Source organism: Humulus lupulus, chromosome X (assembly GCF_963169125.1).
Source record: "Humulus lupulus chromosome X, drHumLupu1.1, whole genome shotgun sequence".
Lineage (NCBI taxonomy): Eukaryota > Viridiplantae > Streptophyta > Magnoliopsida > Rosales > Cannabaceae > Humulus > Humulus lupulus.
Window position 1 is genome coordinate 194,916,332 of NC_084802.1, and position 72,089 is coordinate 194,988,420.

The 72,089-nt window shown below is 38.0% G+C and overlaps 4 protein-coding genes and 1 pseudogene across 11 annotated transcripts; 3 read left to right on the forward strand and 2 right to left on the reverse strand.

Moving 5' to 3' along the window:
• Positions 1-14,396: 14,396 nt before the first annotated feature.
• On the forward strand, positions 14,397-19,762 carry LOC133807415 (U-box domain-containing protein 5-like). Of its 6 annotated transcripts, none has more exons than XM_062245734.1 (7): positions 14,397-14,702; positions 14,793-14,863; positions 15,450-15,528; positions 16,625-16,810; positions 16,901-17,008; positions 17,173-18,269; positions 18,583-19,762. In XM_062245734.1, exons 1-7 carry the CDS (start codon positions 14,676-14,678, stop codon positions 19,331-19,333), a joined length of 2,319 nt encoding a protein of 772 aa, XP_062101718.1. In that variant the 5' UTR covers positions 14,397-14,675; the 3' UTR covers positions 19,334-19,762. The 6 variants fall into 6 exon arrangements, with proteins under 6 accessions (XP_062101718.1, XP_062101720.1, XP_062101722.1 ...); XM_062245736.1 differs by having other exon boundaries at positions 14,397-14,698; positions 14,793-14,865; XM_062245738.1 differs by having other exon boundaries at positions 14,397-14,680; positions 14,793-14,865; positions 15,450-15,647.
• A 15,854-nt stretch (positions 19,763-35,616) lies between these two features.
• On the reverse strand, positions 35,617-37,309 carry LOC133803450 (CBS domain-containing protein CBSX3, mitochondrial-like). Of its 2 annotated transcripts, none has more exons than XM_062241501.1 (6): positions 37,158-37,309; positions 36,700-36,972; positions 36,517-36,598; positions 36,166-36,239; positions 36,019-36,079; positions 35,617-35,918 (listed from the first exon to the last, which is right to left on the reverse strand). In XM_062241501.1, exons 2-6 carry the CDS (start codon positions 36,961-36,963, stop codon positions 35,776-35,778), a joined length of 624 nt encoding a protein of 207 aa, XP_062097485.1. In that variant the 5' UTR covers positions 36,964-36,972; positions 37,158-37,309; the 3' UTR covers positions 35,617-35,775. The 2 variants fall into 2 exon arrangements, with proteins under 2 accessions (XP_062097485.1, XP_062097486.1); XM_062241502.1 differs by having other exon boundaries at positions 36,700-37,039; positions 37,158-37,224.
• Positions 37,310-38,010: 701 nt separating this feature from the next.
• Positions 38,011-41,400, forward strand: LOC133806572 (uncharacterized). Its single transcript, XM_062244662.1, has one exon. The coding sequence runs from the start codon at positions 38,011-38,013 to the stop codon at positions 41,398-41,400; it is 3,390 nt and encodes a 1,129-aa protein (XP_062100646.1).
• Positions 41,401-42,151: 751 nt separating this feature from the next.
• Positions 42,152-43,897, reverse strand: LOC133806573 (tubby-like F-box protein 5; annotated as a pseudogene).
• A 15,230-nt stretch (positions 43,898-59,127) lies between these two features.
• On the forward strand, positions 59,128-60,336 carry LOC133804864 (uncharacterized). Of its 2 annotated transcripts, XM_062242981.1 has the most exons (5): positions 59,128-59,282; positions 59,390-59,511; positions 59,674-59,816; positions 59,940-60,048; positions 60,092-60,336. In XM_062242981.1, exons 1-4 carry the CDS (start codon positions 59,231-59,233, stop codon positions 60,046-60,048), a joined length of 426 nt encoding a protein of 141 aa, XP_062098965.1. In that variant the 5' UTR covers positions 59,128-59,230; the 3' UTR covers positions 60,092-60,336. The 2 variants fall into 2 exon arrangements, with proteins under 2 accessions (XP_062098965.1, XP_062098964.1); XM_062242980.1 differs by having other exon boundaries at positions 59,940-60,336.
• Positions 60,337-72,089: the final 11,753 nt, after the last annotated feature.

The window sequence follows — 72,089 nt, forward strand, 5'->3', positions numbered from 1 at the left end:
GAATCGGGGTAGTGGTAATCCATCGAACCCGGACCTGAGAGATTGCCTAAATGGGCACAAGGATCTCCCGCGAAGGCGCGAGCTTGGAATTGTGATCAATGATAGCCAATTTCAGGCAAGACCCCCTGCAGACCCGGTTGAAGAAAGAATTGATCAGCTGGAAAGGGCATTTAGGCTCTTGCAGAATGAGCGAGGTCGGAGTCGGGATGAGGATTCTAATGAAGAGCTCGAACCATTCGCACCCCATATTTCCAACACTTCGTTTCCTCAAGGGTTTTGGATTCCTCATGTCCTTCCTTTTGATGGGAAATCTGACCCGTACAGTCATTTGAGTACATTTAACACCATAATGAGAGCAAGTAATGTAGGTTACGAGCTCAGATGCATGTTGTTTCCAGCATTGCTTACGAGACCAGTAAAAAACTGGTTCGAAAAATATAAGAGACATTCAATCACTGACCAACATTCGGCAACAGCGGGGTGAAACATTGAAGAGCTACTTAACAAGGTTTAATCTAGAGGTCGCCCGAGCTCGGGATGTAGATGATAGCGGCCATCTAATGGTCGTCCAAGCTGGGGTAATGCCGGGAATTCCTCTTTGGGATGATATGCAGAGAAAGCCTGTGAGGTCCTTAACCAAGTTTAATAGGCGAGCTCAGAGGTTTGTCAATGTAGAAGAGGCGAGGTCAACGCTGAACATGACCTCTCAGCCCATAACTACAATGACAAATGTAAACTCTGCCTCGACCTCGGCAGACCCATCAGCCTCGAAACCCCCTACAGAAAACCCTTCCAAAAGGAAGAAGAATGAAGGAAGTAACCCTGAGGCGAAAGGGGGAAAGAAGAAGAAAGGGGAAAGGTATTTCTCTATGAACAAAGTGTACACCGAGCTCAACGAGTCTCAGGAGAATATATACATGGCTAATGAAAACCAGGTCCCTTTCCGGTGTCCAGACCCCATGAGAAATCAGAAGTCCAAGAGGGACTCCAACAAGTACTGTCAATTTCACAGAGATACTGGGCACACTACTGATGAATGTAGGTAGTTGAAGGACGAGATCGAAGGACTGATCTCGAGAGGATACTTCAGACAGTATGTCAGGAACCAGAATAATAATCAGGCTTCTACTAGCCAGAGGGCAGCTGTGCCACAGCCGGCTCAAAACAATAATTCCCGAGCTAGAGAAGATGATAAGCCCCCTCCGATTGATGGAGAAGATGTGATAACCATCTCGGGCGGGCCTCATCTCGCAGGGACAGGCAAGAATGCCCAAAAGCGATACGTGAACAAGTTAAAAACTGGGGACGGGTCCCCCTATGAACTTGAACCTAGAGCTCCGAAGTTCCAAAAGATTGAATCTCAGCCGATAACCTTTACTGAGGACGATGCGTCCCATGTACAGTTTCCCCACAATGACCCACTGGTCATCACTCTCCAGCTCGCGAATAAGAGAGTTCACCGAGTTCTCATTGATAATGGGAGCTCAGTGAACATTCTCTATAAGGCCACCTTAGAAAATATGGGACTCGCGCTTCGAGACCTAAAAGCTTGTGCAACGACATTGTACGGTTTTTCAGGAGAGGGGATTGCCTATATGGGGTCCATTGAACTCCTGTAACCTTGGGAGACTATCCAGTCTCAGCAACCAAGATGATGGAGTTTGTAGTAGTGGACCTGCCATCGGCCTACAACGTACTGCTCGGGAGACCCGCCCTAGTAGGGCTGGGGGCAGTCTCGTCTGTAAGGCATTTGGCCATTAAGTTCCTAACTTCTAGTGGCATCGGGACATTGAAGGGAGACCAGTTGGCCGGGAGGGAATGCTATAGCATTTCCATAAGAGGAAAGAAACAGGCGAGCGCACAAGCTCTCGTCGTCATTCAGAATAAAGATGGGAAAATCTTGGAGATAGATGAAGAAATCGACCCAAGAGTGGAGGAAAGAGCTGATCTCGAACCATTGGAAGAGCTTGAAGAAATCAGGCTCGAAGAATCAGACCCTCCGAAAACGGTAAAGGTCGAGAAAAACCTCCATAAAGAAACTAAATAGCAATTAATTTTCTTTTTGAAGAAAAACCAGGATGTCTTCGCGTGGTCACATTCGGACATGGTAGGAATAAGTCCAAATATAGTGAGCCATGCGCTAAATATCGATAAAAGCTTCCCGCCGAAGCAACAAAAGCGAAGACGACTGGATGACGATAGGAAAAAGGCCCTAAAAGAGGAAGTCGACAGGTTAAAAGCAAACCGATTCATTAGGGATGCTTTTTACCCTGATTGGGTAGCCAATCTGGTACTGATCCGGAAGCCTAATGGAACGTGGAGAACCTGCATTGACTACTCGGACCTCAACAAGGCTTGTCCTAAGGATTGCTTTCCTTTACCACGGATTGACCAGCTCATGGATGCCACGGCAGGGCATGGACTAATGTCATACATGGATGGCTATTCTGGATATAACCAGATTTCCATGCATGCCCCTGACCAGGAACATACGAGCTTCATAACAGATAAAGGGTTATACTGTTATAACGTTATGCCATTCGGACTCAAAAATGTTGGGGCCACTTACCAGCGGCTTGTGAACATGATGTTCTCCAAGCAAATAGGGAACAACATGGAATTTTATGTTGACGATATGTTAGTCAAATCTCAACTTAACAATAACCATGTTGATGACCTCGAAGAATGCTTTGCCGCGCTCCAGAAATATAACATGAAGCTTAACCCTCAGAAGTGCTCTTTCGGATATCTTCAGCAAAATTCCTGGGTTTCATTGTAAATGATCGAGGAATAGAGGCTAATCTAGATAAGATCTAGGCCCTGATCGATATGCCTTCACCTCGAAAACACAAAGATGTCCAGAGTTTGACAAGCAGGATGGCGGCACTAAGTAGATTTATATCAAAATCTACATACCGTTGTCTTCCGTTCTTCAACCTGTTGAGGGGAGACAAGAAATTTGAATGGACAGAGGAATGCGAGTTGACTTTTCAGGAACTCAAGAAACACCTCGCAAAACCCCCTATCTTGTCAAAACCTATTACGGGAGAAGTTCTGTACTTGTATCTTGCTACGACCAAGCACGCCATAAGTTCAGTACTCGTACGAGAGGAAGAAAAAGTGTAAAGGCCCGTGTATTATGTCAGTAAAAGGTTACTGGGGGCAGAATCAAGATATCCCTTGATGGAGAAGCTAGCTCTCAGCCTAATTCACTCATCTCGAAAACTTTGACCCTATTTTCAAGCACACTCCATCCATGCACTAACTGATCAACCACTAAGACAAGTCTTATCCAAACCAGAAGCTTCATGTCGACTTCTTAAATGGGTCGTTGAACTCGGGCAATTCGAGATCACCTATCATCCAAGGACGACTATTAGGGTGCAAGCCTTAGCAGACTTCATAGTGGAGTGTACTGGCATGACCAATGATGAAGTTATAACCCCGGCCCACGAGCTGTGGAAACTTTACGTTGATGGGTCATCTAATGAAAATGGATCGGGGGCAGGATTAATTTTGATCACTCCTGCACGAAGCAGATTCCACTTTGCCTTGAGATTTGACTTCAACGCGTCAAATAACGAGGCCGAGTACGAGGCTTTACTAGCGGGACTTTGTATAGCCAAGGAGCTCAAAGCTAAAGCAATACATTGCTACAGTGACTCCCAGCTAGTGGTTAACCAGATCTTGGGAGAGTACCGGGCTCGTGGTACGAGAATGGAAGCATACTTAGAAAAGGCAAAATCAACATTGGAACATTTCGAGTTCTATGCGATAGAACAGGTCCCACGAGAACAGAACTCGAATGCGGATGCCTTAGCCAGGCTCGCTACCTCTACCGAGAATGACGAACTGAATGTTGTACCAATTGAACATCTCTCGGCACCTAGTATTGACAAGCCAAAGCATAAGGGCGTGTGTATGATCAATTCCGAGCCTACGTGTATGATCAATTCTGAGCCTACTCGGAAGTTGATGTATCAAATCCCTCGTTATACCATTGTAGATGGAAGGCTGTATAGAAGAGGATATTCCATGCCACTACTCCGGTGTGTGACTCCACCCGAAGCTAAGAAAATCTTAGAAGAAATTCATGAAGGGTTCTGTGGAGATCATACTGGGGGGCATAGCCTGTCCAAGAAATTCATACGCCAAGGATACTTCTGGCCTACCATCAAATCGGACTCGTTCGATTGCGTAAAAAGGTGTAATAAGTGCCAACGATTCACCACAATTCCTCGAGCTCCACCATCCGAACTAACTATGATGACCTCCCACTGGCCATTTGCGGTATGGGGAATCGACCTCATAGGCTCCCTTCCGACTGGCAAGGGCGGAGTAAAGTACGTGGTAGTCGCCGTAGATTACTTCACAAAGTGGACAGAAGCTAAACCTTTGGCAACAATAACCTCCAAAAAATTTCTTGACTTTGTGGTGAAAAACATCATATGTTGATATGGGATGCCGAGGAAGATTGTGTCCGATAATGGAACCCAATTCGATAGCGATCTGTTTACCAACTTTTGCAAAAAAAAATGGGATAATAAAGAGCTTCTCGTCAGTGGCCCATCCCTAGGCGAATGGCCAGGTCGAAGCTGTAAACAATACTCTAAGAAGTTCGCTGAAGAAAAAGTTGGAAGAAGCTAAAGGAAGATGGCCCAAAGAATTACCCCAAGTCCTATGGGGATATAGAACCACGGCCCGTACATCGACAGGACATACCCCGTTCTCTCTGGCGTACGGTTGCGAGGCTATGTTGCCAATCGAGGTCGAAATTCCCATAATTCGAGCCCTCACTTATGATTAAGTCTCGAACCACTCTCAGCTCGAAGAAACTCTTGACCTGATCGAAGAAAGAAGGAACGAAGCTCAGTTAAAAAATATTGCATACCAACAGCGAGCTACCCGGTACTTCAACAAAAGAGTTCGGGATCAAAAATTCGGCATGGGAGATTTGGTGCTAAGACGTGTATTCTTGGCAACACGGGATCCAGCAACTGGCGTGCTCGGGCCAAATTGGGAAGGACCCTACCAGATAGAGTCAGTCATCCGACCCGGCGTTTACAAGTTGGCGAGATTGGATGGAAGTCTAGTACCAAGAGCATGGAATGGAAAACACCTACGACCTTACTATCAATAGTATAGGAAGGATGTTACCGATAACCATGCTTGTACTGTTTTTCTATTTTTGGATTTTTTCAAATAAAGGTTGATTTCGTTTAATATGTTGTATTTTCTGCAATCTCTCTTAATTTAATAACCTATGTTCTCACTCATAGGATATTAAGGGGGCATCAGTGGCATATAACCACCAGCTTGAAAAAATAAAACAGCATATACGAAATACATATAAGTGTTTGGACGTAACCAAATACGCGAGCTAAGGCAGTCTGGATATAACCAAACTGTCAAAAGTACACAAGTATTTGGAAAAAACCAAATGCGCGAAATAAGATAAGTTTGGATATAACCAAACTGGCAAAAAGATAAAAATGTTTGGATGTAACAAAATATGCAAACTAGATTAAAATGTAAGTGTATGGATTACAAACCTAACACGACCTTAATAGGTTTGGAACAAACCAGCTAAAACTAATCAGCAATAAGTTGGAGCATAACCCACTTCGTATAAACCGAGATCGAGGCTGGAGTATCTTGCAAAACAATAGTTTCAACCTCATAACCTCGGAGAGCTAACCGAGGACGAGAAAAAGTAACTAAAAAGTAAAATATAACTAAACCATTTGCATTACACACCACACAAGTACTTTCGGGTGCATGGTAAAAGTAATATCCGACCTTGACAAATAACGAGATCGGAAGCGGATAATTCGAGCAAACTGTGCATGAATGCATTGAACCTCGAGCTTAAATCCAAACTATGTTTGTGTGATTAAACAGGCATATATGACACTTTAATATAAAATGTGCAAAATATTTCAACCCGAAAAATGTAAAGCATATATATTAAAATGAAGTCAAAAAGAAAGAAAAATTGTATCAGCCCCATGGGCATAAATTAAAAGAAAACAATTATAAAAAATAAAGGGACGCAGCCCCAAGGTGTCATCTAAAGAGAAGGAGCAACCCCCTTGGCCTTCTCAGCATCCTCCTTGGCCTTCTCAGCATCAGCGTCCTCCCCAGCTCCTTTTGCGTCATCCCGAGCAGCCTCCTCCTCATTAAGTTGAGCATGCCATTTGGCCACGAGTTTCGCTTCAAGATGGCCTAAGAAGCTGGTATCGAGGTCGACATTGTTGGCCCAGATTTTGTACATGGCCAGGTCGACCACCCGATCCTTTTTCTCCTTAAACTCTTCGAGAAGATGAGCCTTCTCACTCTCAATGATCTCAAAAGTGACGACCTTATCTTCTTCAAGCTTGGCATTGACCTCCTTGAGCCGAGCATTCTCCTTCTCAAGCTCTGCGAGCCTGGCATTCTGCTTTTCAAGCTCGGATATCTTGACCTTAAGCTTCTCGGCTCCTGCCTCTACCTTTGCCTTTGTTGCCTTGAGCTCATCACTCAGTTTGAGCTGAAGATCCTTCACCTCCTGAGCATAGGACTTGCTCGAGTGGATCTCATTGTTCAGTTTATAGTTAAGCTGAGCAGAGACAGCCAAAGCCTGGCATACAAAGAAATCAACATTAGCATATAGATTGTCTATAAATACAGCTAGTAGCAAGAAAAGAAAAGTTACTGCGGCAGTAAGCTCAACACTCTTCTCATAAAGTGTGTTGCAATCTCGGGCGTTGTTCATAAACTGCCAATGAGGAGCGTCAAAACCGCTAAAGCTCTGACCCACTCGAGACAGAATGTCCGAGCCTAGCGTAGCCCCATGGGGTTCAGTAGCATTGTCAACTACATACTCATCAACATGAGTAGAAACTGACAACTTGCGTGTGAGGGAAGCCAAGGGTTTTTTCGGAGGTGGGCCGAGTGTTGAGTGAACCATGATGGGAGGTTGGGGCTCGACCATAGTGGATGCCCCGACCTGAGGAGTCGGCTCCATAGCCGAGCTCGTGGCAGGCGGGGCTGGTGGAGGAGGTGTCTTTTCAGTCCTCTTAAGGACCTTGGCAGGCCGGTCGGTCTTTCGCGACCCCCTGGGATGCTTACTCCTCTTGGCCTCGCCACTCTCAAGGATGTTGTCGAGATCGGAGTCCATCTCGCCTGCACAGTTACACCACAATATGAGTTATCGAAAAATAAAGTAACTCAGCATAATGCAAACATACATGGGATAAAAAGACAAGTGGAGAGAAACCTAACTAGAACTCTCCCCCGAGCTTGTGCTCAACGACCACGAAATTCCCCCATCTTCAGAAGAGGCGGGGGGAGTACCTTCCCTATAGGTAGACGTCAACCTCGAAAGGTCCCTATAGTCGTTGGTCCCATATTAGATGGCTATTTGATGGACCCAAAACGGGTATGTTTTAAATATTTATAACTCGCAAGCGCACGGATCGTATTTATAGAATAGTGTTCGTGTAAGCACGAGGTCGAACCCAAAGGAATTGTCTAAAATCGAAAAGGAAACTATTTTAAACCAAAATTAACAAATTATAACCTAGCTCCAAAGATTGAAGAGATTTTTGAATAATGAAAATACAATAAAAGACAATAATATAGAAATTAAAGACAATATATAAATATAAATTAAAAGTAAAAATCAAGATAGTAAAAGAAAGATTATTAAGGATTTGAATCCACAAAATATAAGTTCAATAATATTTATAAGTACATTGATTCCCAAGTTTTAGTGATAGTTAAAATAAATCATACTATCATTTTCCAAATAGATTTATAATTTTAAGCACAAATTACTTCTAGAAAGATAAGATTTTTCTTCACTTTTCAAAATTATAATTTCAAAGCATTTAGTGTAAATCAATATAATGAAATAACAAATAAATCAATGAACATTATTTATAAAGCAAAACATAATATTTTTTATCTAAGCATGGATGTGTACAATTTAATGACACATCTTACACAAAGAATATTATGTTTTTGCACTAATGAAGAAGAAAGTATAAATATGTGCTAACAATCCAAAATACATGATATTCAAGATGAAAGAAAATATTTGGAGAAGAAAAATCCATAAACGTTGTTGCACAAAATGGGAAATCAACATACAAAATAAACATTATCTAGTTACATATTGTTTCATCATTACCTTAATAATCTTAAAAAGATTAGAAACACATAACTAGAATAGCAAATACAAACTAAAAATTACAAACATAAATAGGAAATTTTGGAGGATGAACCCCCAAAATTTTCCTCTAAAAATACATAGAAAATAACCAAAAAGAAGAAGAAGATGAAGAGAATAGAGAGATTTTGAAATGTGTAGAATTTTTGGTATGCTCACCTCCCCAAAATATGCACCCCAAATCCCTTATTTATAGCCAAAAAGAGGTATTAAAATGATCAATTTAAATTAATTAAATTGATTAAATTAATTTAATTAATTATAATATGGAAAATAGGGGTAAATTATAGAGTGTAATAATGATGTTTAGGGGTAAAATGTGTAGAAAAGTTTGGGTAAAAATTGGTATTTTTGGCAAAGGGGACAAGGGTACAAAAGCGTATTTGTTGGGCTAAAAAATTGGTGAAATGGCAGCATTTTGGCTGCTGGTTGGCTGCTTGCTTCAGTGGGCCGAATTGGGCTTGGCTGTGATTAGGAAGGCTAGAGGCGTGGAGAGAAGCTGGCAGGTGGCGTGGCTGAATGGAAGCTGCTGATTGCTGGGAGGTTGGTGCTTTGGCTGGCACTGGGAAGGAGGCAAGGCAGGGAGCTGGGCCGACTGGGTTGGGGAGCTGCTTCAGGAGGCGGGCCTGGGGAGGTGGCTGACGGGCTGGGCCTGACGCGGGCCCAAGGGGCTGGTGGTGCTTTGGGCCTAAGAGAGAAGGAAAAAATGCCACATTTTTTCTTGTCTTGCTTTCTTGAAAATGCCATATTATCCTTCATTTTTCTTTCTTTTCAAGAGCAAAAATATCATAATTTCTCGACAAAATAAATATAAAATAAATCATAATACAATATTTTCAACTATAAAATAAATCAATTTAATTCTTTGAAAATATTAATTATAACTTAATTTATATTTTACATTTAAGTTCAATAATACAACATTTTTTTACCACTAACTTAACAATAATAATTCAAATAATTAACTACAACATTTTACAACAAAATAACTATAAAAACACACAAAAATATAGAAAATCAAAATAAACCTAATAAATTCGAAATTACTTAAAAAATTAATAAATCAATTACAAACTCAATAATTAAGCAACAATTAGCACATAAAAAGTGGTAAAATAACTCTATTTTGTAGAGTTATCACTATTCCATTCCATACCTCGTTCAAGCTATACATGGTGTCGTATTTCCCGAGCCAGCTATCAAACCTATGAACCCGTTCATCTACCCAAGACCATACATAAAAATGGTTCCTATCGTCCTCACACAATACTAACCTATCGGGTTTATGCTTTAATAGGGAGGGGGACCACATATTCGAGCTAAGGATGACTGTACCTTGCTCATCCGAGCCCGAGCTTGAGGCCTCATCAATGGCCTCGTTCCCCGATTGTGGACTCCTATGATGAACTGGAGGTGGAGGCCTCGCATCTCTCCTTGGGGGGAGGTTGCCGGCTGGCAGAGGCACGAGCTCCCACCGGTCGTATTTTTTATTGGACCAGTCTGATGTAGACTGATCCTCTCCTAAGAGCCCACAAGCCTGGAGCTTGTCTTCATGCAGGAGATAGGAAAGGGATCTCCTGCCGTAAGGAAGTTGGAGCAGAGTCTCTCTGTGCTCCCTCATCTCATTGGTAGGGGTTGGGTGATGATAATTGGCTGGAAAATCAAACGCATTTCAACTAAGTATGGGCCTAAAAACAAAGTTCGAGCACAGAAAAGAAGGAGGTTGAGATACTTACAAATCCGTCTGAACGAGTAGAATCGAGATGGGGCTAGGCCATCTGTCCAGAAGAAGGCCTTCTTGAAGTCAGGAGGATGATTGGGAAGATCCTCGAACACCTTCTTCTCCTTCTGATAGCTCGAGAGATAGTAGAAGCCGTCTCCTCCCCGAGCTCGGGAGGGATTGCTTTTCAAACAGAAGAGATATAAAATCTCTCCTGGTGAGGGTCCTGCCCACTTCAACTCATGATACAGTGACCTCAGGGCAGACAGTACCCTGTAAGAATTGATGTTGAGCTGGAAAGGGGCCAACCCAATAAAATCTGTGAAGTCCTTGAAAAAAGACTTCAAGGGTAGTACCGCCCCTGCCTTCATGTGCTCCTGGCTCCAAGTTGTGTATCTCAGCTTGCTGTCAGGATTTCCATCTCCTGGAGCGCGGAAGCTTCGCTCATGGGAGGTCGGGGCTCGACACCTTAGCAAGCCTGATAATCCTATACCGTGAAAGGCCAGGATATCAGTTATCTGGCCTAGTGATGTAACCGAGCTCCAATAATGCTCGACCTCAAAAAATTCCCTCCTCGGCTGTGAGGTAGAGGGTTCCCCCATCAGTGAAAACTGAAGATCACCTAGCTTGAAGGCAATCGTCACTTTAAGCGTAGGGTCGAGTGGAATCGATCTAGGCTCGGTATTCAGATCTGGATGAAGAGCGACCCTTAGTCTTTTCCTTTTCCCTTCTTCGACCTCATCTATCTGACGTCGGAAGTGATCTCGAGTGTCCTCTTGCTCACACCTCAGTTCGTGCTCCCGAATTAAACGTTAATTCCGGGTGAAAGGAGATTCCGGGCTCGGAGTTACTGGTGAATAGGGAATTGTGAACTTTGACCCCCACCACTTTCCTGAATTCTGCAGCATCTAACAAGAAAGTAAAAGGGTGAGGGCCAAGCGAGCAAGAAGTATAGAGATAAATAGTACCTAAGCTCGAATGATCGAGGCTACAAGGCAAGCTCGTTCTAAAGAACGAGACCAGTCCCAAAGCGTGTGTTCCACCGAAGGGAAGGAAAGTGGACATGTCATGGGAAATCCCGAAACATTAGGGAAGAAAGGTGGCAGTTATTAAAAAGGTGATATTTTTGGGAATCGTGCATTCCTTAAAGACACCCTAATTTTGTACCTGATATCTTGGTGTGCAAGACACGGTTCCTGAAATTTGAGAACCTAAAAAGGAACTATTTTTTACCCTTTTTTCGCAGAAACTGGGTTTGAACTTAATGTCCATCAATCGAAGCACCCTAATCCTAGTGCGTTAAACTAGTGAATGGATAAATGGGACGAGAGTAAATCCTAATGCCTACGGTGTAACAGAAGCATAAGCATGCATAAAAAAAAATGTGTATGTATATAACGCAAAGAAACCATAAATCAAAAACTTACACAATGTAATCGGTGGAAATAGAGAAATGGATGATTGAACAAGCAGTTGCAGGTACAGTCTCACTGAATCAAAAAGTCCAACTGTGCTTTGTCTTCTCGGCTTGGAGAACATGCAAGAACCAGGCGAAGAAGTGTATGGTTTTTTCTCTCTGAGAAGTTGAATGTGAAGAAAAAATGGAGAAGACGAAAGGGGATATATTTATAGACCCTCAGATATTGTAAAAGTTGAATTAATCTGAGCCATTGGCCAGATTCCATATCAGATCCGATGGCCAGGGACAAATGACATGATGGTACCATAAAGTTGGCACGCAAACGATCGTGGGCAGAGTCTCAAGGCACTCGAGTACCTTGAGTAAGCAACATCCAGCTGACGTGTGTCCATACTATAGTGTGCGATGGAACGGTTCCCGAAGGAAGTAGTTCAAGAGTTTCCTTCTCATAGGATTCGAACTAATACTTTTGAGGGGGCAAAATGTTACACCCAGATTTCGAGACCTGAGATTGTGACCTCGAAAGCTGGATTCGTCAGGTGTGAGCTCGCGATAGCTAAAGTGCATGTTCGAGGTCCAGATGCCAAACCCTCGAAGCAAGGCGGCAACCTCGAAGATATGTAACCTCGAAGTTCTTTCTAAGCTCGGAAGACATAGCATCGGAGTATATCCATTGTCGGGTATCTTCAAATCAAGTAGCCCGAGCTTGGCATGGGTATGAGCTCGGAATGTAACGGCTTCGGTGGTATTTACCCGCTCCGAGTTGGTCTTGGGGAAAGTTGCATAGCTCATAATTTACCTAAAGACTTGGACAGGCATGATGCTGATTGCCGGCCTCGAATGGCTTAGTGGGTCATCTGATGAGACGCAATCCATGCATTCAAAAGATATTTATTGTTGTAACTTCCCTACATTAAAGGGATATTAACTAGTCTGTTATATGCCTCCTGGTCTTCATGGGACATTTCCTTGTATGTAGGAGTTACCGAATTTAATGTCATTATTCCCATTAATGAAGAGGAGTATCTTCCCGAAATATGTGGGAACAAACTCTGAGAACCCTCTATAAATAGATAGATCATGGATACTTAGAGGGATGAATTTTTGATATCTTGAGAGAATTTCTGGAGAATTCATCCCTGAAGAATTTCCTGAAATATCCAAAGTCTTAATAAAATTGACTCGTGGACTAGGCAAAGTTAACTGCTGAACCACGTAAAATTCTTATTGTTATTCTGTATTATTTATCCGTGTCATAGTTCTTGTTATTTAATTGCTCTACGTTTTAAGTTGATGAAAAACGGTGTCAACAATTATCATTATAATAATATTTAATACAAGACTAATATTTAATACTTATGTTAATATGAATTTAAACATTATGAAATATCATTATAATAATAATATATAATACATAATCTTAATTTTTATAAAAAAAAATTATCATTTATGTTTAAAAATATTATCATATTATATATATATATATATTTAAAAAAAATCATAAGCAATGTTTTGGTTTAAAATGCACAATAAAACAAAATGAATTAATGCACAAAGTTAATATGTTTGTTATTATTTTATATATAATATTATTTATTATTTATTTAAAATTTATATAACAATGATACAAATTTAATAAAAATAATTAATAAATACTATAAATAAAACTAAGCAAACGTACGTTGTTTGTATCTAGTCTATATAAAAGTGTGTAGATAACGAAAACTCTTGGTTTTAACGGTTTCTTTTTCCGTTAACTTTAACGGAATATTCTTATATATAATATAATATTATTATATTTAACGATAGATTGTAAACATAATTTAAACTTAAATAAAATTAAATAAATAAACAAATTAAAATATGATATTTTTGAGATATTTTATAATGATAATTATTTAAAAATAATAAAACCATACGTTTTATAACTTAAATAAAATTTAATTAAAATTAAATTTAAACTTCACGTATTAAAATAATACCATATTAAACATATAATATAATATAATCTATAATCAACTAGCAACAAACTTCTTTTGAAAAAAAACTAGAAACAAACTTAAATTTAAGACCCATGTATAATATTAATATTATATTAAACATATAATATATAATCTCTTGTTATCAATGCCAATTTCAAAAAAGTAGAACAAACATAAACTTAAACAAAAATAAATAAATTAATTAAAATATGATATTTTAAGGATATTTTATGATAATTTAAATAATTAAATCTTATTTATTTAAAAATAATAAATTCATACATATTATTTTTTTTATCTTATAAATTTGTGTGATAGTTTATTTTTTATTAAGTGATTGGAACTCTTTTTTTTCATCATAAGACATTGTGATATATATTAGAAACTAAAAATAGTTTATCCATATATATTACTCTACACTATGACTTATTTTATTCTTATTTTATTCTATTATTAATTTCTTTTTAAATATTATTGTAATTTATTTTATTTATTTTTATGATATTATTTATTTATTTAAAATTTATATCATAATTAAAAAAAATACATTTTTAAATAACATATGTTTATAACAATGTGTAATGCATGTTGTTTCTATCTAGTATTTTTAAAAATGGGTATTGATTTCCTTCCATTAAAATATATATATAATATAATAAAATAAAATAAGTGATTTTTAAATTTGATAACAAATCGTAAAAGAATATAGTATATATATATATTTTAAATGTGTCGTAACGGCAGGGCGTCAATTGTGAGGTGTAAAACTACAGATTCATGCCGAAATTACGACAGTAGAAGAAGAAACTGGTCTTGGGTCACGGTCTATTCTTCGAGTCGTCGGGTTTGTCCCATTTAATAAATTTCTTTCTTATTTTCGTGGACGAGAATTTATCCTTTTTTGAAAATACATTATTATCAATATATCTGTGCTCCATGTAGGCTCCACGGTGTATGGCACGTGCTCGTAAATGTTTTGGATTTTCTTTGGTTGTAGGCCAATGCCCGCGAGTCTTTTTTGGGGAATAGTACGTAGTACTACAGTAGTAGTAGCCAGTTTTAATTATTGATAAGCTAGCTTAACTTTTGACATATTCCTTCTCTCTTTTCTTCTCCATTGGTGTAGTGACTGGTAAGAGAGTTTGAATAGATGAAGTGATTAAGAGATGAGGATTGAAGAGAGACCAATAGATTCTTTTGTGAGCTAATACTGAAAGAGTTGTGTATGGTTCTGGTATTTTTGTTTGTCTGTAGATATATTTCTTTCAGTAGTAAATTAATTCTACCAGGATGCAAGACATACACCGGGAACACAAAACCTGAAAACCATGTCTTGATAACATGCAGTTAGTGCCAATCTTCTCGTGTGTAATATATTTCACTCAATATAAACGTACTCACATATGCAATAACAGCTTAATTACCTTACAGTCTTCTTTGTTCTCTCTTTGTTGGTAGATTATATGTCGAGTTGGCACACCGGTCTTCATTAGCATACTGAGTTTTTGGGACTTTCCACTAGGAAAATTGTGTGAGTTTTTCCTTCTTTTTTTTTTTTTTTGTATGTTATCTTATTACTAATCAAGAGGGGGGGAAACAAAAATTGTGACTATAAAAGCAACTTTAGTAAAGTTTCGTTTTCCAACGCAGCTTTTTTGTTGGGTTTGCCAGTAGTAGTTGTTGGAGTTGTATTATTTGCTTCTGGGTTATTTCTATTTGGTTTTTGATATATATATGAAGATAGAGATACGTTGATCATAAGCCTCTTTTATCCTATTCTATTGGAAATTAAGTTCATCATAAGCTTGATTACTTTGATTGCCGGAGAAAATTTATCCTATTTTTTCTTCAATTACAGAGGTTTTTTTTAAAGGAAGGTTTAATTTAAGTTTTCCTTTTCAGTCAATTATATAAGATTTTTTTTTATCAAGTTGGTGTCAAAAATAAATTAACAAGAATATCGCTTTTTGTGGTCTCGAACAGAATATGGTTCGATTTAATATTTGACTGGGGGTCTTCATATGTCATAAACACAACTCGTGTCTTTGATAGTGGGTATATATATTTGTTAATATAATTAAGCTCATGAACAGTACGTGTCATTAAATTATGCAGGTTGAAGGTGCTTAAATCAACTACTAAAATGGAACGTAGTTCAGGTGTTCAGGAAATCCCATATTATTTCCAAGTTAAGGTAAATATAACAAGTGTGTTCTTCATCATTGGCTCAAGCAGAACAGTACGTACAATTGGTGTTCGTTATCTCTTTTTCTGTGGATTTCTAGACAGAATTCGAGTCCCGCAAAAAAAAAGGTATAAACATGCCTGGTGCATGTTTGGGGTAAACGTTCTTGTATTATGTTGGAATCAACTAGCTAGACCAGAGAAGAAGTAATATTGCTGCCCAAATTTCTAGGTGCAAAATGAATGGAGCAGTTTGGAAAATTCTTTTTTCGGCAGCCAATAAGTCAATGATGTAGAAGATACATATGTTGAAATATTAAATTTAAAGTTTTTATGTATTTAGTAGAGTTTCTAGAATGTTTATATATTTACTAGAGTTTATTGAGTCTTTTAACATTTTAGAAATCTCATTTCTTAGTTAGTAGATGAGAATTATCTAGAATAATCTACTAGTTAATAATTTAATTGTGTTTCTAAAAAAGTCCATAGAGTCCTATGTAGTCTCACCATTTTGTATTAAGCAAAAAAAACACAAGTCGAGTTCTATAAAAAAAGCTTCTTCTATCGTAATATTATCTCCCATATTAATAGTAATTTTCAACAAAGTCATCAAGCAACCAGAGAAGTTTATTTCTGAAATTAGGATTATGATTGGGTGTCAACAGATCTTTAGCAATATGAAATAGAATTCTTATGGAGGAATACTCCATTGTTTCCAATTGATTTTTACAATTACCCTCCTAAAAAAAGAAAAAATGGAAAACAGCGGATTTTGCGACAAAAAAATTGCGACAAAAACACCAAGTTCTCTCGCAAATTCATCAAGAGTTTATGTGCCCAAATCTTCACCATGACCATCATCAGTGGGTCTCAATTTGTTCCATGGTCTATTATTGGCTTTATTAGGCTAAAATTAGCTAGGAAGAAAATTATATTTTGATGGATAGCTAGGTTATTGATGTATGCACAGCCAAGAATCTGTGCACAAGGGTCGCTGGCTGGCATGATAGAGTGTTTTAATTTTCTAATCTATTTGTTAAATACAGATTACTGCCTATTATTCTAAATGCATGTTGTGAATCTAATATTACATTTCATTTTTGTAGGTGCATCGATTGATATGCGCAGAGCTCCTGAAATTCCTTGATAGAATATCACAGATATTTCCAGACATCGAGTCTTCTCGACCACGAGGCTCATCTGGAATACCGGCACTATGCTCATTACAAGATTCAATGGATAAAGCGAAGTCAATTATTCAGTACTGCTCTGAGTCCAGTAAACTTTATTTGGTACATATTTCTCACTGAAAATTATCATTTTGCGTTCTATTGTAGGAACTCTAGGTAGTTATGTCATTCATTGAATAAATATGTGTTCAGGCGATTACTGGAGAAACGATATTGTCAAGATGTGGAAGGATACGTCAAACCTTGGATTCTTGTCTAAGCCAAGTTCAAAATATGGTTCCATTACTGCTGGCTGCAAAGGTAGATGTTGCTTCACATAATAATCGTGTCATACAATCATTAGTGAATTGTACTCTAAAGATCACTATTATCTGATGAAGTCATTGACTACTGAAAATTGAATCTCTTTTAGAATCAAAGAATACTTTATCTTTGTACTAATTAAGAAGAATGTCATTATGCAGATATCCGGAATCATTCATGATCTCAGGAATGCAAATTTTCTATTTGATTCTGCAGACGAAGAGGCCGGGAAGGCTATACTAGCACTGTTGCAGAAGGACATAGCTGCAACAAGCAAGGCGACCGGAAAAGAACTTGAGGCTCTTAAACTTGCAGCTCTAAAGCTTAAAATTACATCCCCTTTGGCAGTCTTAATAGAGAAAAGGTCTATTAAGAGGCTGATTGATAAAACAGATAATAGTTCCACAAGGAAAAAAATATTGAAGTATCTTTTGTATCTTCTAAGGAAATATGGGAATGTGATTTTGCAATGCCAAAGCAATACCACATCTGCTGCTCAACTAGAAGAGTCACAGCTTGAGCTTGTTGATGACAGTGGCTCACCTGAACCGCCTCAAGAATTTAAATGTCCCATCTCTGGGAGGTTGATGTATGATCCTGTGATTATTGCCTCTGGGAAGACATTTGAGCGAATTTGGATAGAGAGGTGGTTCGACGAGTATAATGACACTTGCCCCATAACTAATACAAAGCTTGATCACTTGTTAGTGACTCCAAATTGTGCAATGAAGGGACTCATCACAAAATGGTGTTCCAAGTATGAAATTCTTATTCCTAATCCGTGTCTGCAACCTTTTCCTGCTTCAATTTCCATGTCAAGAATATCAGGCTCCAGTTCAATTGTCAGCTTTGGCAGTTTTATGGACAACTTGAAACTTCAAGTCAGCAATGTGTCCATTCACTCTTCTAACAATAGTTGTGGATCAGATTTATCAGACAGCACTGGCAATTGTGGTTTCAAGAATGGGTTTGTTCAGATGAATTATCAGTCTCAAAATTCTCATTCTTCTGATTATAGCCATGAAAATGTATTAGGTTTGCTCTTCAAGTTAACCGAACTTTCTTGGGAATCTCAGTGCAAGGCTGTGGAAGATGTAAAGGAGAAATTGGAAGGTAGTGACCAAGAATATCTTTGGGTGACTTCTGAAGATTACGCTAATCCATTGATCAAATTTATGAACAAAGCAAGAGAATTGTGTGATCTGAAAGCACAAAGAGAGGGAGCAAAGGTGCTTTCTGCAATTTTGACTAAGAACAGGTAATTTTCTATACCTGACGAAATTAAGGCTTTAAGTGGATTTTAGAATAACAAACTGCAATAAATCAACAAGGATTTAAAACGTATACGTGATGGTTTATCATATCAAATGCTATTCAGAAAAGTAAGATATAAACCAGAAACTGTGAAGAGTACCTACCCCTATTCTGTTCTTGCTCTTTTTATCGTTGGTGTTTTATTAATACAACAATTAATTGGCTTTTCTTTTGATAAATCAAATGCTTTGTTCTACGATAGGTGCATAAGTAATTGCTACATCTGATTCTAGTAAACTTCATGGTGTTCTTTGCAGAAATGAAATGCCACCCTTTCAAGGAGACTCCATTTATGTGTTGACATCCTACTTAGATTCAGAGATCACTGGAGAAGCCCTTGCAATCATAGAACTTTTATCTTATGAACAGAGCTATCAGTCTATGATGTTGGGTTCTGGTGTTCTTCCTTCCATCTTAAAAGTCCTTCAAACTCAGACAAGAGAATTTCACATTCTTTCTATGAAGATACTGAGTAATCTATCCACAGACAGTGACATAAGTTACCACATGGTGTATTTGGATTACATCCCAAAGCTGGTTCGATTTTTGGATGACACACTTCTTTCGGTGTATGGCATTGAAATCATAAAGAAGTTATGTAGCATTGAGGAGGCCAGGGTAGCAGTTGCTGATAACATTGAATGGGTTGCTGCCATTGGAAAACTACTAGAGCAACGTGGAGAGGAACAAGAACATGCATTGGACATTCTACAGTCGCTATGCCACGATGGACCTCAATATTGTCAACTGGTTATGAGTGAAGAAATCGTCCAATCTTTATTCCATATATCAGAAAATGGAAACGCGAAGGGGCAATCAATTGCACGAGAATTACTCAAGCATTTAGGGCATACGACATGTCATAATTCTCCAGTACTTTCAACTCCTAATGCATTTTCGGAGGTTCGTACCCCATCATCCTCATGCGACTCCAAAAAACAGAGAACATCTTCCAGAGGGTTTTGGTTGCTGGGTAGGGATATGTCAATATTCTCAAGAGGCAGATAGCTTTTCTTTTCTTGAGTGACCCTGGATTTGATGACTACACACAAGCACAAACACAACACAACACAAGGTCCCTAGTGTCTATGGACTTCTCTGTTGAAATCGCTATTCCCACTTTGCCTTATTGCAAAACCTAAGTTCAGGCAGCAGTCCATGCATAGTAAATATAGATCACCTAGTCCATTGGATTGAAAAGAATTGAGCGCAACATTGTCATAGTTAAGGCTATGGGTATGGGGTTTGAACTTTTGGTTCATCTTTTGATTAGAAATGTGGACTCGTGGTGCTTTTGTAGAAATCAGCTAGTTTATCGTTGAGAGATTAGAGGAATGGTTTTGTCCGGGAAGAAGAGAGTGTATATGATAATAAATGTAATGATAGTGTTTAACAACGTTATCAAGTCACTACAATAAAATAGGCATTTAATGGCTATATGGGGGAGACATTGGAGACATTTAATGTCTCCCCTAGGAGAGACGCTGTTGCAAGAGCCATCTAAAGTGGCCCTATGACATCTTTCAGGGGAGACGTTGGATGTCTACAAAGTCTTCCCATGGGAGACGTCATAGGTACCTACAACGTCTCCCATGGGGAGACTTAGTAGACATCCAACGTCTCCTCCTCGGAGACGTCATAGGGTGTCATAGGTACCTACAACCTATGACGTCTCTCAGGGGGAGACGTTGGATATCTACAAAGTCTCCCCATGGGAGACGTTGTAGGTACCTATGACGTCTCCCATGGGGAGACTTTGTAGACATTCAATGACTCATATAACGAGTCATCATTGGATTTTGAATTTTTTTTAAAAAATTAAATAATTATTTTCAGTATATTAATTAATAGAATTAAATATATTAATTTTTTTGAAATAGAATTAAATATATTAATTAAAAAATCTAAATTATATGCAAATTTAAATTTTGAATTTTCATTAATAAAACTGAAATGTGTATCTAATATGTTTTTGCTAGCTAAATATACAAAATTGTAATATTTGTTGCTAAACATACAAAATTAACAAATATTACAGTAGCTAGCTAGACATATAGTAAGATAGAAAAAATAAACAATAAAAACCTATTTTTCGGGACGATGACTTTGAACTATCGGCACCATATCGTTCGCCCGCTGTTGTCGCATTTCATTAATCTGTGCTAGTGTATATGGCGGAGTGTTCAGCTACAAAAAATATAAAGTACAATATATTATTTAATTATTATTATTTGATTATATCTACTTTAATAATAAATAAACCGTAAACTTTTTATAAATTATATATATATATATATATGTACACCCTAATTCTCCAAAGGGCTATTAGCGAGCTGAGGTATGGCATAATTATTTATCTGCCACGTGGATGACATGTACCCGGAGCTGCTGTGTTACTAGGTCCCACCTCTTTAGCTCGAGGTAACCAAATGCTTACTAAGGTTACTAGGGGTCAGGTCAGAAGTATGGACACCGCGGGCTAAGAAGACCTCCAGTTCGAGGTACGAGATTGAGTTGGCAGCTGTGACCCCTTATAAAGTCAACCGCGCAATATAAACGTGCATATATCAGACATCACGTGTCTGATATATCCCTGAATTCTCAGACACGCAGCATAAACGTGCATGTTCAGGCACCCATGACTGGATTGGGCCGTGCGGCCCATTATCCCCATTACCTAGTGATTAGACCACACTTCATTTGTCAGATTTTATGAATTAATCATGAATGTTACAAAAGTGACATGATGGGTAAGAAGGTCACGGGATGGCCCCCCTTGCCAACCCCCAAGTGCCCTCTCCTATAAATATGGAGACCCTGAGAGTTGCAAAGGGTTGAATTCTATTGTGTAAAGAAATACCCTGTAAAGAATACCATAAAACTAGCAATAATATTGGCTGGTGGAGTAGAAGGATTTTAACCTTTGAACCACCTAAAAAAGTATTCGTATCACCATTTTATTTCAAGATCATTCATCTATTACGGTTCATTACTTAGCATTAATCTCATTCTCTTATTCTATTAATTACCTGTTGGCGAAGAACCGCGTCAACAGTTTGGTGCTTTCATTGAGAGCTTGTTAGAGTGGTGTTATCGCAAATACCCAACCATGGTGGTAACTCGCTCAAGACATGGTAACGAGGCGGACCAACATGATGGGCAGGAGGCCCATCATGCCGCCATCTCCGATGATTAGAACCCTGAGGTTCAACAGCGGCCTGGCAAGCAGCCAATAGGCCAAGATGACACGGGAAGTTCGGCTCCCCGGCCACCTAATCCGAACCCAGATTTCTACACGGTGGTGGAGATGGAGAACGCACAGATGAGGAGTCAGCTGGCGAAAGCTAACCAGCAGATTCGAGAGATGTTGGCCCGACTACCCCCTCTTACAACCGATGCTAACGTCGAAAAGAGGCAAGGCGAGACTCATAAGTCCTGCTGGGGTAATCGATCCAGGCCTAGTCGGTCGGTCAGACCCCCAACATCAAACTCTACTCCCACATCGCACCACCGGGAGACCACTTTTGAGGAACCACCTAGGGTCGAGCAACAATATAGCCGATCGGTCCGGACCTCAACTCCCAGCTCACTTCCGCCCTCGAGTGCGCCCAGGAGGGCTCAAGGGAGCTCGCAAAGGAGATCTGGGGAGGGCTCATAGCAACAGCCCGCCCCAGTCAGCCATCCGGCGCCTCGCTCAGACCGCCGAGCACAGGACTCGGCGGAGGGTAGAGCGGAGCAGCCCCGACCTAACTTAATCCTCCCTGACAAGACCAGGATTGCATCCCTGGTCAGGCATCCTCCTTCACTGATAAGATATCCGTCTCCTCCTCGGCCAGTCCGAGATATTCCAGCCTATGGGAGTAGTAGGAGAAATCCACCTTCCGCAAGACCTTCCCATCGTAGCAGGGCGCCCAGAGAAGTCCCGAATCCTCCTCCCTAGAGGCGGGCTCCGAGCTTCTCAAATGGGAGTTATTTGACCAGAAGCCGTCGAAGTGACCTTTCTGGCGGAGACCTGCGCCAACGCTTGAGCTTGGTGCAGAGTCCTCAAGATTCCCCGAGGGACGACCTCCGAGATCGTCTAAACTCTCAAAGAGGAGACCCGGTGAGAAACGACAGTCGTGCTCGCCCAAGGGAAGACCTGTCCGAGGCACGCGACAGCGGGAATGTCCCATATAACCTATCTCAAGATAGGAGGGACAATAACCCACCAAACATGTACAATGGATCCGGAGCTGTTGAACAGCCCCGGAACAACCAAGGAAATCAGGAAAAAACCCTTGAGCGCCTGGCTCAAATGGAGGAGCTAATGAGGAAGCTCCTGTCAGAAAAAGAAAAAGATGAATATGATTCCGGGGACGAACTCGAGCTCTTCACCCCCAGCATAGCGGTGACGGCGTATCCACCTGGGTTCCGTATGCCGCAGTTGTCCAAATTCAACAGAGACGGAGATCCGTCAAATCACCTGGGTATGTTCAATACCCTGATGATGGCCCACAGCATTGGCCCCGAGCTGAGGTGTTTAATATTTCCCTCCACCTTGATTGGGCCAGCCAGACAATGGTTCAAACAGAGTAAGAAACAGTCAATCAGCTCGTGGAAAACTTTCTCTACTGACTTCAAGAGAGCATTCCAAGCTTCCCAGGCTACCCGCATCAAGGCCGACACCCTGGCAAATGTACGGCAGCAACCTAACGAGCATCTGAAGGCTTACCTGAGCAGATTTGCGAACGTCGCTGCTCGGGCCAGAGACGCAGATGACAGCTCCAAGCTCATGGCTTTGAGGACTGGAATCCTCGTCGGGGGGGGACTCTAGAATGAGATACAAAGGAAGGGAGTCAACACCGTAAATGAATTCCTAAATAGGGCCCAGGGATGGATCAACCTGGAGGAGGCGCAAGCCTCAGCTGCAGGGACCAGCCAGGTCCCTGAACAGCCCGCTGGAGCAGGAGCAGAGGTCGCGACAACGACCCAGACCGTTACGCAGAATAACCAATTTGGTGGAGGCAAGAGAAAGGGGAGCAGCGAGGGCAACCAGCACGGCCCAAAGAAGAACAAATCTGTAGAAAAATTTAAGCCGGTCTACGCGACCTATATAGAGCTCACCCACTCTAGGGAGAACATCTTCCTAGAAAATTCTGCTCGCCTCCCCTGGAAGAAGCCGGAGCCGTTAAAGCACCATAAGGGAAAGCGAGACCCTTCCAAGTTTTTCCAGTTCCACAACGACGTTGGCCACAATACCGATGACTGTAGACACCTGAAGGATGAGATCGAAACTCTCATCAGAGTCGGACCTTTGGCTCAGTATGCACGGAATAGAGTTCCCGCAGGCCATCCAGCTCCGGAAGTCCCAGTCAGTCAGCCCGGGTCTCGGGTAGATCAGGATGTCCCTCCTCCCGTGATAGGAGGAGAGATCTCCACGATCTCTGGAGGTCCTCATTTGGCTGGCACGAGCCGAGGTGCCCAAAAGAGGTATGTCAATGAACTTAAGGCTCATAATGGGGTGGATTTCGTCCCCGAGCAGCATCTACCAAAGCAGCAACGATTGGAGAGGCAACCAATCATTTTTACTGAAGAAGATGCCAGGCACGTCCAGTTCCCTCATAACGACCCTCTGGTCGTAGCAGTGCAGCTCGCTAATCGGAGGGTTAGGAGAGTGTTGGTCGATAATGGAAGCTCGGTAAACCTACTATTCCGGTCCATGCTGGAGAAGATGGGTTTATCTGTCACCGAGCTGAAAGCAACCTCCATGATGCTTTATGGATTCTCTGGAGAAGGATCGGTGGCAATAGGAATGATTGAGCTGGTGATCACCTTGGGAGAGGGACCTCGGACAGTCTCGAAACTCCTCGAGTTTGTGGTCATCGATTGCCCCGCCGCATACAATGCCATTTTGGGTCGACCTACACTTATAGCCTTTGAAGCCATTACCTCCATCCGCCACCTCGCGCTGAAATTCCCCTCTTCCACGGGGATATGCACGGTCCGTGGCGATCAACTTGCTACCAGGGAATGCTACAGCATTTCCATGAAGGGAAAATTAAAACCCGGGCAGTTAATGATGACCATCCAAGGTGGAGAAGAGGAATCTCAGGAACCTTTGCCTAATCTTGAGATTGAAAAACCTCAGAGCGTCGAAGGGGAAAATATCATCCTAAGTGAGGATATTGACCCCAGAGTAGGCGAGGATAAGTCTGAGCTCCAAGCTATCGAAGAGCTTGAGGAAGTAAATATCGATCCACAAAATCCCTCACGGATGGTTAAGCTCGGGAAAAACCTCTGTGGCAAGAGGAAGGCGGAGCTGATCAAGTTCCTGCAGGAGAACTTGGATGTGTTCGCATGGTCACATGAGGACATGGTGGGAATCAGTCCAAGCATCATCATGAACACCCTCCATTTGGATAAGAGCATGCCTGCGAAGTCCCAGAAACAGATGCGACTGGGAACAACTCGAGCTGAAGCCCTGGAAGAGGAAGTAGCCCGACTCAAAAAGTTCGGCTTTATCTGCGAAGCTAAGTTCCCAATCTGGGTCGCCAATCTTGTGTTGGTCCTGAAGCCCAACGGGAAATGGCGGACCTGCATTGCCTTCTCCGATCTGAACAAAGCTTGCCCCAAAGACTGTTTTCCCTTGCCAAGGATCGACCAATTGGTAGACGCCACGGCAGGGCACGAGCTCATGTCCTTTATGGATGTGTACTCGGACTATAATCAGATCGCCATGAATCCAGCGGACTAGGAGCACACTAGCTTCATGACCCCAACAAATGTCTATTTTTATAAGGTCATGCCGTTCGGGCTGAAGAATGCCGGTGCTACATACCAGAGATTGGTGAACAGGATCTTTGCCAACCAGATCGGGAAGAACATGGAAGTGTACGTTGATGACATGCTGGTCAAGTCGAAAACTGTCGATAGCCATGTTTCCGACCTAGAGGAATGCTTCAAGATACTAAGAGAATACGGCATGAGGCTTAACCCGCAGAAGTGCACTTTCGGGGTCGCATCTGGAAAATTCCTGGGTTTCATTGTCAACACTAAAGGAATCAAGGCGAACCCTGATAAGATCAGGTCGCTGCTCGAGCTACCCTCGCCTCAGTCGCAAAAGGACGTTCAAGGCCTGACAGGAAGGGTGGCAGCCCTTAATCGGTTTATTTCTAAATCAACCGACAAGTGCCTGCCATTCTACAACCTGCTCCGGGGGAATAAGAAGTTCGAGTGGACAGAGGAGTGTGAACGTGCCTTCCTTGACCTGAAAGCACATCTAGCCGATCCGCCCGTATTGTCCAAACCAACGGCAGGAGAGCCTCTTTTCCTTTACCTAGCTGTCACAGAAGATGCAGCTAGTGTCGTATTAGTCCGAGAAGAGGACTGGGTTCAAAAACCAGTCTATTACATTAGCAAGAGGCTTCTTGGAGCTGAGTCCCGATATTCGTTGATGGAAAAGATGGCGTTCTGTCTCATCACGGCCTCCCGAAAGCTCAGGCCGTATTTCCAATCCCACTCAATACACGTCATAACCGATCAACCTTTAAGGCAGGTTTTGCAAAAACCTGAAGCATCGGGACGTCTGTTGAAATGGACTATTGAGCTCAGCCAGTTCGAGATTTTATACACTCCACGAACTGCAATAAAAATCCAGGCCCTGGCTGATTTTGTGGCGGAATGCACAGGATTCCGAGAAGATCATGTCGAAGATTCACCCCAGGTCACCTTGGCCCAGGCGTCATGGAAGATCTTCATAGATGGTTCATCTAATGAGAACGGCTCCGGGGCTGGAATCATTTTGATATCCCCAGAAGGACATAGATTCCACTCGGTGCTGAGATTTGGATTCAAGGCTTCCAATAATGAGGCTGAATACGAAGCTTTACTAGCCAGGCTGAGGGTGGCCCGGGAGCTGAAGGCCAGCTCCGTTAAATGTTTTAGCGATTCCCAGCTCGTGGTAAACCAGGTGCTAGATGAATATCAAGCACGGGGAACCAAGATGGCTTCTTACCTGGCCAAGGTCAAAGTTGAGCTGTCCGCATTCGAACGGGGCTCAGTCGAACAGATACCTCGGGAGCAGAACGCCAACGCAGACGCCCTCGCCAAGCTCGCTACCTCCGGGGAGACGGAGGCTTTGGGGTTAGTACCGGTAGAGTTCCTAGAGAAACCAAGCATAGAAGAAGTCGGGGCGGAGGTCGAGATGATCGACGCCAGACCGACCTGGATGACCCTCATCCTCGAATATCTCACCGAAGGAAAGTTACCTGAAGAGCGTAATGACGCAAGGCGAGTACTTTACCAGGCTCCTGCGATGTGTTCTGCCAGGCAAGATAAAGACCATTTTGCAAGAGGTGCATGAGGGTTTTTGCGGAGATCACACTGGGGGGAAAAGTTTGGCCCTAAAAATCTTATGGCAAGGATATTACTGGCCCACTATATCCAAGGACTCGATCTCTTATGTCAAGAAATGTGACAAGTGCCAGTGATTCACCACAGTTGCCTGAGCTCCCCCAGTCGAGCTGAAGATGATCTCGTCCCCGTGGCCATTCGCGGTCTGGGGAATCGACTTGGTTGGCACCCTCCCTACTGGAAAGGGAGGGTTCCATTACGTGGTGGTGGCTATTGACTACTTCACCAAGTGGGCTGAGGCAGAACCCTTGGCAACAATCACTTCCAAGAGAGTCCTTGACTTTGTGGTCAAGAGCATTATCTGTCGGTTCGGGCTGCCAAAGAAAATCGTATTAGACAATGGGACGCAGTTCGACAGCGACCTCTTCACCGAATTCTGTGAAAGGTACGGCATTGTGAAAAGCTTCTCCTCCGTGGCCTACCCCCCAGGCAAATGGGCAGGTCGAGGTCGTCAATAAGACACTAAAGGCGAGCCTTAAGAAGAGACTAGATGAAGCCAAGGGAGTCTGGCCATAACAGCTCCCCCAGGTACTGTGGGCGTACCAGACCTCACATCGAACTCCTACGGGTCACAGTCCTTTCTCCCTAGCTTTTGGGAGTGAGGCAGTCCTTCCTGTCGAGATAAAGGTATCTTCGCATAGAGTCCAGGTGTATGACTAGAACCGCAATCACGAACTTCTTTGCGCGTCCCTCAACCTGATTGATGAAAGACGAGAAGATTTGCAGCTCCAACTCGCGCATTACTAGCAAAAAATCACTCGTTATTTCAACTCAAAGGTCAGAAAACGTGCCTTTAGCATTGGCGACTTGGTCCTCAGAAGAGTCTTTTTAGCCAGTAAGGATCCCAAAGATGGAGTATTGGGACCAAACTGGGAAGGGCCATACCAAGTAATCGAGGTCATAAAGGAAGGAACCTACAAGTTAGCTCGGCTAAATGGAGAAGCAGTTCCACGGACTTGGAACGCCATCCATTTGAAGAAATATTATCAGTAATACCCTTGTAAGGCTTACTCAGAAAGGCCATTTTTTGTTTATTAAGCAATGAGAATTAAATCTTTTCATTATTGTGTATATTTGCGAATTTAATCTCAAGTAACCACGAAAGACCATTTCCTAATTACTTGGGGGGCATATGGTGCCTGGATACAACCAGGTCACCCTAAAAGGCTTAGAAGTTTATTCAAATCGATTGATCGATGTTTTTCTTAAAAAACACGAGATATTGATAAAGGATTAACGCGAACTAAGTCGTATCCTGGATATAACCAGGTCGTTCTAAAAACTTGGAAGTTAACTCAAATTGATTGATCGGTGTTTTTCTTAAAAAGCACAAGATATTAATCAAGAGTTAACACGGACTAAGTTTTCAAATTAACGTCCTGGATGTAACCAGGTCCAAAAACTTAGAAGTTAATTCAAATCGATTGATCAATGTTTTTCTTAAAAAACACGAGATATTGGTAAAGGATTAACGCGAACTAAGCCGTATCCTGGATATAACCAGGTCGTCCTAAAAAACTTAGAAGTTAATTCAAATTGATTGATCGGTGTTTTTCTAAAAAAGCACAAGATATTAATCAAGAATTAACACAGACTAAGTTTTCAAATTAACGTCCTGGATATAACCAGGTCCTAAAACTTAGAAGTTAATTCAAATTGATTGATCGTTGTTTTTCTTAAAAAGCACGAGATATTGATAAAAAATTAACGCGAACTAAGTTTTTAATTTAATGTCCAGGATACAACCAGGACTTATCTTAGAAGTTGGTTCAAAATTGATTAGCATGTTTTTCCTAGAAAAGCATAAAATGTCAATCACAGCACCAACAAAAAACTAAGACAATTACCAAAATGCATAGAGGCAAAAGGATGTAAATCAATTAAAAACAAAAAGTTGATGAAGCCAATTGTCTCAAGGTTAGAAAACCTCATACAAAGTTTAAAAAAAAAATGTTGTTTGAATGGTAAAAAGAAAAGAAGTCCTAGGCCCCGCCAGGCTGCTCCGATGAGGTCACCACCTTGCCCTCCTGCTCGGCGGCTGCGGAGGTCTCCCCGGTCTCGGAGGGCACCTCTTGCTAAAGGCGAGCTTTGAACTTCTCCAGGAAGCTGTCCCATGCATCCGCCCCCAGAAAGGAGAAGTCACCATCTGGGTTATAGATGCAGCAATGGTACAGCATAGCCTCCATGGAGGAGCTAGAGGTTGCCCTCTCCATCGCCAGGGCAGCCTTGGCCTCCTCGGCCTCAGCCTTCACGGCATCCAGTGCGGCCCGAGCGGCCCTGGCCTCCTCGAGCTCAGTCCTTGCAGTGGCTAGGGCGGCCTTGGTGGCCTCTGCCTCCTGCAATTTGGGTCGAGATGCGTCGAGCTCAGCTTGCGTAGTCGCCAGGGCATCCTTGGCATCCAGTTCCTGCTTTTGGACAGTCTTAATGGCAACCAAAGTTTTCTGGTGCTCGCCCCTCATATCCTCGAGCTGAGCCCTAGATCGGGATATGCTCCGATGGAGAGCCAAGGCCCCCTGCAAGACCAAAAGATGACAAGGCAACTGCCTTAGAGGAAAAAACAAACATGTGATGCATAATGAGCAAGGAATACAAATGGCAAGGCCAACTTACCGTGAGAGCCATCCCCATCAAAGACTCCATCACGTTCTCCGGGCTCCTTGTCTCAATCACCCGCAGGTCCCTCTCGGCGGCATTGTAGTAATGGTCCACGGTGTAGCTCGCCGTCTCATAGACCGTCCCCCGAAAGACGTCGGGGATCTTTTCTAGAGCCCGGGGGTTCACCGGGACGTGCACCTCGGGGGTTGTGGTTGACAAGGTCCCAGGGGGCACCTCTGTTTCCCGAGCAGGGGCGGGAGATCGCGGGGAAGGCGGAGGCATCTTCTTTGTAGGAGGGGGTGGAGTCACTTTCTCCTGAGCTGCCGGAGCTTGGTTTTTCCCCTTTGCCAGGGACTTAGAGGTACTCCCGATGGCCTTCTTCGCCAGCCGGAGTTTTTTCACCATGGGCCCGGAGGCCCCAGAGGAGGTTCCCTCCAGGGAACATAGCTCGCAGATCATTGCTCTCGGGCTGAGACATCTCCTCTGATAAAGAAAAGGCAAAGTATTAATATGCAATTGAAAATATTTATGCAAGACAACAAAAATAAAAGGGAAAACAGATCTCAAGTATATATTGAAAGGGATCCTACCCTCCAAGCTAGAGGAGGAATCTATGGTCACGACCATCGGCCCCGGAGCTGCAGCGGGGGAATCTAGGATAACGACTTCGCAGGCTGGAAGAGGCTCTGGGTCTGAATCTGGCTCGGGACTAGACTCTTCTATGTACTGCCTAAGACCCAGAGCTACTATACCCTCCCGAAGGGAGGGCCACGACCAAAGATTGGTCCCATACTCCTCAAAAAAGACCAACCTAAAAGCTATGGTGTTATCTACGACTACAGTGCCCCCAGGGCGACTACTTTCGTAATCCAGCACGAGTTGGTCGACGCATTGGAGTAGGGTTACGTCATGGTCTAGGTCACTTCGATGGCGATGAACGAGCTGGTTGGGATTGAACCTAGCTAACCGAAGGTCTACAGTGGCCCTATCTAAGTCCCTAAACATATAAGGATTACCTTGCCTGGAGGAACCGGCTGCTGCTCCGGACCGGGCCCTCTCCACGTCTGTTTCTTGGGCGACCTCCAGCGCCCCCTTCCGCCTCACGAGGGGCACCTCGTCCTCCTCATCCTCTTCTTCTCCCACGGCCTCCTCCTCAGGGATGGGCGCCATCTCGCGAGCTGGAGGGAGGCCCCGCGGTCTCCTCAAGGCCAAAGTCTGGCCTAGGGAGATTAGCTTGCACGCCAGCATCGTCTCGTCTGACAAGAGCTGGCGATAGTCCTTTTCACTGGGGGGCAGCCCCGCCAGTGTCTCGTATTGACCCCCGAGGGTCACAGACTTGGTCGTCCTCGTGAAAATGCCTGCACGATTGTTTTAAGTCAGGAACTAATAAAGGAAGCTAATCAATAGTCGACTTACGAGCTAAGAGTAAAGGATACTTATGAGGGCGGTTGAAATAGTGATATTCGCAATTGCGAAACCCCTTGGACATGAAGAACTGGTGTTTAAAGTCGTTGGGGTGGCTGGGCAGCTCGATGACCGCAGCCGTGTTTGGAAAATGGGTCAGATAGTAGAACCCGTCACCTCGCCCCCTCTGCTCCGGGCTGGCCTTGAGGCAGAAAAAGTAAAGGATGTCCGCCGGCATGGGGACCTCCCATTCCTGCTTCAGGAATAAGTATCTCAACCCCGCTAACAAACAGTATGAGTTAGGGGGGAGCTAGAAAGGAGCCAGCTTCATGTAACTAAGAAAATCCGCGAAGTACTAGTCTAGCGGAAGGATGGCCCCAGCCTTGAAGTGCTCGTCGCTCCAGGCCGCATATTCCTCATCGAGCGGCACGCAGCTCCGCTCGCCTTCTAGGGGAGGTTGGGCGTTTAGGGCGCCCCTCCCAATCTCAATATTGTGGGAAAGGAATATCTTATTACTTTCCCCTGGTTGGTGATCTTCGAGACGATCCTCTCGGCCTCGAAGAAAGCGTCGGGCCCCACCTCGATCTCCTGCTCCACAGCTGGACCGAAAATGGGGATTGGAGAGTCCATGACCACCTCCTTTCCTTTGGCTTGTTGAGAAGACGAGCTACCAGCAATCTTCTTAGGGGCGTTCTTCTTTGGTCCCATCTGGTCGCCTAGCGAACAAAAGAAGAAAATTTAGAAAAGGCGACCTAAGCATAAGAAAGAATCTGACGCAAAGTGTTTCCTTTACACGGGCTGAGACCACGCGGTTCTTTGAACACGCGCCTGTGCTCCCAACGGATCTCCGATTACTCGGAATCCGTGTGTCAGGAGGGTCAGAATAAACAAGTTTGCCTTGGAAGGAAAGTTTCAGTAGGCAAACAGTGCAAAACCGCCTGTGAAGCGTGTCCCCTAAGCTACCTGGTTTTGCACCCTAAAAGCTGGTTATTTCAAACAGGCCTACAAAATTTCTACCCAGAAAATTTCCCCAGAAAGTGTACCCTTTGAGTCGTATTCTTAAATTGTTCTTTCTATGGTCGATGCCCTGGAATAAAAACCTACACCTATCATACCCACAAAAACCAGCAGGATACTGCATGCGGTTACAGAAACGATTTACCTAAGCAATAGTGAAAGGGAAATTTAAAGCATGCATAAGCGGAGAACTTATAGAATGTTTTGATGTGAGGAGGCTGAAAGGGTCGTCTGGGTTGGAGTCCTATTGAAATTGCTGGTGCCAAAGTCTCAAAGGAGCTCTCGCGCCTGAACTTCTGGAACGCTCGGAACAGTAACCGGAAGAAAGAGAGGGTTTTTTCTTTTTGAGACTGAGAAGGAAGAAGAGGATGAGAAAATAAGAAAATTTCCAAATGAACGGGTGGCCACCCCTTTTATATACGTAAGAGGCCAAGTGAGGAGGGCCATTGGATTGCCTTGATGTAGGATACGAGGATCTCTACTCGAAAGGCGAAACGATGGCCGAGTATAGGCTAGGCCATTTAATGCAGTTCTCGGAAGACGTACCGTCACCAACCACGATGCTCCATGTATTCGACGCCTGCGTAACGGGCGGGATGTGAGGAGTCCACAAGGAAGCCTAAAAGCCCCCACTGTGGCCCCAGGTGACGTCGTGTGCCATGAGCAGGGGCTTTGGGGGCAAATGTACGCCCTAATTCTCCAACGGGCTATTAGCGAGCTGAGGTATGGCATAATTATTTATCTGCCACGTGGATGACATGTACCCGGAGCTGTTGTGTTACTAGGTCCCACCTCTTTAGCTCGAGGTAACCAAATGCTTACTAAGGTTACTAAGGGGTCAAGTCAGAAGTATGGACACTGCGGGCTAAGAAGACCTCCAGTTCGAGGTACGAGCTTGAGTTGGCAGCTGTGACCCCTTATAAAGTCAACCACGCAATATAAACGTGCATATATCAGACATCACGTGTCTGATATATCCCTGAATTCTCGGACACGCAGCATAAACGTGCATGTTCAGGCACCCACGACTGGATTGGGTCGTGCGGCCCATTATCCCCCTTACCTAGTGATTAGACCACACTTCATTTGTCAGGTTTTAAGAATTAATCATGAATGTCACAGAAGTGACATGATGGGTAAGAAGGTCACGGGATGGCCCCCCTTGCCAACCCCCAGGTGCCCTCTCCTATAAATATGGAGACCCTGGGAGTTGCAAAGGGTTGGATTCTATTGTGTAAAGAAATACCCTGTAAAGAATACCAGAAAACTAGCAATAATATTGGCTGGTGGAGTAGAAGGATTTTAACCTTTGAACCACCTAAAAAAGTATTCGTATCACCATTTTATTTCAAGAGCATTCATCTGTTACGGTTCATTACTTAGCACTAATCTCATTCTCTTATTCTATTAATTACCTGTTGGCGAAGAACCGCGTCAACAATATACATACCTATTTCTTCAAGTAACGTCTAGGTCTATCCATATCTTTTCCTATGTATATGAAAAATTAAACAATAAAACTATATAAGCATACGAAAAATTGGCCAGCATTTCCCTTATATTAGTAACCTAAATATCTGTCAATCTAATCAAATAATCACAACACAATACAAATATAATAATAGAATACATAATTCTAGACAAAATCAAGCAGCATTTCCCCTATAATAGTGATCTAACCATCTGTGAACAATAAGCCAAACAAATCAAACAACACACAATAAGTTTCCTCCTTATAGCTCTGCAGCACATAAACATATTTTCCAAAACCTACTTCACTAAAACACACAATTCTCAACCTTCTGTTATCACTGCAACACACAATTTTAATCTCAGAACCTACTTCACTATGGATGAATATTTAAGATATTCAAACTCTTCTAACAAAAGTTTAATAATACTAAAACAAGAAATAAGATAATGTAATTACTTCTTGCAATTAATAGTCCTTGCTAGCAAATTTACTTCATTTTTGCAATGCGCGCACTATGTTATTAATTAAATAATAAAATATTAGTAAATCAATAAAAAAAATATAACTATATATAAATAACCTACTTAAATGTTAATAAAGATTACAAATATATATATAATTTTCTAATTAAATAATAATATAAATTAAAAAAATTTATAAACATATTAACTTGAATTATTATTTAGTATGTAAAATTATTTTTTTTTATTTTAGACAAAGTTATTAAATACATTTTAGCAAAACATATTTACATATATATACTTAACAAACATTAAAAATATATAATTTTCAGAATAAATAGTAAATAAAAATTTATAAATAGTAAATAATGTGGTAACATGTTAAAATTAAATAATGTAATATCTCAAATATACATAAAAAATATTTTTCATACTTTAAACTAATATTTCTAATAAAACCCACAAAAACTATAAAAAAATAAGCACAAAAACAAAATTTTCAACCATTATAACTACAATACATTGTTTAATCTTGAAATCATACCTCAAATATGCTTTACATCCACTTTGATGAGCCAAAAATCACCAAAAACCGCAACTATCATAAACCTTAAAATCTCAATATCAATCCCTTAATATTTAGAGAAAATAAGCATAAAAATTATCCTAACTATTATACAACACTTATAAATGATAAAATCATACATCAAATGGAATTTTATGGCCTAAAATTGGCCAAAATCGTCAAAGAGAACCCGAAAAATCACCTGAAAACACCTCCTCTCTGCCTCTCTGTTTCGTGCGTATGCTCTCGGGGAAGAAGAAGAAAAAGGGCTAAGTAATATAGTAGGGGAGCTTTAACGTCTCCCCAGGAAGACGTGCCTAGCCTCTAACGTCTCCCCTTGGGAGACGTCCGATGTGGCACGTTTTCCCAAGGGAGACGTTAGAGGCTAGACACGTCTTCCCCATGAGAGACGTTAAAAGTCTTCCCTTATTTATTTTCGGCCAAATTTTTGATATTTAAAAAAAATAAAAAATTATATCATATTTTTAAGTATAACGTCTCCCACCACTTTTGATGACTTACTTAGCTAGTCATCAACAAAAACTTTTAATGACTTACATCTCTAGACTTTAAATATCAATGAATACTTTTAATGACTTACACCATTGGTGTAAGTCTTTACAGAGAGTCATTAAATGTCAATTTTGTTGTAGTGTTATATTACCAACTTGTCATTATTTCATTGGGGGAAGAGGCAAAGAATCCAATACAAACGTGAGCTAATAGTACATTTTTAAATTATTTACGCCCCTTATTTTCTCTAATGCTTATTCCACATGTAGAATTTTTCACAATGCTAGGAGAATTGTTTTTGGTTATTTTGTAGTTTAGTTGGAAAAATATTTCGTTTTTAAAGTTGAGTTACTAGTTTAGTTAATTATGATCTCTTCTCTTACATGAAGCTGGTATATATATATATATATATATAGATATATAAATAGGCTGACATGCTAACGAAAAGGCCATGATTGACTCTATATATATCTCCCTCTCTCCGCTCCTTGAGGTTTGAGCTCTCTCGTATACATGCATTTGTTTATATAAACAAATAAAAATTACTTCCTCATCGGTAAAATCCAAACCTATAGTAATATAAGTCCTCTGTTTTACTTCCTCAAAACAGAGCATGCTGAGCAAATCGGACTGTTTGCTCGAGACCTCGGAACCAAACCCCATTCCACGAAAACACCGTAAACTTGATTAAAATGAAATAAAACATATAAATAAATGTAGTTGATAGAACCCTATGAATGTTAAAATTGGATAAAATACCGTATAAATGAAATATAGTTGAGCTCAAACTTTGCTCTTTTAAATTAAATAATTAGAGTAGACAGTTTTGTAATGTACTCTTTACTTCTAGCATCTCTTGTTATGCAGAAAATTAAAGAAGAACCATGCTCCTCCTTTTCTCTTTTAAGTTTTTATGATTATGTATAACACATGGTCTACAATTCAGAATGAGAAACCTCATATTAAATGTTTTACGGCAATTTATTTGATACCATGATCGATGACATTAATGAGTGGTTATAGTTAGAATCTAATAGTAATCTCCTCTAATGAACTCATTTAGTCGTTTTAGTTCCCCACTTTGCTGTTGCACCACTGCTCGGACAACATCCTTGATAGAGATCATGCCAACCAGCCTACCATCGATGACTGGAACATGCCTAATCTGTTTATCTGTATACATTTGAAGCAAAAAACGGTGAAATATGAGAAGAATTTTGATTGCATTTTATGCATTAATAAAGAATTAAGATTGCTAGTAATCATTGATTACCTGTCATAATCTGCATGGCTTCAAGAATGTTTGTGCTAGATTTCACCGTAATTAATTTGCTCTGTTGAATTTGAAAATTTAAGGCTAGGCTTATTAGGATATGAAGTGATGGTCATATTTAACTTGAAAAGAAAATCATCAACTAACCTCGTCCGTCATTATTTCTCCTACTCTTGTATGCATTGGAGATCTTCCTTCTAAGATTATTTTCCTTAGATAATCTGCGTCAGCCATGCACAGCACAAAGCTAACTCAGTCAGAGACAGACAAATTATTGAGTTGGGAGAATAATCAGAATATCAAAGAAAAATTGCACTAAATAAGAAGTAGATGATAAAAATTGGTCGAAAATTATCAAAATGTTAGAAACGCAGTTCTTGAAAAAAAAAATGCAACAACATTAATTCATATAAAATTACTTAAATTATAAATTTATAAATGAAATTATAGAACTACATCCTCTCTTTTATTTATATATATATATATATATGTTTTCACCTCTTTCTGTAATGATTCCAGCAACATGTTGTGCGTGTCCCGGCTTTAACACCACTAAAGATCCGATGTTGTTTCGAGCCATCTGCAATTAATTAAGAGAAACCCGTTTTCAGATATAATTAACTCGGTATTGGAAGACAATCAAATATGGTGTGTTATGTTTATATTGTAAAACGTACGTACATTTTTGACGGCATCATTGACTATGTCGTCTGAAAGGCACCAGAGCCAAGAGCCTGTGTTTTCTCCACCCTTGGCCATAAGTACCTCTGCCACCGTTACATTCTCCAATCCTTTCTCTTGTACTGATAAAGACGGCGTTATCCAACCAAAACGGGAAAATATTTTCTCTATTTTGGTCCTGTCTCTCCCATGTGAATGCTCTATTAAAATTGCAGCTTTCACCATTTTCTGGCACGAATTTACAGCTTGCACAATCCTTTGCATCCTTTTTCTCTGTTTTCATAAAAGGGTCCAACTCTTTTAACCAAGTTTGTCACATACACCTCTGAAAATATTCTCTCTAACAACACACACATATACATATATATATATATATATATAAAGGACAAAAAAACATATGTAAGGTTGTTTGTACCAAACGAATAAAAAGGAGACAGGAAACAGAACAGTAGACATACCTTAAGATTTTATTTTTATTTTTGAAAAAACTCGCAACAGAGAAAAGCGACGAGTATGTCTATGGACGGACTACCTATCATCCTCCATATTTCATGAAGCAGCGGATTCTTTATCTTAATCTCTTTTACTTGTGAATGTCATTTTACTGATTCATTTCTTGAACGAGTGAATCAAGTAAACCTTTCTTTTTAACGAGATTAGTTTATCAAGTATTAATTTGTCAAGAACCCAATCTTAACGTGCAAAATATGGAAAATTAGGTTCCTTTGATGACCTTTCTTTATTTATATTTGTTTGATTAATCTTTCTCTTACTCAACAAATAAGCTTTATGAAGGGGCATCGAATATTTATCAAATACCTGAAGGCTGTCCAATTTTGATCTTAGTTTTCAACCGCATGAGTCAATGCCCAAAAATATGAAAAGGCTAAGATTTTTATATTTATATATGTTACATAAATATTCTTTCCATAACAAAAAGGCTACGGGTTTAAAAAGATATAAACTAGCAAATGCATGCAGCAAAGTGATAGAAAAGTGAATATGGAGAGCATCAAGTATGTAACATGGAAGTTGACGAGATGCTAGTCTCGCAAATGAAGTAAAATCTGCCTAAAAAGAATCTAATATTTCTATCTCCATTGAAAAAGAAGAGAAGAAAGGTATAGAATAAAAGCTTTTAACGCCAAAATTACAATGTCGGGTATAATCCCAAAAAGTTTCAAAAGTATCAGTTTTTTCTTGCATGGCTATATATATTTATATGCACACACACACCGGAATCAATATACCAAATTTGACACACACACAAAAATCAGCCACTTCCATACGAATCAATAACATCACACATCTATGGCAGAACGAAGACAACCATTCCGCTTTCGACTACCTTGGTCAACCCCTCGGCGCTCTACTGACAAACAAACACAACGCTCTAGTCCCACATCAGAAGCTTCACGAGCACCGTCCCAGCCATCATCTGTTACCCCTTCACGACATGTGTCTAAACCTGCTGGGAAAGTCTCTCAGCCTGCTACTTCCCAGCCTCAACCGCCTCAACCACCTCCCAAAGCTGAAGTTCAGTTATCAACTCCATCACCATCTGGTGCCGTCACCAAGTCCCAAAAAGAAACACCTTCTAAACCAACTTCCAAACCTCCAACACCATTTGGTGCAGCCACTAAGTCCTCAAAAGAAACACCATCTAAACCCACTGCCAAATCTCAAACACCATCTAAACCAACTGTCAAACCTCAAACACCATCTCGAGCCGCCACAGAGTCCCCAAAAGAAACACCATCTGTCTCAACTATCAAACCCCAAACAATTTCTACACCAAGTGCCAAACTTCAAATACCATCTCGTGTAGCCACTGAATCCCCAAAAGAAACATCTTTTGCCCCAAAAAGCAAACTTCAAACACCATCTCAAGCTGCCACAGAGTTCCCAAAAGAAACACCATATGTTCCAACTACCAAACCCCAAACTCCTACTCCAAGTGCCAAACTTCAAACACCATCTCGTGCAGCCACTGAATCCCCAAATGAAACTTCTTCTGCCCCAAAAAGCAAACCTCAAACATCATCTAGTGTAGCCACCGAATCCCAAACTAGCAAACCTCAAACCCCATCTCATGTAGTCACTGAATCCCCAAAAGAAACATCTTCTGCCTCAACAGCCAAACCTTTAACTCTATCTCATGCAACTACTGAATCCCCAAAAGAAACATCTTCTGCCCTAATAGGAAAACCTCAAACCCCATCTCATACAGTCATCGAATCCCTAAAAGAAACATCATTTACCCCAACAGGCAAACCTCAAGCACCATCTCGAGCCACCATTGAGTCCCCAAAAGAAACACCATCTGTCCCAACTATCAAACCCCAAACATCTTCTACTCCAAGTTCCAAACTTCAAACACCATCTCATGTAGTCATCGAATCCCAAAAAGAAACATCATCTGCCCCAACAAGCAAACACCAAACTCCATCTCGTGCAGCCATCGAATCGTTAAAAGAAATATCTTCTACCTCAACAGTCAAACCTCAAACCCCATCTCGTGAAGTCACTGAATCCCCAAAAGAAACATCTTCTGCCCCAACAGGATCACCTCAAACACCCTCTCGTGCAACCACCGAAGCCCCAAAAGAAACATCTTCTACCCCAACAGGAAAACCTCAAACCCCATCTCGTGTAGTCATTGAATCCTCAAAAGAAACATCTTCTACCCCAACAAACAAGCCTCAAATAACCCCATCCCGTGCAGTTGTCGAATCCCCAAAAGAAACATCTTCTACCCCAACAAGCAAACCTCAAATACCATCTCATATAGCCACTGAATCCCCAAAAGAAACATCTTCTCAAACAGTCAAACCTCAAACACCATCTCGAGCCACCACTGAGTCCTCAAAAGAAATACCATTTGTCGCAACCACCAAACCCCAAACATCTTCTACTCCAATAGGCAAACCTCAAACATCATCTCCAGCAGCCACTGAGTTCCCAAAAGAAACACCATCATCTCCAACTGTCAAACCCCAAATACCAACTCATGTAGCCACTGAGTCCCCAAAAGAAAAATCATCTCCCATAGTTATTGAGTCCATAAAAGCTACTTCCCAATCAACTTCTTCACTATCGGCTGCAAATACAGATGTAAAACCTCCATCACCATCAAGTGCAGCCACCAAGTCTCCAAAAGTAACACAACCAGCCACAATTGGTAAGAATCAATCCTCATCGAGTACAACCACTAAGTCCCCAAAAGCCAATTCCCAACCAGCTTCTTCAACACCTTTTGCAAATGCAACTGGTAAACCCCAAGCACCTTCTCTCGCAGAAATCGAGGCCTCAAAAGCTACTTCCCACTCCACCTCTTCACCATCTAGCGAGACTGCTATAGCTAAATCACCATCTCCATCTCTTGTAGCAAGTAAATCCCAGGTCAATTCCAAACCTGCCTCGCCACCTCAAGTAAAGACTCAAAGTAGCACAACCTCTGTGTTATCATCACCTCCACAAGAAGACCTCAAGTCCAAGGCAAGCGTTGTTTCTCCTTCTCAATCTCATGGAACTTCTAAATCTCAACCAGAGTTAGGAAGATCGTCTCATTCACAATCTCTAACTTCTCAGGTTGCCCGAATAGCTAATTTGGAAGTTTCTTCTCCAACTGGCAATGCTGCTCAACAAAAACCAAAGGATGGCATTGTATCTCCATCTTCATCTTCGCCTGAGAAATCGCAAGTCGGAACTCAAGCTCAATCGTCTCCTTATGAGCAAGAACCAGAGAAAGAATCAACATCTATGTTGTCACAGTTGGAGCCTGAATCAAAAGAGAAAATCACATCTGAAACTAAAAAGATAAAGACCCCTCAAGATGTTCCCGACGCAAAGGAGAAAAAAGAAGTTCTATTGACTATGGCAACATCCATGCCACTTTCTAAAGAAGTTGTCGAGGATGCTACCCCACCCCATAAGTCAGATTTGAAGCCCCTGGCTGAATTAGAGAAACTTGAACAATTGAAGAAAATAGTTGAACTTCCAAAAGAAGAAAAGACATATATGGCAGTTTATGAAGAAACAATCCAGAAAACAATCAGCGAACTAGTTCCAATACAAGTTTCCGGAAAAGACACCACGAACATATGCAGTGGTGCATTTCACGAACCAGAAGGGCAACAAAAGCGAGAAACTTCTGACAAAGTGGAGACTATAGCCACCACCACCAAAACTGATACGTCATTACATCCAACTGAGGGAAACACAATCACTTCTTTTCAAAAGTCAGTTTCGACCATAGAGGAAGAAGCTCCTCTACAAAAGGATATCAAAGAAGACATTTCTAGACTTGTTCAAAAGCTCACCACTAGATCTCAAGTGGATGAAAAGCCAATCACTGCCATCACCTTAACTGGTGAAAATAGAGGAGCGACAATGCACATGAGCTCTAAACCAGCAAAAAAGGAAGTATCATATCATATTCATCAAGGTTATAAGACTAACCCAGATAAGAACCTTGAAAATGAAACCTCAATTGTTGGAGAAGCAAGCTCAAAAAGAAAGAGGCATAGAGATCAAATGAAAAGAGAAGCTCGTTCACCAAAAGCTTATGTTAACAACAATGTACAGAGTGTCAACAACTCCATCGTCTTCGATGCTTCAATCGAAGAAAGGAATCCGGGTGTTCAGCTAACCTACTCTCAACACACCAATGACGAGGTAGATCAAGTAGTCGACTGGTAAGTCAAAGTCCATCCAAACTTGCAAGATTGAGCTTACAATGACCCCTGGTGAGAAGCTTACCCACGAACCCAAATAAGGTGACGATGCCTTATCGACCTGTATATTCTAGAAAAGCCTCAACGCCATTGCCGGTACAAATGTGGGGAGAAAAGCGAAGACAAAGTTCTGATCACGTAACTGATCAAGGCTCATCTACATATAATGTAATCTAAGCTTCATATAGTTTGGGCAACAAGATGATAAAAGATACGATTTGTATATAATAAAATCTTACAATAAAAGTGCTGAATGCATGAAGCATTCCCAGCTAAAACAAAACAATCATCACAATAACTGGTTGATAGATCGCTTGGTTCTTATATTATAAGAAAAATATGCCACACACTAAAAACTTGTCTCACGAAACCAGATTTTAATAAACTAAGAAAGATACCAAAAACTAGACAATGCGTAAAAATAAATAAGCAAGAAATAAAACAGGGTAGAGCTTTGTAGAGGCTATATAAATTGAAGCTTAGAATTGCTGGAAGTAATGTTACATACATAGTCTACGTGAAAGTAACGCTAAGCCTCTTTAGTGCAAATAAATAACTGGTAAACTTACATCACACTTTCATATCGGATACAGACAATATAAACTATTGCCCGGCCAACTAAGATTCTTGTGCTCATGATCAAGGGCAAAAGCCTAAAGTGCTTAGTTTCAAAAGTATATTTACAGTTTAATTTCTAAATGACCAATATGTAATGGTCATTCGCAGGCTGGTTTCGTGTCAAAGCTACTTAGGCAAATTGAAAAGGCTTGGAAAGCGGAAATGGGGTACTGATAATCCATTGTGAATATGTCCTTCCCGATCTTTCCGAATTGCAGTATCACTTTTTCTTGCTCGGCTGCTGAAACATTTTGACAAGGCTCAGCAGCTGCCACCAATTGAAAATTCTTCACTGACGCCACAGTAACACGTCCCTTGAAATTAAGGCACCAGCATTGCAGCTACTCATGCCATCTTGGAGGTTTAGTTTTCAAAATAAGAGGATCTCTTGTGCACTGAACCAAGTCCATAGAGTTTGTGAGGTTAGTGGAGCTCAACTCAACAAGCGGCTTCTTTCCGTTGGAAACTGACAATGGGGATGATGAACACTGCTCTTCTAAGCAATTTGTGAATTCTGTTGGAGTTGGGGCGACTCCCCTTTCTTGTATCGAAGCAATGGGTATTGAATGCATGGTGCACTGCATTCTCCTTGGGCCTCTTGTACGTAGAATATTAAGCTCGTATGATATAGTGGCAACATTGTAATTAGCAACAGGTACCCTTGGAGATACCTGCTTTGAATGAATTCTTCTACGCGATCTACAATTTGTTTGGATCACAGGGTCACCTGGAGGCTGACTATCGTAAATGGTGAACTTTGTGCCCAAAAAATTAGATCTATTAACATTTTACAATTCATGATGAGAAAAGAGAGAAAAAAATAAAAAACAAAAATCTACTCTTCAATGATAAATACCCTTGGTATAAGCCCACCTTAGTTTTCCAATGTAACTATTGCTCGTTCGAGAGAAGTCATCTGCAGCCAAGGATATCACAAATTCTGTACTTGTTGCCCGTCTGATTTTTCTTGCCGCCAACAACAGTTTGCTCATATCACCAGCTAGAGCTGTAGATTAATTATCAGACCATTACTTATATTCAGGAATGTACACATGCATGTTAACAACTATTAATCGAGAAACCAAAAGCTGTCATTCTAGATAATGCCCATGTTTCTCATGGATTTTAAGAAAACTAAAAAAAAAAACATTACAAAGGTAGTCAAAAGCACCACTAATTAGACCCACAAGCCAGGCCATACTAAAATTTAATGGCTACTTTCATGAATCAAGGGCAGAAGAAATTATTTCACCATATTTTAACATTTTGGAACGCAAAAGATACTTTATTTTTAGTGGGAAAGAACACAAATTGATAGTAGAGAATAATCAATGAGCGCAACTCCCCCAAAATAGTTATAAGCCAATCACAAGAATCTACTGAAGCTCTTACCAGGAGTTAAACCAAGATACAGTTGAAATGTTGAAGTTGCTCTTTCCCTCTTAATAAAGCACTGAATCGGAGAATCTCTTGGCCCTGGCTGATAAATTTTAAAATGAGAGAATTGCAAAAAAGAAAAATATGAAATTAGCATATGGGTAAGATAGTGTAATAAGAATCAAAACATTCTTATTTTACCCAAAAAAAAAAAATACATGCTTCAATGAGATAGGATAAGTAAGCCACCCGGACTACTCAGGAGTTATGACGACTTCTTTTGTAATTTCCCTCCATGACCTGCAAACAGAGGCACAAGCAACTACATCCCTCCGAGCAGGCTAGGAAGTTTCGCTGGCTTCTACGCGTTGGATTATGTCAACAAGCAACTCAGGTGGCAAGTTCGCCCACCTACCTTGCTGGATCAATGCGGAAGAGGTCCAAGACAACAACAAAATTGACAAAAGTCAAACGTGTTATATTTTACTTGATGCACGTTTTAAAGAAGGTAGGTGGCCAAACGCGCCGAAAAAAGTCTAAACTGCCTCGATAAAAGGTTTACTTATTTAAACGGTACTGCTTTGGTTTAGGGTTTTCTGATTGACTTTTGTCGGCGCATTTTTAGGCTTTTGCCGACGCAATGAAACGCACCGGCAAAAGTCATAACGATATACCCCCAGTCGCCGAGCCTTCTTCTCCATTTTTACAATCTTTCAATTTTTTCATCTTCATACTCCCTTCAACGGCACCACCACCACCCCGACCCTCCACCACCACCGCTACCCTCCACCTCGACCCTCCCTTCAACACCACCACCAACATAATCTCTTCTCTTCTTCCCCACCACCACCCCCAAGCCTCCATCGCCACCCACCCCGAGCTCCATTGGCCACCCCGACTGTCCAAGGCCGACCCACCCCGTCTCGAACCTCTGCCTAAGGTAAGTTGAGTTTAACTTTGTATTTTGTTTTAGTTTTTGTTATGTATTGAATATTTTTTTGATATTTTTTTTGTTTCTGTGGAGTCTCCCAGAGCGGCTGCCAACCCCGAGCCGCTGCCGATCCAGAGCCGCCGCCAACCCCGAGCCACTGCCGACCCACTGTAAAATATCTTTTTTATTTGCTATTTTTATCTTAATTTTTATAATATATGATTTTAGTATTTATTAAAAAATTAAAAAAAAAATTTGAGTATGTATTTTTATTTTATTTTAATGCTTTATATGTATATTAAAAAAATATATTAGATTATTATGTTATATTGTATATTTATATTATACTTTATTTTTTTATATTAAAGATTATTTGTTTATAAATATTTACTAAATAAATTATTTTGATGTTACTGATATAAAAAGATTTGATATTTGTTATTAATCTTGGTTTATATTGTGCATGCTCTGGGAATATTCTGTATATTGCTCTAGGAATATTATGTATAATTTTGTGTATAGTTTGCAGGTTCTATAAAATTTTGGGATAGTTTAAAATATAGTCGTTATGCTGCCTAAATTTTGTTAGTCTTAGGAAAATTAACATTAATTACAAAAAATATAGTCGTTAACATTAATTTTTATTTTAATGCTTTATATGTATTTGTTTATCTTAATAACAATTATTTTTAAGTTATTTTTATAATATATGTTTTTAGTATTTATTAATTTTGTTTTGTAAAATTAAAAAAATAGATTTGAATATGTATTTTATTTTAATGATTTATATGTATTTTTTTTATTTTTGCTTGTTAATATTTATTATATTATATTTAGTGATATATGTATTTTAGTTAAAGTATAAACTTAAAAAAACTCAGATTAATAATGTATGTTTATATTTTTAAATTGTTTTATATTAAATGTGATATGTTTGTAAATATGTATTTAATAATTTTTTTGTATTAATAAAAAAATCAGTTTTGGTATATGTTTTTTTGTGGTTAAATATTTGTATATATGTAAATTGATGTATTTGTTAATATATATATGTTTTGTATGATCTAAGAATTTTCTGGTTATATATGTGTTTAATTTGTATGTTTTAAATTTTTTGGGAGAGTTTGAAATATAGTCGTTATGCTGTCCAAATCCTGTTAGGGTTAGTAAAATTAATGAAAGCTTAATAATTAATTAAATAAAATTTTAAGTATAATTAAAAAATACATCTAAAAATTAATTTTTAACTATAATTTAAATAAAATAAAATTACCAATCATAATAATTAACAATTAATTATAACATTAATATTAGATGTTTTGTAATTGAAAAAAGTTTAAAATATAAATGATTTAATAAAATATAATTAAGTAAAATATAAATATATTAAAAAATTTATTAATTAAGTAAATAATCAAATACAAATTGAATAATTTAATAAAAAATTACAAAATGAAATTAATGTATAATTAAATTAATTTTAAAATAAAAGCAATAAATAAGTAAATGATTTAAAAAATTGTAATAATTGATAATTAGCTACATTTTCTTTGGTAAATATAAGTAATTATTTTTGCCAGAGATAGGATATTATTATTACTGTTGACCCTGATTTTGGTCAACGACACAGAGTCTAGAAAACGACAGGAAAGTAATATAAAGCTTGAGAAAATGATCTAATGGAAAGATAAAGAACACAAATTTATAGTGGTTCGGCCCCAGTGATTGGTAATGACCTACGTCCACTTGATACTATTATTAGTATTGAGCTCCAAAGGTGTGATCAAGGAACTAGGGTTCTTTGAGTTTCAAAAACCTTAGAAGAAGAAAACAATACAATGATGGATAATAGCAATATAATTCTGAAAGAAAAAGATCGATCCCCTTCCCTGAGCTATCTCTTGTGCATTTACAGGCTCAGGAAGAGTTACATGAATTAGGAAATAATATATATCCTTAATGATGGGATCTACAGGTCATAATGAGGAGATATTCTCGGATATCATTACAACTGTACAGATCTTTACATAGATGAACGAAGTATACGACCAGTCTGGTCGTATATAAAACGTGACATTTCCATGTGGAAATAATTCTGGTCGATAGGCGAGCCGTATCTCTGCTACGTGTCCACCACGTGTCGAAAATCATTGCCACGTCATCAGCAGCTGATTTATGGATAAACAATCACTTAGTGATAATTAGGGAGACAAACAGTCATGAAATATTTTTACTATCATTTCCCTCATTTTAAGACAATTATTAATATTTTCTGAATTATTTCGCTTGAAGATGGCGAGCGACAGAAGCTGGATAAGTGCAAGGAATCGTTGGTCTCTGGAGTATAAAAATGGTGTTAAGGAGTTCTTCGAGATCGGTAAAAATATGGTGAACGATCGGGTTTGGTTCGTTGTCCGTGAAAGAAATGTGGAAATGTTAAGTTCCAGCCTATAAATGCAATTTCGATGCATTTATTCAACAATGGCATCATACAGTCCTACAAAGTGTGGCATTACCATGGAGAGGCACTGCCGCCGCCACCAGATGTGGTATGAGATCAGGATAGAGATGAGATAACGGATATCCTGGAGGATGTTTACGCTGAAGATGAGTCTCCTGCTGGAAACTATAATGATTCTCCCCAAGATGATATTCAACATCGTGACAAGTATGACAATTTATTTAAGGAGATGTCAAGTGAACTATACCCGGGTTGCAGAAAGTATTCCGCGTTGAACTTCTTGGTGAAGCTAATGCATCTGAAAGTTATTAACAAGTGCAACAATCATTACTTTGATGGTTTGTTGGAATTGTTAGTCGACGCTATGCCTGACGAAACAATTTTACCTAAGTCTAACTATGAGGCGAAGACAAAGTTGCGGAGTATTGGATTGGGATATGAGTCCATCGATGCTTACAAGCATGTCTGTGCACTGTTTTGCAAGGAGAGTGTGAATTTGGAATTCTGTTCAGTTTGTGGTGAGTGTCGCTGGCAAGATAATCATGGGAACGGGAAGAAAGTGGCTCATAAGGTCATGCGGTACTTTCCATTGACACCGAGATTGAAAAGGTTGTACAGTTTGAGATATACTGCAGAGGATATGAGATGGCATTATTCTAAAAGGCCAAAGGAAGATGATGTGATGAGGCACCCCGCTGACAGTAAGGCGTGGAAGTACCTTGATGAGTTGTACCTATATTTCATAGCCGAACCTCAAAATGTTAGGCTTGGGTTGGCTACAGATGGTTTCAATCCTTTTGGGAACATGAGAAACTCTTATAGCATGTGGCCTGTGATACTTGTTCCATACAACTTGGCACCGTAGAAGTGCATAAAACCACAGTCTTAATATTGTCTATTCTAATTCCAAGTCCTTCTTCACCTGGAAAAGATATTGATGTCTATATGAAACATTTGCTTGACGAGTTGAAGGAGTTATGGATGAATGGTGTCGAGACACGAGATGCATACAATAGTACCTTGTTCAATATGCGTGTAGCAATCTTGTGGACCATTAACGACTACCCAGCTTATGTTATGATGTCTGGGTGGAGCACAAAAGGGTACAAGGCGTGCCCCACATGCAATCAAGAAACTCCCTCTGTAGGGATTAGAAGTAAAATTGCATACATTGGCCATAGAAGGTTTTTTGATATGGATCATGAATGGAGGAGTAAACGAGCACTATTCGACGGTAACAAGGAACTCAGGCCACCACTGAAAGATTACTCTGGTGATGTGTGTTGAAGCAATTACAAAATTTGCAGATTAGACAACCTGGGAAACATAAAGAATTTGGTGGTGTGAAACGCAAGAGGGCTCCGACTGAACTTAATTGGTCGAAGAAGAGCATATTTTTCGAGCTTGATTATTGGAAGGAATTATTGCTGAGGCATAACTTGGACATAATGCACATTGAGAAGAATGTTTGCGATAGTGTCTTGGGAACTTTGTTGAACTTAGAGGGAAAATATAAAGACACTAACAAGTCAAGACTTGATCTAGCAGACATGAAAATTAAGGAAAAAATCCACCTCCGCAAAGAAGGAAACAAGTGGAAGAAACCGCACGCCAGTTACACCCTCAGTGTCCCGGAGCGTCGAGTTTTCTGTGAATTTGTGAAGTCAGTTGAATTCCCAGACGGTTTTGCTGCAAACCTTTTGAAGAATGTCAATGTCAATGATGGCAAGATAACTGGGTTGAAATCACACGATTGCCACGTGTTGTTTCAGCAGTTGTTGCCGCGGAAATTAGATCGTATTTGGTTCCTGAAGTTCAGAAGCCAATTATTGAGTTGTGCGGTTTTTTAAAAAAACTTTGTTCACAGACTTTGAATGTGAAAGACCTTGAGAAGATGGAGACAAACATTATCACCATTTTATGCAAGTTGGAAATGATTTTTCCTCCAGCATTTTTCGACATTATGGTGCATTTGGTTTTGCATCTTCCGAAAAAGGAAATTCTTGGCGGTCCCGTGCACTTTAGGTGGATGTATCCCATTGAACGTTTAATGGCAGTTTATAAACAGCATGTAAGAAATCGTGCACGTCCGAAAGGTTCAATCGCAGAAGGTTACGTGGTGAACGAGGCCTTAACCTTTTGCTCAATGTACCTCCGGGGGGTTAAGACTCGATTCAATCGACCTGAGAGGAATGACGATCGTGTTGAATCCCAACCAAATCAGGAATATTCTATTTATAAGGCTGCTGGTCATCCATTTGGTAAGAAATAAAGTATGCTTCTCAATCCGCAGTTAAAACAAAAGGCTGAGTGGTATATCTTGAACAATTGTGCTGAAATTAAGGAGTACCTTAGGTGTGTTTTCTAGTCTTTTTCAATAAATTTGTTTGGTTTATATACTGAGTAAAGGAAAAAATCATAACATTTTTGTCCCTTTGTAGTGAGCATATGGATGAATTAAGAAGACGGGGGGGCTCGAATCTTGAAGTTCAACAAGAAGCTGAGTTTCCTCAGCGATTCAAAGAACGAGTATGTATATTAGTCAATTCTTTTCTAAAACCCCACTTAATCAATCCAAAACTGACTTTCAATGTTAATGTTGATAGGTGAACGATTTGCATGAGTCAACACCTACTGAAGTTAATAATGAATTGTATGCTCTCGCAAACAAATCAAGTGGCACCATGTTCTCTTATCTAGGGATGATAGTGAATGGTGTGAAATTTGTGATTCATGGTCGTGATATGAAGCTTAAAACACAAAATTGCGGTGTAATGGTGCCAAGTGAGGAAGGAGTGAACTACTATGGAGTTCTGGAAGAAGTAATTGAATTGTCCTACTTGATGGGTTACAGTGTTCTCCTATTCAAGTGTAGATGGTTCAATACAAGTAGAATTAAAGTGGAATCCAATTTTGCGAGCGTATATGTGAAGGAAGAATGTTATAAAGATGATCCTTTCGTTCTCGCATCTCAAGCGAAGTTGGTGTATTATCTTCGAGATGTGAAAAATGGGGATGATTGGAGGCTCGTTAATGAATATAATCCGAGGAATGTATGGGATTTCTCAAATTCCGATGTTGATGATAGTGAGACCACAAATGATATACCAATATTGTAAGAAGTTAATTCTTCTTCATTTTAATTGTGGGTAGAACTTCCAATATTTGATAATCTTCAGTATGATTGGGTTGATGTCAATCCCACTGAAGTGTACAACGTCGATAATTTGGTTGGCGAAAGTTCAGATGAATTTGTTGTCATTGATGAAGTTGAATTTGAAGATGACACGTTGGTCGAGTATGAAGACGATGAGGATGACGATAATGTTCTAGTCAATAGTGATAGTGATAGTGATAGTGGTGTCCGTATTGATGTTGTAGTTAGTGGATGATGAGGACAGTGATATGTAATTTGAACAAATATATGTAACTTTTTATTTAATTCAATGAAAACTTTATTTATTATCATTAATTAATGAGAGTATCAGATATACGTACACATGCACCTAGTGGATGCCTTGGGGATAATCAATGTATTCATGTACTGATTCTCATTTTTTCAAGATATTTCATATCTTGAAAAAATGAGAATTAGTATATGATTGCTTACTATCTCCAAGGGATCCACTAGGTCAGAATAGGGTAGGTTGGGAAAGACAATAAGTAATAAAATGCTAATTTTATATATAAAAAAAAAGTAATAGGCATGCACCTAGTGGATGCCTTGGGGATAGCCAATGTATTCATGTACCGCTCCTCATTTTTTCAAGATGTTTGAGAAACATTTGAAAAAATGAGGAGAAGTACATGACTACTTACTATCTCCAAGGGGTCCACTAGGTCAAAATAGGGTAGGTTCGGAAAGACCATAAGTAATAAAATGTTAATTTTATAACAAAACACAATAGACATGCACCTAGTGGATGCATTGGGGACAGCCAATGTATTCATGTACTGCTCCTCATTTTTTCAAGATGTTTGAGAAACATTTTGAAAAAATGTGGAGAACTACATGACTGCTTACTATCTCCAAGGGATCCACTAGGTCGGAATATGGTAGGTTTGGAAAGACCATAGACAAAAAACAATAGACATACGCGAAGAATCAAATAAGGCTTAGCTTCGGTTTGTTCTCTCCCATGGCGAAGAAGAAGAAGCTGATTCGTAAGCCTGCAACTCGGATAGAAGAGCAAGAATCACAGCTTAGTCAGGATGAGAAGACTCCCAATTGTTCCATGGACAAGGATTTGGTGCCTGAAGGTCACGCGACTGCTGTATTGACTGAAGAGGACGAGGCTCGCGTTGAAGGTTTGAATCTCAACTTCGAAGAGAATCGAGGGTTAGGGGATAAAGGAGCTCAGGAATTTAACACCGTGGGAAATGAGCATTCTGCTTCGACTTCTAAGTTGGCCTCCTAGGCAGATAAGGTGGAGGAAGGAGATTTTCAAGCTTCAGCTAATCGACAATGGCAGCAATTCACGGCTAGTAAGGTCTCCTTTCCTGACCAGAAACTCGAATTCACAGAACCATTTTGTAAGGATGGACAGAAATATGCTAGGGTTGATGCTGAAGAGGTCAAAATACAATCAGCGAATTGGAGCTCGGCAGTCATCTATATGGTTCTTGGTGCCAACCCCCCAATTGTTGTTTTTGAAGGGTTCATTAAAAGGGTTTGGGGTCATCTAGGGATTGCTCAGATCGCAATAATGACAATGGGACTGACTATGGTTAAATTCAATGATGATGCAATGAGGGATCATGTTCTAGAAAATGGAATACTACACTTTGATAGGAAGCCTGTAATCATCCGCCCATGGACAACGGATCTTAGTGCTGTCTGACTTGTTCGGTCAGTTCCTCTATGAATTCTTCTTCATGATTTGGGGCTTCAGTATTGGGGAAGTAAGTGTCTCAGTGCTCTAGTGAGCACGACTGGTAAACCGATAATGGTTGACAAATTCACAAGGGAGCGTTCAAGAGTTCAGTTTGCTAGAGTACTTGTAGAAATGGAAGTAACAGATAATCCCCCAAGAAGTATCCAGTATCTCAATGAGCATGGGCAAATCATGGAGCAAGGGGTGGAGTATGAATGGTTACCTATTAAGTGTAAGACTTGTGCTGGTTTTGGTCACTCAATGATAGACTGTCGTAAAGACCAGAAAGCTCAATGGGTCAAGAAGGAACCTATGGCTAAAGAAGAGATGAAGGACCAGAGGAGAGAAGTTAATAAGGAACCAGATTTGGAAGAGCCTGCGGTATTGGGTAGTTCAGAAGTGGGAGAGGTTCAGGTCATCCCAATAGAGGGTTCTTAGCCAAACAATGTGACAAAAACTGTTAATGACAAGGGTTCTCGGGAAGCCAACCGTGGCTTACCCCTAAACGGGTTGCTACTCAACCCAAACAAGGTCAGAATACAGAGGTTAACACTAAGAGTTCAAGGCCAAGGCAAAAGAAATTAAATAAGTTCGAGGTGCTTCAAGAGCAAGTGATTGGTAGTAAAGAAGGTAATATTGTCTCTGTCTCTTCTAATGGATAATTGCAATATACTAAGTTAGAATTTGAGAGGGCGTAACAGCTCTAATAAGCATAACTCAGTTAGTGACCTCTGTAGAAGGAATAAAATAAGAGTTTGTGGTTTCTTAGAGACTAAAATGAAGGGGAATAAAATTAGAGATTTTATGGAACATAAATTTCCAAATTGGGAGTATTAGACTAGCTCAGTAACTGAAGGTCGACTTTTGATAATATGGAGGAAGATCTTTGTTAGGGTCAAGATTCTTGAGGAGTCTAATCAATTTGTCCATTGCTTGGTTAAGATGGCTGGTGTGCAGCAAGATTATTTTGTTACTTTTGTTTATGGTCTTAATTCGATAGAAGGAAGGAGAAGTCTCTGGGAAGGGTTACAAAGGCTTTCTCTTATGGATAAAGCTTGGATAATATTAGGGGACTTTAATGCCCCTTTTTCTGGTATGGACAGATCAGGTGGGAAACCTATTTCAGCATTGGAGTTGGTTGATTCTATTCGGTGGATTGAGGCTACTCATGTTGAGTCCCTCAAGAGTTTAGGTTCCTATTTTACTTGGACTAATAACCAAAATGGTTCAACTAGAATATGCTCTAAAATTGACCATGTTTTCATGAATGAGAAATGGCTTGATTTCTTCCCTCATTCCACTGCTGTTTTTAGATGGGAAACTATTTCAGATCATTGTTCTTGTGTAGTTAGTATTCTGCCTATGGAGAAGTTGGGGTTGAAGCTGTTTCGTTACTACAACTTTTAGACAGAGCATAAAGACTTCAAGGAAATGGTTATACACAGCTGGAGATTACCAATAAGGGCTACTTGTTTAAAAGCTATTTACTTAAAGATGCTGAGACTAAAACACAATTTGAAAAGGTTCAACAGAGATAATATTGGTGATCTGGGGTTAAACTATTACAAGGCTAAGGAGAATTACCAAGAAGCTCAACATCAAGCTCAAGCCCACCCTCGTGACTTTAGCCTTCAGGAAGAAGAGAAGGCAGCTGCTGAAGCTTTCTCGGTCCAGGAAAAAATGTATCACAACTTTTTAATTCAAAGAAGCAAAATAACATGGCTGAGGCAGGGAGATATGAATACGTCTTTCTTTTATGCTTTTTTGAAGAAGCGTAGAGCTAAAAATGGTATTGTCTCCTTCATCACGGAATAAGGCAGTTTAGTTGATAATTTTACTGAAGTTGTCTCTCATTTTGTTGATCACTTCAGAAGTTTTTTAGGGAGTCCAAGCTCGGCTACTGGAAGGATAAATCTTCAGAGTATAGAGATAGGATCTAAGCTCTCCTTTGATCAACAACTGATGCTTCTTAAACCTTTTTCTCGAAAGGAGATCCGTGATGCATTATTTGGTATTCCTATAACTAAATCCCCGGGTCCTGATGGTTATGGTTCAGGCTTTTTCAAGGTAGTCTGGCAGGATATAGGGGATGAACTATGGTCAGCAATAAGTCAATGTTTTGAAACAGGTTGCTTCCCTTCTGAGCTTCATGAAACCACCTTGTCTCTGGTCCCTAAGGTAGCTAACCCATCCCGAGCTATAGACTACAGACCCATAGCCTGCTGCTCTACATTGTACAAATGTATTGCAAAGTTGATATGTAAGAGATTGGCCTTAGTTCTTCCTGATCTTATTCAGCCGAATCAGGGAGCTTTTGTTAAGGGTCGTTCTATAGCTCATAACATTATGATTTTTCAGTATCTAATCAAAAACTATGGGAGGGCCTCTACTTCTCCAAGATGTGCAATCAAGATTGATCTAAGTAAGGCCTATGACACAGTGGATTGTAAGTTTCTTGAGGACCTATTAAAAGCTCTTTGTTTTCCTATGAAATTCATAGGATGGATCATGGTTTGCTTGCAGAATACTTCCTATTCTTTACTTATGAATGGTAGAGTTCAAGGTAAATTTAAAGGTGAGAAGGGGCTGAGGCAAGGAGATCATATGTCTCCTCTTTTGTTTGTTCTTATAATGGAGTATTTGACTAGGAGCCTTCAACAAGCAGCGCTTAACTCTACTTTTAGATATCACCCAATGTGCAAAAGCCTCAAGCTTCTAAAATCTGTGCTTTGCAGATGATTTGATCTTATTTTGTAAAGGTTCTCATTCAGTTGTTAGTATTCTTAAGGTGGTTCTAGAGGAATTCAGTGCTGCTACTGGGCTTTCAATAAATTTAGGAAAATCTCATATCTTTTTTGGAGGTGTCACTGCCACAGAGAGAACTCGTATTGCTTAAGATATTCATCTGTCTGAAGGTACTTTTCCTCTAAAGTACCTAGGGGTGCCTATGAGACCAACTAAATGGAGACATGAAGATTGTGAAATTATTATTCAGAAAATCAGAATGAGACTACAGTCTTGGTCGAGCAGGCATCTTTCCTTTGCTGGTCGTATCCAACTCATTCACTCAGTTCTATTTGGGCTTCGAAATTATTGGATGAATATCTTTGTCTTGCCTCAAAGTATAGTCAAGGAGATTGAAAAACTGTGTAGAAGTTTTCTTTGGGGTAATTCTGGACATAGGAGTAAGCTGCATTTTGCTTCTTGGCAGAAGGTTTGCCTTCCTAAAGCCTATGGTGGACTTGGTTTTAGAGATGGAGCTAGTTGGAATAGAGCTATATTAGCTAAATATGTTTGGGCTATATCTGAAAAACCTGAAGTGTTATGGGTTAAATGGATCAACTCTACTTACCTGAAAGGTTTAAATTTTTGGAACTATACCCTGAAGTCTGATTGTAGCTGGTATTGAAGGAAGCTCTGCCATTTGAAAGATAAATATAGCCCTGCTGCAATTCTTGTTCTTGGTTCGCGTGGGAGATTTCAGCCATCTAAGCTTTACAATAGCTTATTACACCAGCAAAGGGTAGACTATTATCAAGCTGTTTGGAGTAAGCTAACTCTTCCTAAACACAGATTTTTACTATGGCAGGTGGTTAACACTCGGCTCCTAACCAGGGATAATCTAATCCTAATGCATATTCCAGTGACCAATCTGGTCTGCCCTGTCTGCAAGAGTCACCTAGAGAGTCATCCTCACCTCTTTTTTGATTGCTTCCTCTCTAAGAAGATGCTTAATATCATCTTTGACTGGCTTGGTTTTAAAGCTTGGCCTATTGATTTTAGTGGCTGGGTTGTCTGGCTGGCTAGAGATTGGAATGGAGCAATGGCTTCAATCATGAATATGGTAGTGGCTGCTGTTGTTTACAGCATTTGGAGGAATAGAAACAGATGCTTTTTTTATGGTTATTCTTTGACTGCTTCTAGCCTAGTTAAGGAAGTTAAATACATAGTTAAATATAGGCTTTACTTAGTTAAAACTAGACAAATTTATGTACAAGAACAATTGTATATTCGGAACCTCCAATGTAATTAATTGAGTGGCTGTGCTGGTATGTAGCCGGCTGTATAGCTTGATTGTTCTTGAGTGTTTGGTGCTCAAATTGTATTGTTCATTTGTTCAATGAAGTTCATTGTCTTCTTGATCAAAAAAAAAAAACAATAGATATACACAATTTGAATAAGTTAATTAATGAATATTTTAATGTAGAATGGCCGAACCAAGTAATGACACCGGTGGTGGCTCCAAGAGGGGCAGGGGAGCTTATTACAGTGCCAATATCGAGAAGGAGCTGGCCACCAAAAAAGTTAGCCATCTGAAAGTAGAGTTTGATGCACAAACTGGAAAAGCTATTCAAACGTACAACAAGTGGTTCAACAATTCCATGGCTCGTTATATGCGTGACACCGTACCCCCAACTGCACTAGCTTGGGAACAAGTAACGCAAGCTTATATCCAAGTTATTCGACATAGGTTATCTATAAGCATTTTTTAAATCTTTAATAACTTACTATTAAAGATTTTGTCTATCTTCATAATATTTTAACAAATTCCAATTTTAATTGTGATTTTAGGGCAAATTCATTTATCCACAAGACAATCCAGTAATCAACGATGCCATGATAAGACAAATGCAAAAGCATCTGAGTGATTAGCGCCACACGATGAAGAAACATTGGGTACAGGTTGGAGGAGAGGTGGACAACGAGAGAGCGAAGTCAAAACCTTTTGGGTCGATTACTTCTTCTGATTGGGCAATTCTATGCGATTTTTGGGCTTCTGATTCTCAGCAGCTATGGCTTAGTTTTTACATTAATGTTTAATTATAAAATTACAATCTAGATTAATGAGTATCATTTTCTGTTTGAAGTATATATCGAAGAGAAATAAAGAAGCTCGAGCAAAAATGACCATACTAGGAGGACACGATTCCAAATCCATCGTTGTCCATGTTTATGATTACGTAAATTATAATAATCTATATCTTTACATTTACCAAAATATTATAAAGGTAACAATGTTTAAATAATTTATTTTTTTAGATGAACCCATCTACTGATCAGCTTTCGAGCATGATCGACACATTCAAGCTCCTCCACAAAAAGAAGGATAAGTGGATTAGCGATGAAGCGGCGACAAAACATGTAAGTTGCCTAACCTTAACTAATTTATGATCATTTAACTTTAAAAAAATTTAGTAAATAATTAATAAATATTAATTATTAATTGGTTGGTGTCAATTAGTAATTATTAATTAAATTTTTAACAATTAAATCTTTATAATCTATGTGCCAATATTTTTATGATTAATGATTGTGGACTAAGATAAAAAAAAAAAACGTAACTAATGATGTCCCCGTATCAGGGAGCTTGTGGGCTAAGTTAGTTTGTTCATGAAAATCCATATCTAAATCACAAACATGCAAATATTGTTGATGTATATGCTTAGAGACGTAAATTCCTCATTAATGGAATTAACTGCTCTTACTGTATATATCAACAATATCTTCATGATTGTGATTTATATATGGATTTTCATGGCCAAATTAACTTTAGCCCACTTGCTCCCTGATAGAGGAACAAAATTAATTACATTATTTTTCAATCATTGGTCTGCAGTCATTAATGATAGGATGTTGGCAGATAGATAATAAAGTTATATTTTATATGTAGTTATATTAAAAATTTCTAAGTTAGGTTTTCAAATAATGTTATATTGGAATTCGAGATATGTGCTTTTTATTGTACAGACTGAGATGACCGAGCGTCGAGCATCGCAGAGTACGACCATTGTATCATCTGTTGCTTCTTGTGTCGGCAATAATGTTGACGGTCAGTTCCCGCCTGATATGGATATTGTCACAGATGTCCTTGGTTCTCGCTCGCGTTATAAGAAAGGGTTTGGGGGGTTGCCTAGGTTGAGGGCAATTGGCGTAAAGAGGGCAGCATCTTCATCAACTTCTCAAATGTCCGGACATTATGCTGGAAAATCAGAACCTAAAGAAGTATACGACTAAACTTGAGAGTCGTCAACGGCGTCAAGATGTACTACTCAGTGCTTTGCTGAAGTAGGTTGGTGTATTGGCTCCTGGTTTTACTGTCGACTTGAGGAGAGCAGTACACATTTGTAAAACTTATTTATTTATTTATTTAAAGTTTAATTGATTAGAGATTTAATTTACTAAACTACTTTTATATTTTCATGTTTGGTAGACACAATAAACATTAATAGTTATAATTTTTTTATTTTTTTATAAAATCTTATTTTTTATTTTATTTCTAATTAAATAATATTACTAAAAAATTAAATAATTATTAATATATTAAAATCGAAATTTATTAAGTAATATTAATATATTGAAAATAAAATTAGTAATATTATCAAAAAAAATTATTTAAAAAATACTTTTACCGACGCAAAATTATGTTGGTAAAAGTCTCAACTTTTACCGGCGCAAACATGCGCTATTATAGATATCCACCTTTGCTAGTGCAAAAATGCACTACTAAAAGCAACATATTTTGCCGGCGTAAATATTGCGCTACTAAAAGAAACATATTTGTCGACGCAATTTTGCGCCGCTAAAAGTATTTTCTATAATTCCGCGACAAATTTTTTCGTCGGCGCATCCTTATTTTTCCCTGCACATTTTTTCGTCGCCAAAAGACACAATTGCCAACGCAATGTGTTTTGCGTCGACAAAAGTCTCATTATCAACAGATGTATGTCGTCACTTTTTGCCAATGAAAAAACGTATTAGTAAAGACCAAATAACTTTTACCGGCGCAAAACAAGACTTTTGTCTGCGCAAATTTTTTGTAGTGGTTCTACAAGTTGCCGATGTCCGTGATCAATCAATTTTGGTCATTGTAGATTTTACCGTGTGTAATTATTAAAATAGATTTATAATTTAAAATTTAATTTTAAAAAAAATTATAAGTTGAATTACTAAGTATTTTTTTTAACTATTTTAATTATTTATAACTTAAAATAATTTAATATACAACCCTATCCAAATCTAGCTGTCTACGACTAGGAAACTAAACGAACCCTAATCTTTCCACCTCCAAGTTGGCATGATGCGTGTCAATAAATTTTTAGATGGGAACAATGTAATATTTACGTGTACGACGATGAGGTTCCCACGTATAATAAATATATAATATCTTATTAACAAGATATAAATAGTAATTTTTATCGTTTTGCTTAACATAGTACGTATCTATCATCACCAACTAGGTCCCACCATTCATTAAAGAAAATATCACACAAACTCTAGAACCGCCGGTGCCGCCAAAACTGTGGGCTGGTATTGTAGAAATGGACCAGGCCTAATGATAAGCCCATGCATTATCAGGGATAAGATCAAGATCAAAACACTGCACATACCCACATACCCTATACTATATATATAAAAGAGCTCCACTACTATTATTATATTATTACATACTACAAAATAGTTTCTCATACTAAACGAGTTTGGAAGAAGAATATATACAGTTTTCTCATCAACTACTTCTCGAATATTTGATCAAATGGGTTCACTAATGTCAGGTTGGGACTCACCCGTTTTCGCTTCTAAATCAGGTACCTACCCAGCTAGATAATATTTTGTTATAATTGAAGTTCCATTTATTATTCGCTCTAATTAGTATGTTTTTTTCTTTCTTTCTTTCTTTGCGTTTCCTGATCAGGTACAAATAAGCGAAATAGGAATCGGTCACTCACTAAAGAGGATATTGAAGCTTTTTGGAGAACAAAGAATAAAACAGTGGAAGAACATCTTAAAGACCTCTCAGACGCGAAACAACACCAGGTATTAATTTTTAGCATGAATATTTAATTACGTACCTACCTACCTTAATTAATTATTAGTCTATACATATATATATATATACCTTTTCTTTCATCTTTTTAATTAATAAATGAATATTAATGTTGTTACTGATTATATTTATCATGTTATACGTTGTAACAGAAAATTGAAAAATTTGAGGAAGACGACTCTGGAAAAGAGTTTCATCATCAGGTGAGATCAAGATCTGTGTCTCTAGACAACCTAAAGGTGGACGTGGATAGTGATCAGACAAGCATTGAAAATATCATCAAGAAACATGGCTGGTAAATTAATTTAACTATCTAATTCATATTACATGGAATGATTATATAGTTATCAATAATTATATATACATATATGTGTGTGTGATTTTTGTATGTAATATTATTCTTTGGATATGGATGCAGGTGGACTAAAAGTAATTGGGCATTTCTGAACGAACCACCGGCATCTGAAGACGCTCCCAACACCTACGTGTCACAGTTCCACGTGGCTAGGGTAGCCCCCTCCCATTAATTCACAACCCCGCGCGTGATGGAATCGATCGCCACGAAACTTGTTCATATATTTTGCATGAATTTTTCACGTACTAATATCTTTCCTTGCTTTCACTTAAATTTCACGTACTAGCTAGTACTACGATAGCACACCTTTTATTATATATACTACTATATATTAATTATGGTTGAAGATATTTGTGTGTGTTGTCTTGTCCAAAGTGTGTCCCCTTTATATTTCTGTAGAAAACGTATGCAAATGTACATTCCGAGTAACGTGAATATTGATTAATTGCTTCTAGTATTAGTTTTTTGTTGGTATTAACATATATTACATAACAGTGCTAAGGCTCTAAACTTCGCATACATTATTCCGAGAAATCACAGCTGGAATTAATATAGTGTGCGTGTGTGTGTGAATTTAGGTATGCGGAGTGTCGTCCTTAATTTAGTAGTATTATTAAAAGTAATTCAAATGATAAAATATTTTACTTTAACTAAAAGTTAAAACATATATGATTAGCTTAAGTCGTCGATGATTCATCATAAGTTGTAACTTTAATAATATGTTTAGCATAATGAATAATAATAACATTTGGATGTGCTATGTATATATATGTACTCCGATAATTAAATATATGGATCGGCCCAGGACCAGTTATATAAGTCTAATTAACGGGTCCAAAAAATAATGCACGCAAGGCAAGCTAGGAGAAGACCAAGGAAGTAATTGAAGGAGGCAAAGGCTTCTAAGTGGACAAAAACCAAGGATGATGCGTCTGTCTGCATATACGTACGTAAAATTAATGAACCATTTATATAAAAGTACACGACTTGCAGATTTTTCATTACACTTAATTGCTTGCTAATGTATAGATATAAAATCAATTTTTTTTTATCTTTCATTGATTGTTTGTAAATTGTTTATCACTCGAGATCCGTATTGTGTATCTGATTCTGTATCTAATTTACTCAAAGGAGGGCACAATTGGTGAACGTTATTTATGTAAGTTTGAATGAATTATTAATTGCACATTTTGCACAATATATTCAATTATACCCAAAACAAATTGTTTATACTTATTATTGAAATTAAATTAAGAAAATGTGTTGAGAAAATCTGTAAAATCTTTTTTTGGCTAAACTTTAATTTAGACAAAATATTTTAATTTTTTAAAGAAAAAATTAGTAGCATATCTCCATATTGATTTTCGGTTTTATTAAGTAATATTTTCAGCTGATTTTGTAATGTGAAAATATCTTTAAGTGTGAATATATTTGTTACTTTAATTATCTCAAATAATCAATTTTTGGTAAAAATATATTGTGCAAATATCTTAAGATTATTTTCAGGGATTATGTAGGATTATGTCTATTCTAGAATTAAGTTGGTGTCGAAAATGAATATGGTCAAAAGAAATGACCATGTTCGTTCTGCCAGATGAGATTGACTTCGTTGCTGACTCATAAGTTTTTTTTTCTGTCGACACAGAATGCATCTGGCTGGCTGATTTCCTAAATCAAAGGAATTTGTAAATTGATTTCAAAGATGCCAGAAAATGATGGCCTTAGACGATTTCTCTGCCTATAAATATCTTGCCAAGGCCTTTGGAATTTTCATCTCTTCCATTTTGAATATTTAAACGTTATGTTATTTTGAAGAGTGTGTTTATTTGTAGAGATTAAGTTTGTTCACCTTAATCTTTGTGAGAGTGCTGAGTGTACTTGTGGATATCTATCTAGTTCATTGTAATCAGATAGTGTCTATTGTGAATGTGTCCATAAGGATCTTCGGGAGATGATTCCATCTAAGTCTCACTTCGGGAGGAAGTGTGCACTCGCTATTCTTTGAAGGGAGTTCAAGAGAATCAGCGTTTCATCAAACCAGATTCGTAGAGAAGAGTACAACAAGATTGTGGCAATATTTTAAGAGGGAGTCTTACATTGTTTAAGTCAATGCTTTTGTACACTTTGTTTCTTGACTAATTGGTTTATTTTCTGGGCGTGGCCTCAAGGAGTAGGTTATCCGAAAGGGTTTCTGAATTTTTTAATTTTTGCACTGTCTATTTATTGTGTTCAGTTCTGTCGTGACAAGTTCGGATTCTGATCCGACAGATCTTCTATTTGTGTAAATAATTAATTACCATTCCGCATTTTAATTAGTTCATGGTTTAATTAATTTGGTAATTACTAAAAACGAAATTTCAAAATCTATTGCAATAAACACAATATTTTTTTCTCTTTGTATCTCAAAAACGAGATTATTAATTATCAAATACCACAACTAACAATGTCAACCAAAGCAACACAAGCAATATAAATCACAAAACAATCATAAAAGTGAGACACTGAGATCTTTATGTAGAAACTCAAATGTGGAAAAAAAAAACATATGGATTGTAGTCCGCTTAAATCTTCCACTATCACCAAAGTTCAATAATGGGATTACAATGTTCTTCTCTAGTATAACTAGAAGCTCACAACAGTATCAAGATTACAATCTTGGATCAACAATACAAATAGTTATCATTTATAAAGATGAATACACCAAAGAAAAAATTTGAGTCTCACCAAATGGGTGTAGTAGCACTACACCAAAATACTCATTTTGTGTCGGTCAAATGAGTCAGTCAACGCAGTTGACTGACGCCGTTGACCGAGAATTAGCATTTGTGCAGTTGGATATTGCCACAAATAAAATGGTATTTGCGTCAGTTAGAATACTGACAGTATTAGTGGAGACTATTTGAGTCAGTGGGGCACTAACGTTGTTAATTGCATCGTTTGCACCAGTGCCCCACTGACTCAAACGTCTTGTTTGCTTGTCTATTTGCACCCTCTATAGTGCTGACTTGCCGTCGTTGTAGAGTCTAATTTAAACAACGGGTCAGTTATTTTGTAGTCTACTGCGATGACATGTCGTCACAATAGAGTCCAAAAAAACGTGGGAAAGTGAACTGCCAAAAAATTTAAGTCAAATTTTCACTGCCTATAGCGATGACATGTCGTCGTGGTAGGGTAGACACATAACACACGAGAGGATTCGTGTACTATGCACTATCCTACAGCGACGACAGGTCGGTCGTCGTTGTAGGGTCTCATCGTTTGAGTGAAACAATGCGTTTGATATCAGCGACTACTGGTCATTACCCCCAGCGATATAACCCCCAGGCAGAGGCTTTCTTCTTCATTCTACTCGGTTTTCTTAAAAAAAAAACAGAGAAGCTCTCTGCTTTTCTCAGTCTCCCAGCGCCGCCCAACGCCACCCAACCCCATTTTGGCCAATTTCTCCCAAGTTTCAGTAGTCTAAACCCACTATCTTGCTATTATATCTTTTAATATGTATTTTTTCTTATATATGTGTGTGTATTTTGTATTTGGTGGAAATTAATTTTGACTTTTTTTTTTGTTTTCTTTTTCATATTTGGGTATTGGATCATCATCCCAAGCATTTGCCTTTGGATAATCCCCTAGCCCGAGCCTTGGGTAATTTTTTTAAAAAATTATTTTGTGATTGATTAATAGTTAAATTATGTTTTTAATTGTGTAATTGGTTATTTTAGATAGTGTTGAATTTTGTTTTTCATTTTAGGGATTTGTATTGTTAATTTAATAATATTTGTGATTTTTAATTTTGTTAATTTTGTTGTATGTTAATTTAATTTAATTAAATGTTATGTTATAAAAAATGTATGATAGGTTAGATATATGTATAAGTATATGTATATAAATTTGATTATGTGAATATGTTTATATGTATATAAATGTGAATGTGAAATATATTTTTAAATTGTGTGGTAGGTTAAATTAATATGATTAGATGTTTATTATAATTTTTTGTTTTCAATTGTATATTTGTCAGGTTAAATAATTTTTTTGTTTTGAATTATATATAAGTTAGGCTATATAAATAATATGTTGATTTGTGAATATGTTTATAATATGGTTTTGTTGTTTATTTGTAAATTCAAATGATTGTATTAAATTTTATGTATGTTTTGAGACTGGTTTATATGTTTTTATGCTGATTTTAAATTTTGGGATAGACTAGATTACAACCGTTATGCTGCCGAAATTTTTGTAGATTTAGAAAAACTAAACATTATAAAATAGTTTTAAAGTTAGTGTGATTTAATTAATAAATTTTAAAGCAATTAATAAAAATTAATTAAAAAATTATAAAGTATAAATTAAAATAATAATTTTACATGTATAAAACTTTATTAATATTTTTTTTATAAAATAAGTAGAAATTAAAATAATAATCTTTAATGGTAAATGAATAAATTTATAATTAAATATTTGTTTAATTAATGAATTTTATAATATATTTATAAAATTTAATAATATATGTAGAGAAAATAGGTAATTAAGTTAACTTTACTCTTAAAATTAAGTTAAAATTAAAATAATAAAACTTTATTGTTATTTTTTTAAATAAGAAGTGAAAATTATAATAAGAATTTGATAATTATTAAAGAACATAATAATAATTATAATGAAATATTTGTTTATATAATGAAACTTTACAATACATTCATAACTAAAAATAATATATATTCATAAAATTTGATAATATATATTCATAAGATTTCACAATTTACTTGAAAAAAAATAATGTTTTGGTGATAAAAAAATTTATTAGCAAATAAAGGTAGTTTTTTATGATTATCACATCATGATAATTTATTTTCTACTTGAATCAGTTATGACGATTGACAAGAGTTTGATAACTAATAGACGACGTAAGTCTGATGAGTTTTGGAATGGTATTCAAGCATTTATACAAATGGCCAAGAATCATGTGAATGCTTCAGGAGAAGTCAAATGCCCATGCATTCAGTGTGCCAATATGTTGAATCAGAAACTGGATGTGGTGGAGGCTCACATACACAGATATGAGTTTCTGCAGCAATACGTGAACTGGACCTACCACGGTTAAGTTGATATATGCCTCCAGTACTGGACGACGGGGCTCCAGTGACTGATGAAATGATTGACGTCATTAATGATGTTATTGGTGAACAAGACACTAACTAAGAATGCATAAATGAAGGAATTTCAGATGGTGGTGGCAATATTGCGAAGAATCAATTTGATGACCTGTTTCAAGAGGTCGAAGTTGAGTTATACCCTGGTTGTACTTGATTGTCTTCCTTGAACTTCTTGGCGAAGATAATGTAAATAGTTCAACACCGATGCAAGCAAGGGTCGAAATGTGTCTGAGAATAACATAACTAGTATCATGATTAATTCTGAATGGTACAAGAATGAGCAGTTTATTCTCGCCACTCAAGCAAAACAAGTTTTATACTTGGAAGATCCTTCAAGAAATAAAAATTGGAAGGTAGTAGAAGAAGTCAATCGTCGAAAGATCTGGGATCTTCCAAGTATCGATGAAGATAACGAGGTTGATGTCGTGCATGACAGCACTTCATCAAATTTTGTACTCACTATGGAATTAGGAGAGTTGGAGATTATGCATTTGGATCGACCTGGTCACACCAACATAATTGGAGAAATGTCTCGATCTGTTCCAGATGTGGATGATGATTTCATCAATGACGATGATGATGACGAAATTAGTGAAGATGATTTAGAAAGTTCAGATGATGATGTAGGAATCAACATTGATGAAGAATAATATTTTCTTATGCATATTCATATTTGTATGTTTAATGTGTATGTTTTAATTTCAAGACTTTTTAATCAATATATGACTTTTCTCAACAATGTTTGTTTTTCAATAGTTTCAAATACATTACCAAAATTATTTAAGTTATGTAATCAACCTCCAACTATAATTGATTTTAAGTTAATAATTATTTAAACTGCAAAGATATGTTTGCTACTATTTCTCGTTCTCATGGCGGTGATGAAGCGGGTGATCCTCCTCCAGATCCCACGCGAGTTCCTACTTCTTGTGAGACAAGTAATATATTATAATTAGTCTACTTTTATCAATAAATAACAAATTGTTATTATTTTATTCAATTTAACTTTATTGTTTAATTAACATATGCAGCAGCTATCGCAAAAAGAAGAGGTCAGTCTCGATCCAAAAATTTGCAGCAGCTCGTCAACGACAACAAAGGTCTGTTGGCTCTACAATTTGATCTGAAAGAGGGACCCTAAAAAACAGTTGGTGATTTTGGGACATTATTCATGAGACTTATTGGTAACCTTATTGGTCACCATATCCCGTTATATTATCACTCGTGGCAGAGTGTTCCGGATTAGCACAAGATAAGATTGATGCAAAAGCTTGAGGTAAATTTATCAACTTAATCACATGTAATGCTTTATTTTATATATAATTTAAAAAATCTCACCATTTTTTTGAAGGAATTTTTCATTCTTCCTCGAGCTCTCCCTGAGTGGCGACTAATAGAGAATGGGATTGAGCGAGAGTTTTAGGATCGCTACAAGGATAAAAAATGTCGCAAGAAAAGACACTTCGATGAACATGGAGGGTATGAAGATATTAAAACAGCCAGAAAGAATCCACCAGAGGACATGGGCAACGAGAGTTGGCAGAAGTTTGTTGACATTTTCACCACTTCACAGTTCATGGCACGCTCAAAGGCAAATGCTGCCAACAGAGTAAAATAGAAGTATCCAAGTCTCCATGGATCGACATCTTATGCTTTTGCTCAATTTAAGAAGGTAAATAAAAAACATATAGATAATTTGAAATATTTTAAGTTATCTTAATAATAATTTCAATATTTAACTAAGATTTTATTCAATTTTATTTTCTAAAGATAAATCTCCAGACTAAGGAACTGTCCAACATTATCGATATGTTCCATGACATGCACAATCATCTGACACGTGGATGGGTGAACACGAATGCTAAGGATGCATATGTAAGTAACTTTCTAAGTTTTGTATATATGTATATTATTCAATTATATTATGTATTTTATGTCTTGTTTCTAAACTGCAGGATGCCTTGCAGCAATAAGTCCAGACACAATCCCAATCCCAATCCCAATCTCAATCTGAATCTTCAGCAGGAAGTGCCACTTTCAATGAGACACAAGTCGTCTCGAATGTACTTGGTCAACGTCGTGGCCACAACTGAGGTATTGGACGCAAGTTGAAAGGCACTAGTACATTTGCCTCAAGCGCCACCAGATCCTCTTCACAATCAGAAGCATCGCCGTTTCTGTCCACTACAGTTGTCCCTCCAATGGTACCATCTGAGGCTTTCCAGTCCATGATTCAACACTTCAGTCAAGCCTTTATGACCCAAAACAACAACTTCCAGCAAATGCAACCATTTTTGCAAGCAACAAATTTGAACATCCAAGCTCCACAATTTCAGCCTGTCAACTTGGACATGAATATGATACAGTCCATGATGGCAAATTTTCAACAACAACAACCACAGCAGCCACAACCACCACAGCCACCACAACAACAACCACCATGGCCACCACCACAACAGCCCGATGATAATGACTTTGGAATTGATTATTTTGAACTTATTAATATTTTGTGTTGTTCTTTTTTATTTTGGAGACAATACTACTTAAGGCTTTTTTTAAAATTTGGAGACTATGGATATTGTTAAATTGGTTTTATTATTTAATTAATAAATTGATTTTATTATTTAATTAAATAAATTTGTTTTATTTATTTAATTAATATTTAATATTTTATTAAATAAAATTTAATCAATATAATTTTTTTTTAATTGTATACCTACAGCGACGACATGTCGTCGTCGTTGGGTGCTCGCTGAACACGAATATCTGAGATTTCGTGACACTACGGCAATGACATGTCGTCGCTGAAGGCATATAAACAAACACACTCTTCAGCAACGACATATCGTCGCTGTAGATGGGGCGGTCGACGGACCTACAGCGACCACATGTCGTCGCTGTAGGAGTTTTTAAAATTCAAATTTTCAACCACGTACAACGACGACATGTCGTCATAATATCCTAGTCCAGCCGAAAAAAATGATTCCCTACTGCGAGCGACATGTTGTCGCTGTAGTAAAACACTACTGCGACGACTGTGTTTTGTTGTCGCTGTAGGTTGCTACACATACATAAAGCGACATTGTTTTGGCGACGACTTCTTGATCTACAGCGACAACAAGAGTTTTTTTTCTTGTAGTGTCCCCTCCAGGGAGCATTTGCCCTAAAATTTCAGAAGAAAAAAAAACTGTGTTTTCTCTCTAAAACTAGCGGCTCTTCCAAATATTTTGGTAAGTTTTCTTCATTTTTTTTTTTTCAATTTTAAGGTTAAAATGAAGATTTATATATATTTATGAACCTTATACATAGTTTTTTTTTTCATTTTTTGTGTAGATTTTTTTACTTTTGAAGATTATTGTTTAAAAACCCAAAAACTTAGTTTTTTGGAGTTTGCTACTTTAAGAACCCACATTATTCAATTACCACAAGTAAGTGCACTTTTATTAATTTTTATGAATTAAATTTAATTTTTGTGACTTTTTTTTTATGAAATGGCTATATTTCAGATTTAAAAAAAAATTATTTTATATTGAGATTATGTAATTGTTTTAGGTTTAAACTTTGCATTTTAATATTTTATTTTTTTAGAAATTTTTTATTATAATTTCTTTATTTTTTGTTAACTTTTTCAATTGTTTTATTAAATTTCATTTCGGGTTTTATTATGTAAATATGTATATAGATTAGTTTACATATTTTCTATAAGTTCCACTTTATTAACTATTTAGTTTTAATATTTTTAGTAAAATTTTCTTTATATTTTGTTAACTTTTTAATTTTTTTTTAATTTTGGGTTTAATAGTTTGCATATGTATATATATATATATATTAAATTTTTTATTTTCTTTAAGTTCCATTTTATTATTTATTTAGTTAGAATATTTTTAGTATATTTTTCTTTATGTTTTGTTAACTTTTTTTTTAAAAAAAAATTATTTAATTTCGGGTTTAAGTATTTAAATGAGTATGTATAATTAATTATGTTTTTTGTTTAAGTTCCACTTTATTGTTTATTTAGTTAGAATAGTTTTAATATATTTTCTTTTTATATTTTGATAACTTTTTCATTTTTCTTTGTTTATTGGTATATTTGAATAGGTTTTTTGTTCACGAATTTGTTGGTGAAATCAAGCTTTGGAGGATTTTATATTGGAGATAATAATATTTTTGACCTTAATATATAATTAAGATATTGAACTTAATGGAATGTAGGAATTATAAATTAATGGAGATAGTTTTGGGACTGTGTGTTGCGATGATATAAAGCTGTAATTATGCATGTTTGATTGATTAATTAGTTTGTTGTGTTTATGTGATGAATATAAATTCATTTAAATTTGGAAAATGTGATAGAAATATGATAAATGTTGCCCAATTTTTTTTTAGATTTAGTAATATAAGAATTATGCATATTTGATTGATTTGTTGCATATTTTTCTGTATATTATGTGTTGTATACATGTATATTTTAACATTTGGGAAATATGATAAAAATAGGAGAAATGCTACCCAAATTTTTTTGGACATATTGTTTCCTTTGTTTACTTGTTAATTAGGTAATTCACGAACCTAATTGTTAATGTTTGTTGCTTTTTTTTTTTTTTTTTTTTGTGAAGTTTGAAAATGGATGTCAGCGAATAGGTTATCAGTGAAATATAAGAATAGAGTTGAGTTTGTCTATTTTTTATGTTATTTTTCTATTCTTGCTGCTGTTTTTTATGTTTCTGCTGCTGTTTTTGTTTTATCAAATAGGTTAGGGAAATTGACATAAACATTTGCAGTTTTCCTGATTAAAACATTATGTAGCAGTTCCTAACTGACGCAAAAAATCACGTTCTTTAGCTTTTGTGGCAGTGGAGCACTGATGCAAACCAGCCTGGCATTCACGTCAGTGGAGCACTGATGCAAACCTGACATTTGTGTTAGCGCTCCACTGACGCTAATGTCTGGCATTCGCGTTAGTGCCCCACTAGCACAAATGTCAGGTTTGCATTAGTGCTCCACTAATGCGAATGCCAGGCTGGTTTGCGTCATGGGATTTTGCGTCACTTTTAAAAATAACGCAAAAAGTCAATTGTTGCAGTTGGGAACTGATTCAAATGACATTTTTTGTAGTAGTGTAGGAGAGCAACTTAGAGAGGACAAACACCAAAATGGAATCCGTAGATTTGTAGAGCACCTTGCAAAGATTCACCACCCAAAATTTGAGCTAACATGTATGAGAATCAACCACAATTAATCTTCAGGCTAAAGTGTCAAACTCTCATTTCTCTCTCTAGCTTCTCTCTTCTCCTCTTTTCCCACTCTTTTTATCTCTGTCTCACGGCTGGCTTCTCAACAACCAACCAATTTCTTTTCTTTTCTTTTCTTTTCTATTTTGGGCTTAAAGACCTTATTTGGTCCATGCCCAACAAAGGGGGCGGATCCAACAATGTAATACATATTTTGAGTTTGAACTACACGCCATTTATAGAACAAGCGACGTATGGTTTTTTATAAAGCATGAAACGTTGTTTGGCAAGTAAGGGACATTCTATATTTTCCTTTATACATACACTAGTAGACATCAATTCTAATTCAAGCAAATTGTTTGATTTATAATGTGATGTTGAGTACGAAATCATATAAAACCATACTAATCAATATTAAACACAAAGCAAATAATTCTTATAAAATATTGGAGTATATCAATGGAATCTTGGCCTAGTATATGTTGCGGCTCTTCCCAGTGGTTGAGCTCGTCTAAAATGTTAGCTAGCATCGATAATGAACGAGGTAATCTCTCTCATGGGTTGAATCTCAGCTCACGTACGATGGAAGAAGAAAAGTACAGCATAACGTGATAAATTTTGGGTAAATGCTTATTTGATAAGTTGTGTTTTATTTAAATACAAACTTGGTACTCTCTGTTTTTTATAATCATCAATTGATGTCATCTGTTTGCAAAAGACTACATAGTTAGGTATCTTCCGTGCTTTTAAATTTTTAATGTTACTCCTCATTTTAATGATTTATTTGATTTTCAATTGTTTTATTATTATTTAAGAAAAATGGAATTAAAAAAAATTAAAAAACTAATTAAAATCTTGTTAATTAACTTTAAATAAACATAATTTTTAATTTAATTAACAAATCAATCAAAAAACACAAAAAATGTGAGTGAGATTGGGTGGGTGGGGAATTGAGATGGTGAGGGTGAGGTTGTGTGCAATATGAGTTTTTTTCATTAATTAAAGTAAAATTTAGGTTTATTTAAAATTAATTAATAAGAATTAAATTAGTTTTTAAAATTTTAATTCCAATTTTTTTGTTTTAATTAATTAAATTTATTTTTAAAATAATTTTTTATTAAAATTATTTTAAAGTTTTAATTAGCATTTATTTATTTTATGATTTTTGAAAAATATATTTAAATCATTTAAAAATAATAAAACAATTGAAAATCAAATAAATCACTAAAATGATGGTGAGATTGAGAGGGTGTGGGAAACTGAGATGGTGAAGGTGAGATTGAGTGAAATATCAATTTTTTTGATTAATTAAATTAAAATTTAGGTTTAGTTAAAGTTAATTAATAAGATTTTAATTAGTTTCTTAATTTTTTTAATTCCAAATTTTTTGTTTTTAATTAATTAAATTTATTTTATAAAATAATTTTGTTTATTAAAATTATTTTAAAGTTTTAATTTAACATTTATTTTATTTTATGAATTCTAACAAATATATTTAAATCATTTAAAAATAATAAAACATTTGAAAATCAAATAAATCGCTAAAATAAAGGATGATATGGGAATACTACAAATTTAAACACACGGAGGGTAACAAACTATGTAGTTTTTGCAAACATAGGGTATATCGATTGATAATTATCAGAAGAAGAGGATACAAGGTTTGTATTTCGATAAACCACAGATTATAACAAATAAGCATTTACCCATAAAATCTCTCTTTTTTTTAACTTTTCCTTCATTGTTTTTTTTTTTTCTCTATCACATTTTGTTGGGGGGAGTGAGATTACACCACCACAATAACTAGAATCTACATAAATTAATGGATAACAGAG

Excerpts from the sequence above, each read along its gene's own strand:
- LOC133807415 (XM_062245734.1), top strand. The coding sequence starts at position 14,676 with ATGCAGTTAGTGCCAATCTTCTCGTGT. Across the intron at positions 14,703-14,792 it reads TAGTGCCAATCTTCTCGTGT|ATTATATGTCGAGTTGGCAC; the intron begins GTAATATATTTC and ends CTTTGTTGGTAG. Across the intron at positions 17,009-17,172 it reads CATTACTGCTGGCTGCAAAG|ATATCCGGAATCATTCATGA; the intron begins GTAGATGTTGCT and ends GTCATTATGCAG.
- LOC133803450 (XM_062241501.1), bottom strand. The coding sequence starts at position 36,963 with ATGCAAAGGATTGTGCAAGCTGTAAATTCGTGCCAGAAAATGGTGAAA. Across the intron at positions 36,599-36,699 it reads TCAATGATGCCGTCAAAAAT|ATGGCTCGAAACAACATCGG; the intron begins GTACGTACGTTT and ends AATTAATTGCAG. Across the intron at positions 36,080-36,165 it reads GAGAAATAATGACGGACGAG|AGCAAATTAATTACGGTGAA; the intron begins GTTAGTTGATGA and ends CAAATTCAACAG.
- LOC133806572 (XM_062244662.1), top strand. The coding sequence starts at position 38,011 with ATGGCAGAACGAAGACAACCATTCCGCTTTCGACTACCTTGGTCAACC.
- LOC133804864 (XM_062242980.1), top strand. The coding sequence starts at position 59,231 with ATGGGTTCACTAATGTCAGGTTGGGACTCACCCGTTTTCGCTTCTAAA. Across the intron at positions 59,283-59,389 it reads CGTTTTCGCTTCTAAATCAG|GTACAAATAAGCGAAATAGG; the intron begins GTACCTACCCAG and ends TTTCCTGATCAG. Across the intron at positions 59,512-59,673 it reads CAGACGCGAAACAACACCAG|AAAATTGAAAAATTTGAGGA; the intron begins GTATTAATTTTT and ends ACGTTGTAACAG.